This window comes from Bacillus rossius, chromosome 5 (assembly GCF_032445375.1).
Source record: "Bacillus rossius redtenbacheri isolate Brsri chromosome 5, Brsri_v3, whole genome shotgun sequence".
Taxonomy (NCBI): domain Eukaryota; kingdom Metazoa; phylum Arthropoda; class Insecta; order Phasmatodea; family Bacillidae; genus Bacillus; species Bacillus rossius.
This window is the reverse complement of record NC_086333.1, coordinates 59552789-59611325: the sequence shown is the minus strand read 5'-3', so window position 1 is coordinate 59611325 and position 58537 is coordinate 59552789. Positions and strand designations below refer to the sequence as shown.

At 42.2% G+C, this 58537-nt stretch overlaps 2 protein-coding genes across 4 annotated transcripts in view; both read left to right on the top strand.

Annotated features, from left to right (window-relative positions):
• LOC134531853 (large ribosomal subunit protein uL10) overlaps nucleotides 1-7605 on the top strand; it is a 17731-nt gene extending 10126 nt beyond the window's left edge. For both annotated transcript variants that reach the window (XM_063367844.1, XM_063367843.1), the window contains exon 7: nucleotides 7393-7605. In XM_063367844.1, the coding sequence (XP_063223914.1) occupies nucleotides 7393-7539 (147 nt within the window). In that variant the 3' untranslated portion in view covers nucleotides 7540-7605. The remainder of the gene's footprint in view (nucleotides 1-7392) is intronic.
• A 23641-nt stretch (nucleotides 7606-31246) lies between these two features.
• LOC134531851 (monocarboxylate transporter 9-like) lies at nucleotides 31247-58222 on the top strand. Of its 2 annotated transcripts, XM_063367838.1 has the most exons (10): nucleotides 31264-31525; nucleotides 33929-34061; nucleotides 34677-34803; nucleotides 39497-39640; nucleotides 42357-42591; nucleotides 47499-47646; nucleotides 52492-52649; nucleotides 53900-54204; nucleotides 57165-57356; nucleotides 58052-58222. In XM_063367838.1, the coding sequence occupies exons 1-10, from the start codon at nucleotides 31287-31289 to the stop codon at nucleotides 58204-58206; spliced, it is 1836 nt and encodes a 611-aa protein (XP_063223908.1). In that variant the 5' UTR covers nucleotides 31264-31286; the 3' UTR covers nucleotides 58207-58222. The 2 variants fall into 2 exon arrangements, with proteins under 2 accessions (XP_063223909.1, XP_063223908.1); XM_063367839.1 differs by lacking the exon at nucleotides 58052-58222 and having other exon boundaries at nucleotides 31247-31525; nucleotides 42290-42591; nucleotides 57165-57355.
• Nucleotides 58223-58537: the final 315 nt, after the last annotated feature.

Here is a 58537-nt window from a genome sequence, read left to right as displayed (position 1 = left end):
CATTATGTGCATTGCGATTTGAAAAACTCGTTGAATTGTAGTAACTTCAAATTTTTATGAAGATTTGCTGATCCATTATGTACGGGAACATGAGTTTCTGTACGATTTTAAACGTGAACAGGATCGCCAAAAATATTTAGCTTATATGAGCATTTCCTCGGACATTAGACCATTAAAGTTCCCATTTGTTGGCTGCACTGATTTTGGAAAATGTTTTAACGGACGGACGAGATGCCTTGTTGTAAATTGCTTGCCTAGGTTCGTGGTGTTGACGGATGAAAATGTGACGGGCGGACAGAGGCGACGGGCTATTGTAACTCCGGCTTAATATACAGCAAACCACATTACCAGTATTACCACCAGCCATTATTCATTGATCTTTCCACTTGTAGTTTTTTTGCAAGCAGTGTGCACACTTTATATCGTGCTCAGTAGACAGTAATTGATAACCTGCAATAAAGGGGTTTTAGGTTAAGTGATTTTAGGCAAACTTTTTAGTTGTGATTTTGTGGTTATTAATCATAATGAACGTTTAGTGTTGTGAAAAATAGTGGAGGACCTATTAAACGAAAGGCGTTAACTGTTGAAGAAAAGCTGAAAATAATATCGGAAGTTGATGCGATTCCTTCGACACTAAGATTATGGCAAAAAAAACTCAGGATGCCGCCGTCTACATTGAACGGAATTATGGTGAAACTGAATCAACTTTTGGCTGCTAGTGTTTCATCAAAATGCAAGAAAGTGAAGGTTAGTAAATACGTAGAAGTTGAATGTTTACTCTTGACTTGGTTTAAGGAACAGAGGGCACTTGGAATCCCGACAAATGGCCCAATTTTGAGAGTAAAAGCTGTACAAATCGCACATAACCTTGGTGTTGATTTTCAACCTTCAAATGAAACAGATTCAAGAACAGAGTGGGAATAGTTTACAGAACTGTCAGTGGGGAGTCTGCAAGTGTGTGTGACGATACTATCGAGACTTGGATTCATACAAAGTTGCCTGCAATTTTAAAGGACTTTGAAACAAAAAAAGTTTTTAATGTTGATGAATGTGGGCTATTTTTCAACATGCTCGTAGCAAAACCTTTGTTTTAAAAGGTGAAACATGCCATGGAGGTAAACAAAGTAAGGAAAGGGTTACTGTGTTGTTGGGTGCAAACATGGATGGAACTGAAAAGTTGCCGCTGCTGGTTGTAGGAAAATCAAAGAAAGCACACTGTTTTAACAACATTAAAACATAACTAGAGCTGGGCGAACCTCAGTTCTCTGGTTTCGAACCGAACCTCATACAGAAATAATTGTTTTGAATTAAAATGAACCGATGACCAGTATTTTGGTCTTTAACTGAATAATGAGAAAGAAAGGTTCTCGAGCCATATGTAAAATTAAAACATTATATAGCTTAGCTTTATTAAAACATTGCCATACATTTTATAAGTAAAGTTTATGCAATAAATAATGAAGGAAAGAAAACAATTTAGAGAAAATCATTTTGCATTTAATTTCTTTATATATGTACATATCTGCCAACTTGTACGATTTTCCCGTAATTTGTACGGAAAATAATTCATATTACGGTTGTACAGAAATTCGGAACATCTTACGATTTTTGTCTGTTCAAAAATGCAGTATAATATTTTAGTGCCTATATAAATGTACCGTTTGAGCAGCATTTGTTATTGTTTAACAACATGGTGTCCACGATAATATGAGAATAATGGAGTCAGAGAAAAATCGTTCCGAAAAGAGAGTAATTTTTGTAAGTTTCATTGGTACACAGCAGGCTGGATGGCAACTGATCTTGCTAATCTTTTGTGCGGAAGAGTCATGAAAGTAATTTTTGTGAGCTTTGTTGGTACACAGCAGGTTGGCTGGAGACGAGTGATAACGACTTACCGTTTATGTATGAGTGCGGTAAATATTTTATAAGTTAGTGCTTGTACGAAACGTAAGATAATATGACTTCATAATGGCTACTAGTAGGAAAAAACAAAATGGACAGGTTTTTCGGTCATCTTACTCAGAATTATTTCCTTTCATTACTAAGAGTGAAAAAGGCTCTAATTTTGGGTTTTGTAGTGTTTGTCGTTGCGGCATTAATGTTTCCCATGGCGGCAAGCACAATATTTCCTATCACGTCAAGAGCCTGAAATATGCCAACAACGCGAAGCTTGCAGAAGAAAACAAAAAAAAAAAAAAAAAGTAGTTTCTTTTCTGTGAACCGTAACAGTGACAGTGATGTGATTAGGGTGGAATGTTATTTTACAAGCTTTTTAGTGGAACATAACCTTCCATTCAGCGTCGCCAACCATGCCGGGCATTTGTTTCGAAAAATGTTCCCAGGGTCTTATATCACAAAAATGTACAGCGGTGGGTGCACTAAAACTGCAGGAATAGTGAAAGAAATGGCTTCCAATACTACCTACTACTTCAGTAGTAAAGTGCTTGCAAAGTGGCCCATATACACTAGCTACTGATGGATAGAGCCAAGATTATATGGTTTTATGCGAAATCGCGAATTTTCACGCGAAATTCATCCCAAACCGCGAAAAATGCGAAATGTTTTCTAACCACAAATAAACACCTCAATATAGATTTAAATCGTTAACTACCGACTATTGGTTGATTGACAAAAATTCCGTAACTGTTTGTAGAAGAAATGGTCGTCATCCAACTGCAGTGTGGTGGTTATTTAATGCGTTAATTATTCATCTTAAAAAATTACAAGATATCACAAAAATTGACGATTTCACGAACAAAAAAAGATCGTTATCTAAGTTAGGTTAGGGTTTTTAAACGCATCTAGCCACTAGAGATCACGCAATATTAACAACTGACAATCGTAAACTTAAAATTATCAAGTTAACAAACACAACAACGTGAAAAATCTCAGCGCCTTGTTTGCTGTATCCTTTGAAAAATACACGTGAAAAAAAACTGCATTCATTAAATAAATACGTATGAAAATAAAATAAAAGCGAACATTGATATTTAATGATCACTTAATATTTAATGAAATTTCACTGTAACACAATTTTGTGTGCTTGTTGAATAAGCAGTTTACCGTGAGTGAAGCCTTCATTTTCATTTCACACTTCACAGGCGAGTGTGCCAAAATCATAACATAATCGAAGTTTTCCGATCGCTAATGAAAAAGCACCATATTGCAAGGATTTATTTATTTTACGGTCATTAAATATTTTAAATAACGCTTACCTACCCAACCCTCCCGGAAAATAAATAAAAACATTTATTTCACTGACCTGACATAACCTAACCTTTTACTTCGGGTTGAGCATATGGCTCTCTCGCCTGTAAAAAGTAGGCTTCCCGCGGTTTATTTTTTCGCTAAAACTTCAGTAAATACTAGTTTTTGGTACCTCCGGGCTTTGTTTACAAATGACGTGCATAAATGAAAGCTAAATTTCTTAATCATGCCGAAAAATAAAGCTACTGAGGCATCACGTGCTGACGAGTTTAAGAATGAGGGATTATATGTCAGTGACGGAAAAATACTTTTCTGTAAATATTGTAATTTCCGTTTGGAGCATGAACGTAAGGACACGGTAAACGAGCACATAATTAGCGACAAACATGTAAAAGCTAAACGATCCCCATGCACTTTGAAACGACAGCTTTCTATCCCAGAAGCAGGAGTGGCGCAAATATGCGCAAAAAAACAAAAGGAAGATTTTGTTCTCGAAACTGTTGAAGCCTTTGTAGCTGCAGGTATTCCTCTTGAGAAACTTGACAACAGCAAGCTGACTGCATGGATGCAGAAGCATGTAAGTGGTGCTGGTGATCTTCCAACAGCGGATTGGATGAGGAAAAATTACATTCCCCTACTTAGAGAGAAAAAAGAAGTGGAAATCAAGCAGCAGCTCTTGGGGCAAGATGTGGTCATACTCGCAGATGAAACCACTGACAAGAGTAATAATTGTGTTTTCAACATCTTGTTTAAAATTCTGAAACCAGGTGCTGAACAAGATGTTATCTTAGGGGCTTCTTGTGTCCTTGATGCAGCAAATGCTGTTTGTTGTTCTCAGGCAGTGATTGATGTATGCTCCAAATATGAAGTCAAGGAAGAAAACATAATTGCGTATGTTACAGATAGTGCCAGGTACATGACAAAATCTGCTGGTACCCTTGAAGGTGTATTTGGTGACCACATGTACCACATACAATGTTGGGCCCATAAAGTAAACAAAATGAAAGCGGATTATCCTGAATTTGCAGCTGCTGCTTTAAAGTTAATATGGATACCTGCAACGAATGTGGACTCAGAAAAATCTTTTTCTAAGTATTCTGTAGTTTTAAGTGACAGAAGAAGATCTCTAAAACCAGAGAATGCTGAACTGCTGACAATGGTGGCTTTTTCCTGAGCTTAATTATATTGCATTTATAGAACAAAAGTTTAACTGTAGTTTCTATTTTAATTAATTTAGACTCTCTCCTGAACTCAGGAACAGTACTTACCTGCATAAGAATACTAAATATTTTAGTTGTTAATTTTTTATGTACTCTCAACATAGTATTGTTTAATGTGCATATTTTAAGTCTCTAACCACGAATTATTGAAGCATTTGATCAAGGCAGCTCTGCTAGGTGTGTACATGTTATTACATGTGTTTTAATTTTTTATGACGATAAAGACGAAATCCACAATTCTTAATGACGAAAAGTCCTTTTTCATAACACCATAAAATCTTGGCTCTACTGATGGAAGCAATGACACAAATAATAAGTTATATCCTCTCGTGGTAATTTTTATTACAACCCTGACTGCAGGTTAGTAACTACATAGTTGTGTTTTGGCCATACCTTCATTGGAAGGTGCTTCTACTGCTAAAAATTTTGGGCAGTTATTGCTATCAGAACTTGAAAGTATGAATGTGCCAATTCATAATTGTATAGGTATTGGCTGTGATAATGCAGCAGTTATGGTTGGAGTTAAAAATGGTGTTATTTCTGTATTAAAAGAAAAGCAGCCAAATTTAGTAGTATTAGTTTGTCTGTGCCACTTAATTAATTTGGCTGCAGAAAAGGCTTCTGCAAGTTTGCCAGTGAGGGTGGAAGAATTACTTGTAGACATTTATTACTTTTTAGAAAATAGCTCCAAAAGAAAGGAAAGGCTGCGTGACTTTCAAGGTCTCCATGATAATGAAGTTCATAAGATCCTGAAGCATGTGTGTACGAGATGGCTGTCTGTCTTTGGGAAGAAGCCTAGCTTGGATTATTGAACAGTGGGAACCTCTTGTAAGTTTTTTCAAAGATGAGGTTACAGGGAGTCCTCAGAAACAGCCAGGCACATTATCATCATACAAGATCCCAAAAAAACAGCAAGGGCCATCCAGCAGAACTACTGAAAGTAGTGCTAGTACCGGTAAAAGAAAGAAAGAGGACAACCCTTCTGATGTGAAAAAACAAAAAAAAGAATATTGTTGTTCTGTTTTAAAGAGTGACAGTGCAGTGTTGAAGAGTGGCTGTCCTGCCCTGTGTCGTGATGAGAAACTTTTCATGTTTTTATCTTCCTCACTAAACAAGGCATTCTGTTTATTTTTCCTGGATGTTGTACCGGTCTTTGATAAACTACGTAAATCTAACACTTCAGTCTTCAAGTCCACACATCCATGTATTGTTAGATCTCCTGCAAGATTTTCTGAGAAATCTCTTATTGTATTTTGTTTGTGGTAGTGCTGTGAAAGGTGTGGCGTTGGAAGTTGATTACCATTGTGCAGCCAATCAAAAGTGTGACAGTCAGTTAATGATTGGATGTCAGGCTGAGAGAATTGTTAGTTTGTTGTCAGATGAGGAGAAAAAATTTTTTTTTTTCAGCTGTCAAAAAAAAATATTTTACCTTAGCATGTGATTATGTTGTACATAAGTTTCCCATGAAGAGTGAAGTGCTTGTCAATGCTCAAGTAGCAAAAATAAGTGATGCGAAATTGGCAAATCTGAAATATTTCATTGATTTGTTTCCTTTCATACTGCCAGTCAGAGATGGTGAAGGCATGGATGGTGCAATGGATGAACTGCATTGGCAGTTTGCAGCATTGCAAGTTGAAGATCTCACTGTTGTAATAAATAAGAAAGAGATAATTGATACTATATGGACTGAAGTAGGAAATATGCTCACTGTTGATGGAAAATTAAAATATGACAGAATTTCAGAAACTGTTTTGTCAATACTTTTGATTCCCCATAGCAATGCGTAGTGTGACAGAATGTTCAGTATTACAAAAAAAAACCGAACAGAATTTAGGTCATCGATGAGCAACAGAACAGTGCAGGATATAACCATTTTGAAGAGTGGAAGCTCACCAGTTTGCTACAAACAAGTTTTTAGTTATTTTTTTAAAAAAGAGCTAAACATGCTACTGTACAGTATCTGCAGAATTACAGAGCACAGTCAAGTGGTCGTAGGAAATAAGTTCCTGTTTTTTTTCGTACACTGTGTGTTTGTGTGGCAGTTTTGTGTACATATTAACATTAACTCATAATTAGCAAATTGAACTACATTGGCATGAAGTGGTATTTTTTTTCTGAACTGATAGTAATGACATGCTCTAAAGTAAACTTTATTTTATGATTTGTGCTCCAAAGGGAAGAAACTAAAGGACTTATGATAAAGGCCTATCTCAGTAAGAAAAATATATATATATATATATATATATATATATATATATATATATATATATATATATATAGACACACATTAACTTGTGTACATGTGTATTAAATCATTTATTTTGCATTCAAGCTGTTAAGTTTTAATAAATTACAGTAACTTTTTATTTAACTTTCGTATTTTGGGTAGAGATGTGGTGTTATCAATGCAAAATAAACACGTGTTTTCCGGATCACTTATTTTAAACATCGCGACTGATGTACGCTATAGATTTGTGAATTTGGACTCCTAACAATTTGGCAGGTATGCTTATGTTGTCACTACAAATGCTTTATATGCCCCTATCAATAACAAATTGAACACTACTTTTTTTTGTCCACTTATTGTCCTTTAGAGACAAGGGATGTTATTTGATCATTTGGCCCACTTGATCATTTGGTTAAGATGGTCACTACGATTGTTTATATTTTGATCATTGTACAAAATTGGGCATGTGATATAAAATTGTTGTAAGAAAATTTTGTTAAGAGGTCTTGAAAATTGTTTGGGAAGTACAGTAAAACCCTCTTAAACCCACTTAAAATGGCCTGCATGATAAGTTTGAAAAAAATCTAGCTTCAGCCCTATTAGTAAATAAATACTATTTTACCCTTTCAATAAATCCCTTGTTAACAAGTCGGATATCTAATAACGTTGAGAGACTTGCTAGCAGGGTTCTGCTGACAGTGTGTGGAGCAGTGGCTGGAGCGGTGCGACTGCTTGCAGGATCCCTCGAAGTTCGTGGCGGCGGCCGCAGCAGCAGCCCCCGTGGCGGCCGCGGCGGCCCCCGCCCCGGCCGAGGCCAAGAAGGAGGAGAAGAAGGAGGAGAGCGAGAGCGAGGATGACGACATGGGCTTCGGCCTCTTCGACTAGTTGCTGTGCTGTGTGCTGTACTGTACTGTCGAGCCAGACCGATAATAAAAGGAGTTGAACCTCCCAGCTCTCGTGACCGTGTCATTCACTGCCCTCACCTTCCCTTCCTTGATGGTTATTACTGAATTACAGTCCCCACCGCATTGAGAGCAATTACACCTGTGCTAATGTTTTTAATTCAACGTATCAAAAGGAATAATAATTATTACTATTGTGTTGTTTGATTTTACTTCAATAGCTTAAATTTGAAAATAATAATTATTTTTTTGTAAAAATATCCAGAGTTTATTTCATCATGTGCACTGAACAGCAGTACTACTAAATTTCAGTTTGGAAATCAATGTGTAATTAGGGAATATTTTGATAAGTTGAGACAAGACAATTGAATAATACGCAGTTCGGAACCTTTAAAAAAATAAATCTCTAAATGCGTAAAAGTTTTCAAGTTAAAATATTTTATGCTCATGGCCGTTTGGTCAAAACATTAATTTTTGCTCCAAGAAGTTTTTCCTGCTTGATAAATTCAAAATATCCCTACGTAAACTTTTTATAGATTGAAATTGAAGATTTTGAAAACTACATAGTTTTACTTGAACATGAGTTGTTAATCCAATTATATCACCAACTTGGGAAACAATGATGCTAAATGTTTTTACTTGGTTTACCAGAATTAGCTTACAAATGTAGTTGATAAATTAATAAAAACATATTTGTCAGATACAGTATAACTTCTGAATATCCATTTATTTAAAGCTCACTTAGCAAGCATGATCCTATTTAAACCTGTACAGCTGATAAAACTAGTCATGCTTATTTCTCGGCAGCATGGTGGCAGCCTGCTGAATTTAACACCGGATGATAACTTTACCAAGCATCTGTCTCGTTACTGAAAAGTGGGCATGGATGTTCAAACCTGCCAGTATTGTTTAATTAGTACTCCATGGATTGCTTACCTAAAGATTCCTTCAACTTGAAAGTAGGAAAACACTTGTATTCGTTAGTTTGTATATTATACTACTATTATAGTTCTTGCTGAATGTTCTCATCCTGTGACATCAGCACGTGAATTGCATATGCTTGAGACATAGCCTGATAGCGTGCAGAGAATGCACCAAATCAGCTTTAAAGGAATGACTTAAACTAGGAACTTGCATTTGTGCACAGAACACATGAATGTTGTAAATGAACTCTGCTCGTTACATGTTCCTCATTACTTATCTCTTCTTTAATCCCAACTTCTCCCACACCCCACAGCTTGCCAGACAATCCTACCTTCTGATGCTGTCGTACGCTTTCTCCACATCCAGGAATATCACTGCTAGATCTTTGCCAAATTCTTATCTTTCCCTATCATTTGTATGGCATAAATCAGATCTATGTGATAAAAGACTTCCCATGACTAAACCCATGCTGCTCTTTGTGCTATTTTCCTGCCATGCTCTTATCTTTTCCAAGATCTCATACACCTTCGCACAGTGGCACATCAAAGCACATTTAATTGTGTGATATTAGACAGGTTTCTACAGTGCCTTTGCACACCACATGCAACCATTTTGATTAGGATGTTTTCTCCCATGAAACAACTTTTTTTTTACCTCTATACAGTCTCGACATATTTTAACGTGCCACTCTGGCGGTCTGTTGTACATACATACATACATACATACATACATACATACATACATACATACATGTATTGCTGTGATCCTTACAATCCATTTGGATGACTAGTTTTTGAATTTGAAACATGTCTCCTGTCATGACTACATTTGAGAGTAGTTATCCAACTTTGTTTATTGTTTTATGAGTACATGGTGGAATTCACATGTACAAGTAATGCCTAAAGAGTCTACAGAAAATATACTTATACCAAGACCTGCTGTTAAAATAATTTAAATCTATACTTTGTTAAAGTGGCTAAAGGTGTAAGATATGTATGTAGCCTCATTACATTTCAAAAAAAGCACTACTGTTCCCATGGTCTGCAAAGAGCAAATTTCTGCCTCATCTTATTCTGAACAATGGCAATGGATGAGTGTCCCAGTTTTCATAAAGCTCTTCTTAATTGGTCGTTGCATGCTCGCAGTTGACCCGCCAGCCAGACAAGGAAGTCATACTCGCTCTATAGTGCTGCAGTGTGAATTTTTTTCATTGTTACTGTATATTACCATTGACTCAAAATTTCTCAGCAGAAAAGGGAGTACTGGGGATAAAACTAATGGAGATGGTGCAGTTGCAGCCCAGAAGGATCCTGTGGTATGTGGTGAGATGATGGAAGAAGAGCGAGTTGGCAGGAAATTACACCTGATTATTATTGCATCTGAGACTGCATACAAAATGAAAACTAAAAGAAAAAAGTATAAAAACAGTTAAAAAAAAATTTATGTGTAACATCATAGCTCTCTGTAAACTGCATTTGGTAGGAGTAATTTTGTGCATGGAACGGAGGTGTAATCAAGGTGCTGCTATCTGTGGCGGATGGCACGAACCAAAGGGGAATCCATTTCACAGACGAGAGAGCCAAACGCCAGACTGTGCATCTTCAGGTTTTTTTTTTTGTTCTGTTCATTGTAACTCATGATAACTAATGGTCAATTAGGTTAGGCTAGCTACATTATAAATGCTTTAAAACATTGTGGATGGTTGATTTGGTTAGGATAGCTACATAAGATATTGTGAATTCATGTAATCAGTTTCCTAGCGGGAACTTCGGGTTTGGCTCTCTCGTCTGTGAAATGAAGGCTTCCCTGAACTAAAGTTCACAAAGACAAAAGGAAACTATAGTATTCACTGTTTAATGAATTTTAACAATATGGGAAGTATTTTAATAAAATTCTTTGTTTAGGTTAGATCCAAACCCAGGTTTTAGTATTTTTTCAAGTCTTTTTTGCTTTTATCAAATCCATTTCATTATATAGTTTAAAATTTCAGTTTGCTAATAACATGATTCAATAGTTATAGCTGCTCTGGAAGAAAATTAAAGTGGCAGTTGCAGAAACTATGTATGATTTGAGCCAAGAAATATAGTCATAAACCAATTTGTGTATGCTTATTTCACTCCGCATTATTGTAAAGAATTCTACGTTAAATTTTATATCAGAGTTTTGTATTATAAGTGTATTTGCAACATGAGAACACATGGATTTGCTTCTTACCCAGGTTAGACATTACACATCTCTGGCATATACGGAAGGACTTATATTTTTTTTTTTTGGTTGATATGACTTAGGATATGACAATTAAATATGCATAAATAAATTAGATACCCACATTAGTTAAAAATAAAGCTACAATGTTAATAATGAAAATAAAATAAATGTTCACTCATTACTGGAATTGGTCCATTTGTTTCATAGACCGTTTCCAGGCGAGACATTTATTCTTTTTAATAAAATTACAAACAACTATTTGTTAAGAACTAATTAAACTGCATTATGGTTTTAACTTTGACTTGACATCAAATAGACAAACTCCACAAAGATTTGAGAAAATTAAGTTTTAATGTAATCAATGTCAATTTTAGTTTGATTAAATACAGTGTCAAGATTTATGTACTAAATAATGTAGTTATTAGAAGAAATATTAATGCATAATTACGTTAGGCCAGTTACATGAATTATATATATCCATGCGAATAAATATCAAGATAAACCTTGTAGGAAAGATCGTATGGTTAGGCCGATGGGAGCTACGATGGATAATTGTGACTTAAGTGTTGGGCACATTGACCTCTGATAAGTAGCACATTGTCTATAGCATGGTTGTGTTGCTGTGTGCAGTAGCGTCACCAGGATTTGTGTATGGGGGGGAGGGGGGATGTTAAGAAACATGGTCCCCCCCCCCCTATTAAAGCGAGGGGTCCGGGGGTCTTCCCCCGGAAAAAAATTGATTTTATGGTGTAAAATAGTGCTATTTGAGCAGTTTTTGATACTTAATTTTTAATATTGTAATGGTAAAAATATTATTAATTTTTTAATAAAAAAATTGTCAGTGATGAAGTAATAAATTAATTAAAGATATTTTAATCAATCCAAGTGCCTTGTCCACGTCCACTCAAAATCATAAATCATGCTCGAAGCTCGACAATACAAAAAAAAAAGGAATAAAAATGGTTGGGTTTCGGCAGAACTGGCCTATTCCTGGAAACAATTAGCTTTAGCTTGAAGAATTACCCAGTCACCACCTGCTTATAATTACCGTGCTGGTTAAATACAATAGGTGTAAGATATTTGAAAGCTTGGGACCCGTCACGGCGTCAGCAACCTTATAGCTTCTGCTCGCGACAGGGGTAGGGGAAGGGAAGGAGAATCGGTAGGGCTCGCTTACAGAGGCCGGTGATAGCAGTAAGACACCCAGGCTTTTAGCTAACCTGCTTTCAGATAACAAAAAAATTTGGGGCTAAGGGGGGGGGGGGGGGGTTAAAACCCCTAAACCCCCCCCCCCTGGCTATGCCCCTGGCTGTATGATACGCGTGCTGATATGAAATCATGCTATAAAGGGGTGATGGGTCTAATCCCAATTTTCTCAAATTTGAAACACAAGAGTATTTAACGCCGATCTACCCATCGAACTTGAATTGCAGGTCTCAGTGGTCAAAAATGAAAATAACATACTGAAATGAAAATTATTAACTGTGGTATTAAAACATTTAAATGTTTATTTTACAAACTAAGTTTTCCAGATAAATTGATATCCTCATTTTATTTAACATAGTAAATGACGTATTGAAAATTAAATTATCTTTGGAAACAGTAATAGATAGGTGCAAAGAAAAATACAAATAGACCTAATAAACTTTAGAGTAGTCAGTGTTGTATATTTTAATTTATGTACCACACTTAATCCTAATTTTTTTTTAGAATCTTTAATTTTTTCTCAAATCTCAGATCATTTAAATACAAGAGATTAAATGGTATTTAAAGATTCGACCAGGCCATCTCTAAAATTAAATCATTCATAAAATAAGAAGCCTAATTTTCCTCATCACAATTTTTCTGAAGTACGTATTGCCGCCGCCCGTCTCTCTGTGGGAGCTGAGGGGGAATATCTAGCGGGTTGCAGTGACGTGTATGTGGATTGAATGTCCGGTGGGCGCCAGGCTAGCCTGAACTAGACCATGAGATGAATCGTGGGTTCTTTCTGCCCCAGCGTGGTCCGCTAGATAAGTCGGCTTACGATGACGACGAACTTACTGTGTTGGTGCTGGATACGCCCTAAGCAATATAGGGGGTTGCATGCCTGGCTGATGGGATTACAAGAACACTGAAATTACACACGGGGACGTTTCTGAGTAACTTTATTAGTCGTTACTCACGAATGACAAGTTACGTTGGTACACGGTACAAGTTCCGGGTTACCCAATGAAAACACTAATTAATTATTACGCTACGATCTAACTCCGCGGCAGTCTTGCGGGTTAAAAGTTCACTGGAGGCGGCCAGTGCCGTATGTTACCATGGGGGGTCGCGTGATGGCGTTACGAAGCTTGGCGTTACAAATTATTCGCTCGTGATACCGGCAGGCATTTGCACGACATGTTAATTAAAAAGTTCACTGGAGACGGCCAGTACCGCAAGTGGAGCCAGTGGCGCAGTTGCACTCGATGCTCTTTAAGCCGGTCGGGATAGTCCCGGATCCGCGGAAAAAGGGCTCGGGGACACGTGGGCAGCTAATAAAAGGAAGTTTTGGGGTAATTACTCACATGGCAGAATGAGTGATCGTTGAATTCAAAGATGATGGCCGCTCACGGAACGTTAGTTGCGCCCCGGGCCTGAGCTTGGAGAAGACTGCCGGAAGATGGCCGCCGCGCGGGGTAGCTTCCGGGCTACCCCCACCACCCCGCGCCGCGCGCCAAGACACTTATATCACCTTACAACTATAAGTTTAAGTAAAAAAATCGTTCCAGGTACTTAATTACAAATTAGTATCTGGAAACTAATTGCTGAGGGCTTGATATATGACAAACTAGCAAGTAACTGTTTGAAAATATAAGTCAGTGGACGACTGTTGTTTACACGTAATTACACTGATGCGCATTGATTAACTAAGTAATTAAAGTGTTGGTGGTGATTGAAATTAACGGGACTGATCATTGTACTTATATTATGTTTATAAGTTATGCATCGAATTAGGTCCCGTGGCGGAGCTCTCACTTGACTCGTCCGGGGTTTGGAGAGGATGCGCTCCGAAAGGGCAACCTGCCACTGATCGGGTGAAACCGGCTTAAGGGTAGCGTCGGTACGACGTCAAACGCCCCCCCCTAGAGAAGCCCGGTTTTGCCGATTAGTCTCCGACGTCACTTGGTATCTTCAGCCAAATACAGCACTTGAACGTGTGCTGCATAGATATGGCGGCGCATGGGGACGCCGCCCCAATCCCTGCGATGTCAGCTGGGCCGGGAGGCGGCGTCGCGATGAACGAAGCGTTGGCGCACGGGGACGCTGCCTCAGTCCCTGCGAAGGCAGCGGGGCCGGGAGGCAACATCGCGGCGCATGGGGACGCCGCCCCAATCCCTGCGATGTCAGCTGGGCCGGGAGGCGGCGTCGCGATGAACGAAGCGGTGGCGCACGGGGACGCTGCCTCAGTCCCTGCGAAGGCAGCGGGGCCGGGAGGCAGCATCGCGGCGCATGGGGACGCCGCCCCAATCCCTGCGATGTCAGCTGGGCCGGGAGGCGGCGTCGCGATGAACGAAGCGTTGGCGCACGGGGACGCTGCCTCAGTCCCTGCGAAGGCAGCGGGGCCGGGAGGCAGCATCGCGGCGCATGGGGACGCCGCCCCAATCCCTGCGATGTCAGCTGGGCCGGGAGGCGGCGTCGCGATGAACGAAGCGGTGGCGCACGGGGACGCTGCCTCAGTCCCTGCGAAGGCAGCGGGGCCGGGAGGCAGCATCGCGGCGCATGGGGACGCCGCCCCAATCCCTGCGATGTCAGCTGGGCCGGGAGGCGGCGTCGCGATGAACGAAGCGTTGGCGCACGGGGACGCTGCCTCAGTCCCTGCGAAGGCAGCGGGGCCGGGAGGCAGCATCGCGGCGCATGGGGACGCCGCCCCAATCCCTGCGATGTCAGCTGGGCCGGGAGGCGGCGTCGCGATGAACGAAGCGGTGGCGCACGGGGACGCTGCCTCAGTCCCTGCGAAGGCAGCGGGGCCGGGAGGCAGCATCGCGGCGCATGGGGACGCCGCCCCAATCCCTGCGATGTCAGCTGGGCCGGGAGGCGGCGTCGCGATGAACGAAGCGGTGGCGCACGGGGACGCTGCCTCAGTCCCTGCGAAGGCAGCGGGGCCGGGAGGCAGCATCGCGGCGCATGGGGACGCCGCCCCAATCCCTGCGATGTCAGCTGGGCCGGGAGGCGGCGTCGCGACGCACGGCTCGCTGTCGTCTAGCACATAGTCCTGGAGCCACGTCGGCGGGTGGCGCTCCCGTCGTGGCCTTCCCGTAGCAATGCTTAGTGGCTCGTCTGGTTCCGTGATGACGGGGTTCGCGTCGGACATGTTCCCGTCAAGGTCCCTGAGCTCCGACGGCGTCGCCTCCGTAATTCGACACTGGCCTGACCAATCCCGGTCCGTTCCCCCTTGTAGGGCCACGTCGTGGGCGATGGAGCTCTCCCGGTTTGGGGAGTGTTCACGTCCGGCGGGTTCGCTGCGGGGCGACGCGACAGTGGCTGCCGGGTCGGGCGGCGGCGTTGCGGCGCCTGGCTCGCCGTCGTCGAGCACATAGTCCTGGAGCCACGTCGGAGGGTGGCGCTCCCGTCGTGGCCTATTCGTGCTCCGGCTGGAATCCCCGTCGGGGCCCATGAAGACCGTGGCCGGGTCGGATGGGGGGGTCCCGGGCGTTGGCGTCCCGGGGCCGGACGTGCCGAGCCGATTGTCCGTGCTGGTTCCCGGGCCGTCGCTTGGGCGTGTCACGCGGACTTCGCCTGTGGGACTCGTCATATTCCCGTCGGGGGCGCGGTCGGGGACACAGCCCCGACGCCGAGCAGGGCGGCGTCGTCTTCGGCGGGGGCGGTCTACTCTCTCGCCAGGCGACCCCTCGCCCCTCTGAGACGCGGGCCCAGCTCCGTGGCCTTCTTCGCCTGCCGTCGTGGGGGCGAAGCAGAGCCTCTTGGGGCGCGTGGTGCCCCGTTGAGCCCCTTGAGGGGTAACGGCCTGGTCCGGGGTTCCATTTGGGTTGGGGTGGGGCTCGTCCGCGGGGCCCATCCCATGCGGCGTCGGGCTCATGGTGGCCGGAGTTGTTTCATCGTCGTCTCGGGGTTCCACTGGGCCGTCGTCATCCGCTCCATCGGGCGGCGGGGCACCCGGTACGGCCGCTAGCCGGAGGTCGTCTCGATGAATTTTCCGGACATGGCGACCACCCAGGTTGATCCGGTACGAGGTCGCTCCCACGCGGCGTTGGACAACGTAGGGCCCCCGCCAACGGGGTGCGAGTCCGGCGCAGTAATTCCGCGGGGCGGTGGACAGCGGGTGGACCCGCACGAACACCAGGTCTCCCGTCCGTAGAGGGGGTGGTGCCCTGGTGGTCTGGGGGGTGATATGTTGGGTATACTGTTCCTGCTGTTGCCGGGCGGCATCATGTTCAGCTGTGCGCCGTTGGTCGCGTTCTCCCCCTCGCTCCTCGGGGTGGGGGACGCCGTGGGTGGCCCACTCGCCGGGCAGAGGGAGGTTGTGGCCCTGTACCATCTCCGCAGGTGTCATGCCGGTGGCGGCGTTCACGCGCCTCCGGACGCAGAAGAGCGCGTCGGCGACGTGGCTGTCCCACTGAGCATGATCGTCCCCGAGGCGGAGTCGTAGCTGGATCTTGAGCTCTTGGTTCCGGCGCTCAGTGGGGTTCGCCCTTGGATGGTAGGAGGGCGTCGTGTGGTGGTCGATGTGGGCCTCACGACACCAGTCCCTCCAACGTGCACCCAGGAACTGGCTGCCGTTGTCCGTCAGTGCGGATTGGGGGTAGCCCCAACGAGGAAGGAACTCGCGGGTCAGTAGGCCGATGATGGTTGCCGCCCGGGAGTTGCCGCAGGGGTAGGCCTCGGTCCACCTGGTGAACATGTCCGTGATGACGATCAGGAACCGTTTGCCACGTGGTGAGCGCGGGTAGGGCCCCATCACGTCGAGGGCGATGGTCTGGAATGGCGTCGACGGTAGGCGGGGTTGTTGTTGTTGCACCCCGTCCCCACGCCGAGCCTTGCGCGGCTGGCAGACCTCGCACCCCTTGATGTATTCACGGACGTCCCGAGCTACCCCGGGCCAGTGGTAGTACTGCCCGATGGCCCGGTGGGTCTGATCTGCCCCCGGATGTCCCGCGAGGTCGTGGTCATGGTGAAACAGCAACACGGCCTCGCGGGCCTCCGGTGGCACGTAGGTCCTCCATGTTCCCGTCGGGTCGGGAGACCTATTCATTATCCTGTCCCCTTGGAGGAGCCAGGTCGTCTGCCCCACTCTCTCGGCCGATTGCCGACGGCGGTGGGCATCAGGAGATCGCTGTTGGGCCTCTAAGACGCGGCGGTCTACGTCGGCGGCCGTGTTCGGAGGCGCGTCGTCCGTGGCCTCGCCTACGATGTTCTGAGCGTAGGCGGGTTGTTGGGCGCCTCGTGCCGTGGCGTAGTCTGGGGGCAGGACGTCTTCCCAGTCGTGGTCATCCACCACCCCTTCGCTGGTGTCGGGTTCACGGGAGAGCAGGTCGGGGAGCTGGTTCTCGACGCCGGGCACGTGCTCAACGACGAAGTCGAAGGACTGTAGGAGCAGTGCCCAGCGGATCAGTTTCCCCTTCCGCCCCTGCATGGTATGCAGCCAGGTGAGGCAGCGGTTGTCCGTGCGGAGCGTAAACGGACGGCCCTCCAGGTGTGGGCGGTACTTCTTAATCGCCCACACGACGGCGAGACATTCCTGTTCGTTGCTGTGGTAGCGTGTTTCGGCTGCCCCAAACTTAGCGCTAGCATAGTCCACTATTTGCCGCTCCCCTTGGTCGTCGACCTGGAACAGTACAGCGCCGGTTCCGAGGGCGCTGGCGTCGGTCTGTAGGACCAAGGGCCGGTCAGGGTCTATGCGCGCTAGTGTGTGGCATCGGGTGAACTCCTGTTTTATCTCGTCGAAGGCCAGTTGGGCGGGCGGGGTCCATCGATAACGAGTCTGGGGCGACAACAAGTCTGTAAGCGGCGCGATCCGTTGCGAAAAATTAGGTATATAGTTTCGCAGCCAGTTGATAAGACCGACGAATTGCTGTAGCCGTTTGCGCGTGCGTGGCACTTCCGCTTCAGCTATCTGCCGGAGATGACCCGGTTGTGGCCTGTTGCCGTCCTCGCTAACTATGTGTCCCAGAAAATCGACTTCGGTCGCCCCAATGTGGCACTTTGCGGGATTAGCGGTCAAGTGATTGGTGGCCAGTCTCTCCATCACCAGCGCCAGATGTCGACAGTGGTCCTCCCACGACTCCGAGAACACGATGACGTCATCTAAGTATGCCAGGGCGAACTCCCCGATGTAGCCCTCCAGGACCCTGGTCATCATGGTCTGGAAGGTGGCTGGGGCGCACTTCAGTCCGAAGGGCATGGCTCGGAACTGGAATCGGCGTCCGTCGGGTACCGTGAACGCCGTTTTTTCCCGGTCCTCGCGCCGTATCGGCACCTGCCAGTAACCGGACTTTAAGTCTAGCGTGCTGAATACACACGCTTTCCCCAGTCCGGCCACGGCGGCCTCGACGCTGATTTGAGGGGGCGGGGCACTAACAGTGACGGCGTTCAGGGGGCGGAAGTCGACGCAGAACCGGTTCGTACCGTCCTTCTTGGAGGCCAGAACGACACAGGAGTTGTAGGCACTGTGTGATGGCTCGATAACGCCGCTCAGTAGCATCTCAGTGACTTGTTCTCGGATGGCTCGCTGTTCGTGGAAACCATAACCTCGTGGTGGGTCGTACACTGGTTGATCAGAGGTGGTCGGGATACGGTGTTCTGCCACCGTGGTGCGTCTCAACGGGCCTGTTGTCATGAAGACGCCCGGTCGTCCCGACAGCACTCGGTTTATGTCGGCCTGGTGTTGTGGAGGGACATTATGACGGATGTCGGCTAACGTCGTGATGGTGCCTTCCGGCACGGGCGTCTGTCCCATAGCGTAAGCCACGTAGCGTTCCGTCCGGCCCAGGTTGAGTCGGGCATGACGTAGCTCAAGCACGGCGTCCTGGTCAATTAACCACGGCATGCCCAGCACGACCTCCTCGTTCAGATCCTGCACTACAATGGCCTTTACCCTGGTGTCGAGCTCCCGTAGGCTTACCTTGATATCCGCGCGGCCGATCATCCGTCCGGTGTGGGCGGTGGTGGCCAGGCGTAGTTCGCCCTGCTCCGGGTGCATTGTGCCAGGCGGCACCAGGTTGGGGCGCACGAAGACCGCACTTGCTCCGGTGTCGATCAGTGCGGTGGCTGGGTGTCCGTTGACCTCCACGAGCACACGCATAAGACCGGCGGGCAGGCTGTGCAGTTGCCCCAGGGTCGGTAGGGGTTGATGGGCGCTCGGCGGGACAGCTGGTGCCACGGCCGGGGGACTCAGTAATGGTCCCCCCGGGGCCCGTTTCCCGACATGGTGGGGGCGAACGGGGGTGTCTGTCGCTGCGGGGGCGGGTCCGGTCGTGCTGTGGGTGGCGGTGGGCCGGGTGAGTCGTTCCTCCGGGGGCAGTCGTTGTGCCAATGGAACGTGCCGCGCGGGCAACCTAACCTGCACTGGGGGGCCCGGGCTTCGGTTACCCTAACGTCTGGCGCTCGTCCGGCTGTCCCGCGTGACTGCTCCTCGTGCCCGCGAACATCTTGCGTCGCCTGAGGCGGTGGGGGTAGTATCGAAGGTCGTCGCGGGGTCGTGGACGCCTGATGACGCTGGTTCCCGGCGCCGAGGTTGTTTTCCGTGGCCTGTGCTTGTCGAGCATAGTCCACGACGGACGTGGTTTGGTATAGCCGCATGAATGGCTGTAGGTCGTCCCTAAGCAGTTTGGTCACGACTGGCAGTGCTTGGGCGGGATCCTGGTTAGGCGAAATTCGCCGAAACAGCCTGATCTTATTGGCTACGAATGCCTCCGCATCTTCACCCTCTCGCTGTCTAACCCCATAAAACTGCGCCGAGCAGTCTATGAGTGGGCATCCGGTATCGAACCGGTGCGTAAAGCTGTCGGCGAATTCGGACCACGGCATTCCGAAGCGCCCCCACCTGGTCCACCAAGTCCGCGCCGCGCCGCGTAGCTGCCCGCTGGCCCTCTCCGCCCATTCGGCAGGGTGTGTGCCATTATGCGTTAGCCGCGATGTGCATTGTTCGAGAAACATGCTTGGGTCCTCGTGTGGGGCCCCTCCGAATTCGGGTAGCGACATCGCCTGGCCAGTGCTCGGTCGTGCGAGTGTGGTCACCGTGGCCCAGTCAGGTATGTACCGCGTGGTGTCTTGTAACTGGGGCACGTGTTCGGCGTGATTTGCCGCTGGGCAAACAGCCGTCGCTCCGGGCGCGGTGAGTCCGTTGTTAACTTGTGTCGTGGGTTCCGTTTTCCCCTTTCCACTTAGGAATTGTACCCAGGCGGGTTCCGGTCCGGTTAATAAATCCATATTAGCCGGTAATCCGCCGCCCTGGTATGACATGATGTCTAGTGTTAACACGTAACTTTCGTCTCGTATGCGTGGCCGTGTGATGACACGCACTGTACGTGCCTGTTTTGTTGCGTGTCCGCGTGCGCGCTACGCCGGGTCGCGAGCTAGGTGCCCGGACTGTCGCATATAACAGAGGCCGATAATGGTGGCAGCTGGAGCTGCGCGCGCCGATCCAAATCGTCGGTGGAAGGGGCTGCCGCGCCGGCTGTGTGAAGCGAAGAGCGAGAACGAACGGTGGGCAGGAGGAATGCCCGGAACACCGCACAAAGCAGAGAGCGAAACGGTCGCCGCGGAGTGGGGGTAGTGTGACGTCGCCCGCCCGCGTCGCACGTCCTGCTGGAATGTTGAATCTTGAGGGGGTGGGGGGTGGAAAAACCTTTGTCTGCCTTCCACGTCACGCCCGCGACTATTCGCCCTTCGCTTTCTAAAAATGGTCGTTCTCCGTCGTAATTTCCTACTTTTCCTGCGAATTTTTCGAATTTTTCTGATTTCGTTTTTCTTGTCACGCACCACGCAGGGGCGCCATTTGCCGCCGCCCGTCTCTCTGTGGGAGCTGAGGGGGAATATCTAGCGGGTTGCAGTGACGTGTATGTGGATTGAATGTCCGGTGGGCGCCAGGCTAGCCTGAACTAGACCATGAGATGAATCGTGGGTTCTTTCTGCCCCAGCGTGGTCCGCTAGATAAGTCGGCTTACGATGACGACGAACTTACTGTGTTGGTGCTGGATACGCCCTAAGCAATATAGGGGGTTGCATGCCTGGCTGATGGGATTACAAGAACACTGAAATTACACACGGGGACGTTTCTGAGTAACTTTATTAGTCGTTACTCACGAATGACAAGTTACGTTGGTACACGGTACAAGTTCCGGGTTACCCAATGAAAACACTAATTAATTATTACGCTACGATCTAACTCCGCGGCAGTCTTGCGGGTTAAAAGTTCACTGGAGGCGGCCAGTGCCGTATGTTACCATGGGGGGTCGCGTGATGGCGTTACGAAGCTTGGCGTTACAAATTATTCGCTCGTGATACCGGCAGGCATTTGCACGACATGTTAATTAAAAAGTTCACTGGAGACGGCCAGTACCGCAAGTGGAGCCAGTGGCGCAGTTGCACTCGATGCTCTTTAAGCCGGTCGGGATAGTCCCGGATCCGCGGAAAAAGGGCTCGGGGACACGTGGGCAGCTAATAAAAGGAAGTTTTGGGGTAATTACTCACATGGCAGAATGAGTGATCGTTGAATTCAAAGATGATGGCCGCTCACGGAACGTTAGTTGCGCCCCGGGCCTGAGCTTGGAGAAGACTGCCGGAAGATGGCCGCCGCGCGGGGTAGCTTCCGGGCTACCCCCACCACCCCGCGCCGCGCGCCAAGACACTTATATCACCTTACAACTATAAGTTTAAGTAAAAAAATCGTTCCAGGTACTTAATTACAAATTAGTATCTGGAAACTAATTGCTGAGGGCTTGATATATGACAAACTAGCAAGTAACTGTTTGAAAATATAAGTCAGTGGACGACTGTTGTTTACACGTAATTACACTGATGCGCATTGATTAACTAAGTAATTAAAGTGTTGGTGGTGATTGAAATTAACGGGACTGATCATTGTACTTATATTATGTTTATAAGTTATGCATCGAATTAGGTCCCGTGGCGGAGCTCTCACTTGACTCGTCCGGGGTTTGGAGAGGATGCGCTCCGAAAGGGCAACCTGCCACTGATCGGGTGAAACCGGCTTAAGGGTAGCGTCGGTACGACGTCAGTATTATAGATACTGTACATATTTTAGTCAATGTTTGCTTTACATAGTGTCTCTTCTGCATCATGAAGTTCTCAAAAATGTCAGTAATCTGTGAAAAATTCACTAAACAAAATCAATCTCAAATATTTTGTTTTATTTAAATCCACTAAAATTTGCCACTATTGAATGAAACATCTTGAACTGATTGTTACCAATTTTAAGTGATTTTTCAATATATCACATGGAAATTCAGCAAAAAATATCTTCTATCTGTAACAGTTAACATGTTTGACAATGTATTTACTGAAAATAACTAAATTAAAAAAAAACTTATTTTTGCAAAGTTTTTTTTCCCAACCTGCTGAAAACTTTTCAATTTTAACATAAAATTTGACATCTTCAGTGACATAAAACTTTTCATTCATCAAAGTTAATTTATTTTAATTGAAAATATATTAGAATACCTATGCTAAATATACAAATTTTTCTCTAGTGTTTGGTTTCAAGGTTTTTTTACATACCATATTTTATTACAATGTTCAAAGATTTTAAACAAAACATTAAATTAATCAAATAGTAGTGAGGAATTTAAATATTATTTATTGGTTAACATTTATTATTATTATAATTTAGTTCTCAATAACTTATTTTAGAAGTTGTCAAAATTCCGTTTTTGTTGTACACATAGAAAAAAAAACATGGCGTGCGAAGAACTACGGGCTCCGACCAACAGCGCTTCTCTGCTGTGAAGTATTAGGAGATCAGAACTTGAGAGGAGGTAGTAATAAAAACTTGCTGGTGCCGTTGCGCGTCGTGGAAGTAGCGCGCCAAAACACATGTTGCTTGGCCGTATGTATCCGGCGTTCATAACACGTGTAGAAGTAGGCTTATATTCGTTACCTCCTGGCTGTTTATTACCGCCTAATACTTTTCAGAGCGAGACGTCCTGGCGAGCTGGTCCGTCCGTCCGTCCTCCTCCGTTCGTTCGTTACGTACGCCTTTTTTCGTTTATTCAGAAAGAGAGAGAGAGAGAGAGAAAAAAAAAGATACAACAAATGAAACATACACCGAAAAAATAAATAAGGCAAGCTTAATAAATAGGAAGAATTGTCTCTAAAACTGAAATTTAGGATCAGGTGAAAAAGAGCTTTTGTCACAGCAAAAATAAATAAATACGCTTCAGAGAAAACAGAAACAAATTAATATTTATATACAGTTGGAAATAAATTGCTTTCTTAGTAAGCCCACATTTATGTTATATAAAATACAGTTACCGAAATTCGGTTTAGAAAGATAACCCAACTGAGATAAACGAACTTATTTTAAGTCAATTAATTAAATAACAGGACAAAAGAAAAAACCACTGACAAAAGTATTGATTTTGTATACATATAAAATACTGAACTACAAAAGTTATTAAAAACTGTGTTAGTGAGTGAAGTTAATTCCCCCCCCCCCCCCCCCCCCCCCCCCCGATATGACGGGTGACTATGAACTTTGAATATATATACTGTATAGAAGTCGCGAGTGGATAGGATTTACTCTACGTTTTTCAGAAGCGTATGATGAGCAGCTTGGGAACTTCACCGCTGCAGTGCGCTGCCGTAACGCCCTGTATCGTCTTAGTTGTTAGAGGGCAGCTCTGTCGCCCGCTGTCATTCCCCGCACCCCGCAAATATCATTCACTGCAGCTCAAGGTCGTTCAACGGGAGGGGGAAGGGGTGTTTGAAGAGTTCGACACTTGTCCGCTAGGGACCACCACAAGTCGATGCCCTAGAGATGGTGGCGATTGCGGCGGTGAATTAACCAACTACCTCAAAACCGTATTAGAAATTTTAACCTGGGCTGGCGACTTCTATACAGTATATATATTCAAAGCTATGAATGGCGGAGTCAGCTCCAAGTTCTGGGAAGGGCGGAACAACGTGGAGTTTTGGGTGATGTGGAAATCAGGCGCGGATCCGGGGGGGGGGGGGGGGGGGGGTACAGGGGCGATCGCCCCCCCCCCCCTCCCCTGCACCCAGGGAAGCAAAATCGATGATGTAGCCAAATACATAAAGACCCGCGCAATGTCTTACATGAAACCGAAATATTGATAGCTGTGTGCCACATTGACACAAAGTAACTTCACTCTGGGCATGTTTCCTTCATCCTTCCCCCCTCAACAACTATACGCCGCACCAACAGACGGCTGCCTTGCCTTTTCGTAACCTACTGTGTAGTCAGTGATAGGACAGTGTTCAGTGAAAGTGGTCAGTGGTGTAAGTGTCGCCGTCGGTTACGGTTATTCATTAGACGTGTATCTGTCAATTTCATGAGAAGTTATTTGCCAACAATACAATATGGTAAGTCTTCCCTCCCACGTTTATTTGATCAAATGTTTTCTTATGTGCCAAAGAATTCGGAACTGTCGTTAATTTATTACAAGAACTGGGCTCATGTTGCATCGCAGCACAAAAACTGTGCGCGCACCTGGCAAGCTTGCTCCATGCATGCAATATCCCTCACATCATGTGTGTGAACGAAGCACAGAAACAGTGTGTGCATGCTCTGTTTGATAAATATAATCCTTCGTAGCTTTTAAGTACCTAAACTCCCCAATATTCGTGTTTCGCTTAAGGCCCTGATCTGTTTATACTTTTTTGCGGTTATTATTTTTTAAAGTCTAAATTTCAAAAATATGTTTTGCAGTTTATCTTTCAAATGTTTTCTTGTATTTAATGTATTTTTTTCAAGATCAAAATCTGTATGTTTTCTCCTTGATTGTGTAGGGCTAATTGATTAAAATTTAGTTAATAACAAATAGCTAAAACCGTAATATTTCATGTCTTGAGAAAAAAAAATAGGCAACATGTTGAAAACTGTTTCAACAATACAGCCAAACGGCTTTTTAATATCTGCTGTTGTATATTATTTAATACATGATTATTGCAAAACATTTTTAATGTGTTATTTCTTATTTTGACGTAAGTTAATATTATGTTCTGCAATTGCAATGCAAGGATTATTATTAATTCAGGTTGTGTTACGTTTACCGGGTTGTCTCGTTTAAAGTCCCATCTTAACTTCAATGCATTCCACGAATCATCAGATATGCTCACCTCTCCGCACGTGACACGACTGCCGCCCGGCGTGTGCTGGCAGTGTGTGTGTGAGCTCTACGATAGACAAGTTCCCACAGCTTGCGCACCGCCGTGTTGCCATACGTACGCGCCGTTGGACAAATATTTTAAAAAACGTAGCGCGTGGCACAAATTTGTTTACAGTAGACTATGCTTTACGTGTTATTATTTTCTCAATTTTGGCTCTACAAATAATCTCGTTGAATCTTAATAGTAATGTGTAATATCATGAGTTTGGGTGCCAAAATCACTGTTCCATTGACAGTAAAACTTTATAAATTCGCTTATCCATGTTTTCACATACAAGTTCGCTTATTCGTGTTTTCCCTGCTCCCAATTAACATAGCTAATCGGGAGTGATGTATTGTCTGTTGCATTGTACGGCAAAAGTAATACATTACTTAGATTACTTACTGTTGTATACACATGGCACGCTAATTTTTATGTTTGGTTGTCTAGACTCTAGCCTGTACTGTTTATCGCTAGCAATTTGTTTAATATACCAAACAATTTGGTGTTCAGGATTGTTTGCTTTGTTATTTTCTATTATAAATAGCACAAAGACGGTTAAATATGTTTTCAGGCTAGTTCGTCTTCTGGATCTAAGAAAAGAATAGGAGCCACAAAAACTATCGACAGTTTTTTTTTTGGGCCCCCTAAGCCTAAGAAACCACTTGGTCCATCGGTTTTACCATCAGAGTCAGCTACAATATATAAATGCTTCGTTGACGATGCTGAAGCTACCAACCCTCTAAAGCTATCAGATGTATCTACAGAGCCTTTTATTTCATCTAGTAGTCTCGAAGTCGAAGGCACCGATAGTTCTGACTGCTGCCCAACTTCATATCCTGTTCCCAGTTGAAGTTTTCCTAAATCTATTTATTGTACATCTGTACCTACAGGAAGCAAAGTAGATGATGGCATGGTAAACTATGACATTGGTAATTACGTTGGTGTTAAAATTGATGACTTTACGAAAAGACAACTTCTACTTAATCATTGGACACCTCCCAAAAATTACATTTTTCCTTTCTCGGAGCACAACAAAATGGGCAAACTTGAGAGAAGATTTTCAGGGCAGAAACACCTCGAAAACAATCCCTGGCTTGTATTTTCTGATGTCCTAAAAGGATATTACTGCAAATTTTGTCCTTTTTTTATCACGAGCAATATAGGTGGCTTCGACAAAACTGTTCAACTAAAAACCATGGTGACTCAGCCTCTCAAGAACTTTGCCAAAATCTTAGGAATAGTGTTCTGGAGTCCCACAAAAGAAATGAATACCACATTTTGGCTGTTGAGTCTGGAAAGCAATTCCTCCAGTGTATGGAAAATCCTGAAAAAAATGTGGCAAATCAAATCGTCACCATCTCAAAAAAATTGAAGAAAACCGTCGTAGATTAGTACCTATAAATGACACTATTATCTTTTCGTGATGACGGTTTACTAACAGAGTATTACTGCCAATGAAGGTAACTTCCGCGCCCTTCTTCGATACCGTATCCAGTGTGGTGACAATGAACTAAAAAACCATCTACAAACAGCATCATCTAAAGAAACTTTTATCAGCAAAACCACGCAGAATGAGTTGATTGGTAGTTGTGGGGAAGAGATTATTTCACAAATTATCAAACGTGTGCAGGATTCCAAATTTTATAGCATCATGTTCGACGAAACTCCAGATGCTTCACATGAGTCCCAGTTAACACTGGTTTTGAAGTATGTACACAAAGATTCAGTGCACGAAGATTTTTTACAATTTTTAAATGTTCGACAATTTGTGAACAGTGAGGACAAGGACCGAGATGAAGTAGCGTCATAAATACAATGTTTCCTCGTGTCTGCCAGATATGCAGTCCGCGTTGAGTTCAAGAGGAGCAAGCTGCATACGTCTCAGGCGAACCTAAACATATTCTGCATGAGGTAATTGAAGGCTGACTCTTGTAGTGTTTTCCAGTCAGTGCATACATACAGTTGCAGCTGCCGTTGCAGTTTCTTGCAGCCAGGCTTGAGACTATCAATTTTAACGTAAGACTATGTAAGGCAATGTGTGTAATGCAAAAAAAAAAAAAAAATCAACACCCCAAGAGAAAGGAAATGGAAAAGACGCTAACAGGGTGACTCGTAAACTGTATACATTCTCGGCTTGAAGGAATGTTTAGTAATATTATTTTTGTTTGAATAGTTACATTTTAACGTCACTTATTTTACATATATTATAGTGTAAATTGAAATATAGGTTTCAAAATGTGTAAATATATATGATTTTTGAACTAAATCTCCGCTTTCCGTAAGATGGATATAATAAAGAACATCATGACAATTTAAATATTGGTGTGATAATTATGCCAGTACTAAATGGGTCACGGTATCTGGAAATTTATGATTGTCATAATAACTGCCCACAATTATGACTGTTCCAGTTTGGAAAATGACAGAAATCAAAGAACTGAAAAAAAAAAAGGCCAATACAATGTATGTATTGGAATTTTCCGGTTCTTGAGAACAACGTACATATTTAAATCAACACAAGAAGTAACTCCGACAACACAACACATAATTCATTGTCGGTGACAACACATAGAAATTTAACGTGAAAGGGAAAATATTTGGTTAATTACAACCAAAGAATATCCACCTACGGATTAAAACTGTAGGAAAGCTCTAGATTATTTAAGCGCACAAGACATAAAATCAAACTGTATTATATAATACTCAGGTTATCATTCAATTTTGACCTTACTTCTTGACCTGCACTTTTATTTTAATATAGACTGTTTTGTCTTCAAAAATAACCACACTTAATTCATAGGCATTGTTCTTTACAGAAAAAAATTGCAATAAGTCTTTCAGCACTCGCCAGAGATGTGTAACATCTAACCTCGGTAACGAGTAAATTCATGTGTTCTCATGTTGCAAATACACTTATAATACTTAACTCGGACACGAAATGTCACGTAGTATTATTTAAAATAATGCCGCGTGTTATATATATATTCACGCAACATTTTTTGACTACATTTGTGGACGCGAATCACACGTATTTTACGCACCCGCCGCTAGAATTCGCTGCCGGAGCAGCTACGTCGACTATCGAATCATTCGATTTGCAGAGAGAGATTTTAAACTATGTAATGCAACGGTTCCGATAAAAGTGAAAAAGGCTTGAAAATAAAGCGTGTGAAATACTAAACCCCAGATTTGGACCTGATTTTCGACCAATTATTTAATTAAAATACTGTCCGTCTTGTTAGAATTCATTAACCAATTAATACTACAATTTTTACCTTTGTATTTGTGAACTTCTTTTCGTGCCATACATCACAGATAGCAGCACCGTGGCTGTTGTACATTTCCGTTCCTTGAATCCCGTCACATTCACGAAATTATTCCCAACAAATACCGTATACCAAGAGCTAAAAAATTACACATCAAAAATTGTATTCCTTGAATACGCGTTAAATGTGTTAGTGTGCAAGACAACTGAGGTGAAGTTTAATGGTATTTCATCAAATACTTTTTCGATACACATGCCAGGAGCCCGATTTTACTACCTTGAACGTTTTCCTAGATAAAACCTCAATTCTGTGATTTATAAGTGACGAATGCAAATTCCCAGAGTTGTTACGAATGGATGTGTAACACGTTCCAGTCATTATTTTCAAACCACTCACATCTAAAGTTGAACGTTGTATTTTACACGGCCGACGAGGTCGACTGAGTTTGCACGTTTCATTGGCAACAATCATTGTTCAAATAAAAACTGATACTTGTGTACATGTCAAAAGTTCACTTAGTTATAATTCATTTGAATATATGCAGGTTAGAAAACTAACACACTAACGTTACGCCAGCATTAATGGAGGTATTGTGAAACATAATACAATTTGTTAAACACCTAAAATCAAATGTTTAATCACGCTCTTGTCTTTCGCCGGGACTTAACTTTAACGCCCTAAAACCCGAGAGCAAATAACGACGTTCTGCCGGTGAACAATGATGAGATTGTCTCACTTTGGAGACGTGGCGACATACTGTGCAATGCTGCCGAGTTTAATACTTATGACTACAGGAGGAACTATCTTCTAGGCCTTACCTCCACGGGCGCTGAGACACACAGGTATTGTGCATTCGGGCTGATCGATAACATTCCGAGTCAGATTTTTTTTTTATGTGAGCGTGTCTTTCACTAATCACCAGTGATGTGTAAACATCTAGCCTCGGTAACGAGCAAATGCATGTGTTACAATGTTGTTCATGTTGCAAATACTGAACTAGGACAAGAACTTTACCGTAGAATTCTTTAAAATAATCATAGCGTCATAAATCTTTAAAAAGTATAAAACAAAATTGCTATCCGCTCTTGTTCACTTACTTATTCTGAACTACACAGTGGATTTTGATGCGTATTTCATCATAATTTAGAGAATTTCTTCAGGAAATATTATGTGTATAATACATACTCATTAAATTTAAAGATAGTAGAGAAATTTCAATGTTTTGTAATGAAGTCATAAAAAACCGCTTTCGCTGACTTATACATGACTAATACATCAAATTAATGTACTACAGAATTGTACGTCTAATGGATAGCTAGAAGTAAGCCCTTTCGCGTGTGATTTCTAAACAAAATTTGTCTGTGTTGTCCCATGCGAAAAAAAAAAAAAGATTGTATACAAGGGAATTCTTTAGTTATACGTGTTAGTACGCGTATAATTTTTTTGAAAGCACCGGATTCTTACGAGAACTGGATAAGTAGTTACTTCTTAAATATAAATGACGCCAATTTAGAATAGTGCATCCGTGCGAAGTCGAGGTGGGTCGCTAAAATACTGATAAATATAATATTATCTTTTCAAGTAACAAAACTTCTGGACGCGAAACTTCCTGCACCAGCCGCTATAATTCACTGCCTGAACCATAAACTTTTCTTGCCATCATTACGCACAGATAGCAGCACGAAAAAACTGGAAATTAAAAAAAAAGCATAAACGGTTCCGATAGAAATGAAAAAGACAACCTAAACCCCGCTTTGGACCTGATTTTCGAAAATTAATTTTATTCACCAAACAGTTAATACTGTAAAATTTTCGTACACTTTAGAAGTTATACTTTTATGGCTTTACTAAAATATTAACCTGAAACATTTTAAAACACATATTATAACACCAAGTATATGCTTGTATAGCCTATTTGTTTTTGCCAAAATAAATAATTACTAAAAACAAAGCTTAAAATCATTGAGCTAATTCTACACTATTATTGCACTATTATGTTATTATATTATAGTGTTTTTAAAAAGTAAAAAAAAGTTTTGTGAGATGAGTTTTGAACCACGTCACATGAATTCACAAAGCGTGCGTCTACCGCTGTGATACTAAGTCTATTGGGACTTAATAAGGAGAATATGTATTATAATAAGTGTAATGCTAGTTTTCTTACGTATTTTAACACGTGAAATTACCCTTTACTGTGACTAATTTAGTTCACCAAATATATTCCAGGGTACTTTTACTATCATGAAGTTACATTTGGCATACCAATACGTTTCGTATGTCCTCCAATATTTACGAAAGTGACTATGTATACACGAGGTTATGTTGCTATATGTGGGTCCGCCAACTTGTTTACACATCTCCGTTCATCGACTTTCAATTCAGTTTCATGAAATTTCTACTACCAAATGCCTTTCACCGAGAGCTAAGATGTTTACACATCAAAAATATTGCATAGTTGCCTGCAGTTGCGTTTGATTAAATTAAAAATGTATAAGTACAGAACCAGTAACGTAACCAGACGGGTGACCGGGGGGGGGGGGGGGGGGGCTCTTCCCGGAGTTAAAAGAAAAGAAACACAAGCAAAGACAGAATGAAAAAATTAAAGCAACTTAGCTACATACGTTTACAGAGAGATTATTTTAGAAGAATCATTAAAATCCTAAGTGGGCTTCAATAATGTGTTTAGCCTCCATTATAGCCCTAATATTCCACGAACACAGAAGCGGTGGGAATTGTGTTTCTACGTAATATATTGTTACGAACGTAAGCAGGGCCGCGGCGCGTGCAGGTTCGGAGCTGGCTGGCGGCCCCGCACGGCCACTGACGTCACGTGGCCGCCGCAACGTGAGACGTGTCGCGCGCGCCTGGTGGATTACAAGGGTCGCCGCTTCCCCTCCCTCCTGCCACGCCAATCCCCACGCGGCGGGAGTTCCGCGGGTCGCCACGCGAACCGCCGACGTGTGTCTCGAGATTTCTGGCGTTGGGTCAGCGCGGAATGACGCGACTGGCCACAGCCACGCTCGAGACTTCTAGAAGTGGCGCCTGGGCCTATATAAGCCCAGGACGCCTCCCTCGGAGGAAGTTGGGAGTTGATCCGGGCGATAGTGCCGCGGGTGCGGCGAGAGTCCTGAGCGAAGCGTCGAGTGGATCCTCGGCGAAGGGAAGTGTGACGGCGGCGGCGGAGTGCGGCGACAGAGGTCCACAAGGGGTGCTGCGGCGAGAGTTGCGCCAGAGGTGCGAGCGAGGTGTGCGGTGTGTAAAAACCGAGCGACTGGGGAATAAACATTTTCTAAGTGTAATTGATTATTAGGCATTTATAGAAGATTATTTGTTAGTAATGTAAGTATTGGCAATCAATAAAACTGTATATTAAAATATTTAATTGGACTATCCATTTACGAACCCAGTAGTTTTCGACGGTTATAGTTTTTAATAATCGTAACAATATATTCAATGCTGCTTTGCATATATATATACTTTTGATTTGTTTTAGCGAAATCACCAAATAATTGACATAAGAACTAAGTATGAAAGACACTTAAACAAAAACCAAAATATATAAAAGTTCAGTTTTCTTTTATAAAAAAAAATCATTACTTAAATTTATATGCATTAAGTTTGGAGTTCTAAAAGTCTACTTTTCCCTGAGATTTTAGGGTGAAGATCAATATTTTATTTTAAAATTCAAATATAAATAAAACTTGCCCGCCTTCACAAACTCCTGCTTACGAGTTTGGCAGAACTTTCAAATTTATATTTCTTGTCCCTGTTTGGTCAGGTAAACAGTAAAAATGTACTATGCTGTATGCAGTTTTTTTTAATTAAATTGCGACATTTTTTAAAATAATAACAAAATATGTATTATGTCATTTAAATTTTTGGATAGAAAACATTCAAAACATGCATATGAAATATGAAGCAAGACGGTAAGCACTATTAGTCTGAAAATATGTAGCTAAACCCCCATCAATTGGAGGAACAATATTGTCTTAGAGAGAGATCTGTCTGCACTCGTCAGTCACAAAGCAATGTCGCGCTCAAAGTGTGTAGGCTGTCTTCGTAGTCGAACCGCCCTTGAGAGGGTTGATGGCATACAACTATCCATATATTATAAGATATAATAACTGAATGATGAATCGCTCACATAAATATGCTAGTAGAATATTGTAAATAGAGGCCCAATGAAAAAGCGTATTCATATGTGGCAGAGTAGACTCAATGATATGTAGGCTAAGTCTGCCTTACTTTAATGTTTAAAATTAATTCTTACGTCAGGGCAGCAATGAGGGGGGATAGGATAGTTTACCGAATGTATTCCAGGATAGTTTCACTACAATAAAGTTTACCAATACGCTTAGTACATCCCTCGATTTTCGTGAAAGTTAATATAAACGGGTGCATGTTGCCACACTTGGGTTCGCCATTTAGACAACTTCGGCTCGTGGCTATAGCAGTTTCTGCAAGCATGCGCGTTGGAATTTGAACCTGTTAAATTACCGTTGTGTAACGCGCGCTTATTTCATTGCATATCTGATTCACACTAGAATTTCACCCTTAAAGTGTCTAAAGAAGTAGGTTTATCCTCAAAAACGCAGGCGATGATAAATTCTGTCTAGGGGAAAATGTTACAGGTTCAACGTTGAGGCATTCACATGCGACGCTTCGCTACTCCTGTTGTTTGGCTCGCCCTGAGAAATCAATAGTACCATTTTGTTAGACAGAAATATAGTTAGGGTTTAAAAAGGGGAAAATGTTTTACTGTTATTCCCTAAAATGAATACCTTTCGTATATTTATAACACTTGTCATTTTTTAAAAGATTTATACGTTAAATTTGTTCCCGATTTTCGTATCATATGTTTTTTTTGGCAGCGTGAGAAAACATGAATCGGTTTACACATTACTGGCGAATACTGAAAAACTCGCTCACATTTTTTTCTTCTTTTCTTCTGATCCTGTTACCACTATCTTGTCGTCAGCTCACAGTTTTTTTACAAGTCATTATATATTTTTTTCTGATGAAATTTCCGGGCTGTGTATTCATTTAAAATTTGAATTGGCTAATTTTAAATTGCTTTTTCTGTGAGTTTGTGTATTCATCTTTCTTGTCCATTATCGTGGTTTCTCTATGACTAGGGCCACGATTATTTCGCGAATTCATTTCACACCAGGCTGAGACACAACTCGCTTATACGTGACAAAGCCTTTTTATTGAATGCTCATAGCGGGTTACTAGTGATTGGTAAACATTATTCTTCTCCTTGTTTGTGACTGGCTCTCGGTCGTCGAGGGCATGCCAAGGAGCGCTGCAGTCCAATCACCAACGTGAAGCACATGTATACGTGCTTCGAGTCTGCTTTGATACCCAAGGAATACACGAAATAATCGTGGACATATATCTATGAGAATGTTAAAAAAGTCAAGCTCCCCTGTTGCAAGAACCGTTGAAAGAACTCAGCTAAGCCTTGTCCACCGACGCGTGTGTCGGCAACTGCAACAGACAGGAGGAATGGCACACTTGCTCGACGTGTGTCCGCTCACGTGGGCGGCACCTGGCGGCAAGGCCGGCGGATGAGAGCAGTTCGTGCCGCGCGGAGCGGCAATGGAGTAATTGCCGCTTGATTTGTTTTCGGCCCAGCGAGGTGGGCGGCCGGCGAAGAGCGCGCGCCACCATGGAGGAAGGCGGTCCGGCGGAGCGCGCGGCCAGCGAGGACCAGGCGCCGGAGGGCGGCTGGGGGTGGTGCGTCGCCCTCGGCATGTCCGTCATGTTCGTGAGTACCCCTGGCCGCGGGGTCTTACAACTCATAACTCACACTCAAACCAACACGCTCTAGTTAGGTGCCCGTCCACAGCAGTCCGAAACTGTGGGCGGTCCGTGCCCTTATCCTTATGTGACACTGTCGCTCGGTAAACTGCCCAGTCTACAATTGTGTTCTCCGATGTTGTCCGATTGTCCTGAATTCTAACGTAGTCACTAGAGCGCAGTACGAATGTTTTTTTTCTTTTTTTTTTCGATTTTACGAGCCAAAGATTGTTATGTATTGTGAAACAAATAGGTTAACCTGACGTTCTTTTAGAACACCAACGAACACCACCTTCTGTTACCAAATAAAATCTCATGAAAATCCTTAATTTTTATGTCATGGATATCAAGACACGAAAATACAAGTTCAAGCGATATTTTATTAAAATGTATTAAAGCGTATTAGATCTTGAACTCAAACAGAAATACGGTGAAAATCCTAGATCCTGATATCGTCCGGGATTAAAAAAAAAAATAGGTTTCTTCAGTTTCGCGCTGTGTGGTTGGTATAGTGTCGGAATCGTGTAGTGACCGATTCCATAGAGTAAGTAAGTGAAATGTGCGTGGACTTGTGTGCCCGCAGATCGTGATGATGGGCCCCGTGGGCTGCTTCGGGCTGGTGTTCGGCGAGTTCCTGGAGGCCGTCGGTGGCGGCACGCAGGCCTTCACCGTCGTCGTCAGCGTGTTCGTGACGTCTGTGTCGCTCACAGGTGACCTGGCCGAGAGCACTCGCGCAGAAACATTCTGCGGGGAAAGTGTCGTCAGTCGATGAACTGCCAGAACTTTGTTTTTAAATGTGTAATATGACATCATTTCTACGTCAAATGTAGGTAAAAAAAAAAAAAGATTTTGGTATGATATCAGAACGATTGTCAGCATGATATAATTTATCCTTACATCATTTTTTAGTCACAACAGATGTCAGTGATATGTAAAAATTACTTAAAAATTAATTATACCTAGCTATGACTTACCAGTGATGTCAGACCTAGGTCATGTATTCACGTGGTCAAATTAACTTCGCTTACTGCTGCCAAAGCATGTCGGTGATGCGAACTCACGAGATTTCACCCATCCAAAACAAGAGTCCAACACGCACATGATACAGTCGAGTATATACAATGTATTATTGTATGTATGCGTATACGTGTACACAGGCCGCTGCGCGGTCGCCAGTCTGGCGCAACACGTCACTAGCATGTCGGTGACGCGAACCCATAAGTTTTGCCCCTACCAAAAATAGCTCAAAGCTGCTTAAGAATTTTTCACTTAAAAAAAAATTGGCGCGGGTGGTTCCAGCTAGCTACCCGCGAGCCCGGAGCTGACGCCGGTTCTGCTGTTGAGGACGCGTCAACGCCCAGCCACCTCTCGACGAGTACACTCACGTGCTCTCGTGTCCTTCGTGTAGGATACTCGCACACCAACTGCGACGCAGAATTCTTTAAAATACTGCCAAGCGTGATAAACAAAGCTAAAAAAAATAATAATTAAATATTCGCTTTTCAAATACAAAAATTTCTGGATGCAAATCATAGGCATGCTTCCTGCGCCTGCCGCTAGAATTCGCTGCCTGAATCGTAAAAGTTGCTTACCTACCATCACGCGCAGATAGCAATCAGCAGCACGAAACAACCAGAAAATTTTAAAATATTAGAAACGCAATGCGATAAAAACCCCGGCTTTTTACCTGATTTTCGACAATAAATTTTATTAAAATACTGCCCATTGGGTTAAAATTCACTAAACAGTTAATACTGTAAAGTAACCGTACACGTTAGAAATTATAATTCTATAGAATTACTAAAATATTAACAAAACATTTTTAACACATATTATAACACTAAGTATATGTTTGTTTTGTCTAAACGATCAAAAAAGTTTGTAAATAATTACTAAAAAATAAAACTTAACTTTATTGAGCTGATTCGGCATTATTATGTAATATTATTATATTATAACGGTTATTAAAAAGTAAAATAAATTCAGTAACGAGATTTGAACAACGTTCCTCGATGTGACGAAGCACGCGCTATGTCTCCGTGCTACAGGGCCCGTTACTCTATTGTAAGGAGAATATGTGATATAATAATTGTAATTAGTACTTTTTACTATGACTATTTTAATTTACCAAATATATTCCGGGATTTATTCACGATCATAAGGTTTCATTTGGAACACTAATTAACACCAATACGTTTGGTATGCACCCCAATGTTTACTAAAGTGACTATATACGGGTTTATGTTGCTACACGTGATTATCCATCTTTGTGTTACATTTCCGTTCATCAACTTCCGTTCCACTTTCACGAAATCACTCCTATCAAATGCCGTATACCAAGAGCTACGATGTTTACACATAAAAAAAGTGCCAAGACAGAATAATAAAATTATAGCCACTTATCTATATGAGGTTAAAGTTACAGAGAGACTGTTTTGGGAGAAATATTGTAATTCTGTCCGCCCACTTTGGTCTATTGGCTGACGTGTATGGTTGGTGGGACAGGAGTTTCCAGACCTTCTACCTGGGTTCAATTCAATTCAATTAAAAAAGCTTTTTATTATGTCTTTTTCATACATTAGCACTTTTACATGATACACTTGACATGCCAGCACTCTGTGCTCTTTTGCCAAAAATTAAATACAATTTAAAAGGTGAACATTGGTTTTACATATTATATACAGATGAACAGGGTTCAGGACTGAGTGTTTATGATTCATCTTCATCACGCGAAAGGTAAAGGCAAACCAACGTAGAATCAACCTACCTTGGCAAGCATTTGGACGTCACGGGTGTCATCACCGGGGTGGTGCCTGTGATACGACATCCAGCCATGGGTTAGAACGACTCATCATCATCATCATCATCATCATCATCATCACTGTAATCATTAGTGGACTACAGCCCAACATGCCTCACACACAGAAGCGGCAGGAATTGTGTTTCAAAATAGTCCATACTTAATGCCGGTTTGCACACGTGTTATTCTTAACGTCTTTCATTAAAACGTGACATGTGTTTCAAATTTTTAACATTATTATATATGTCTTTTTTTAACGATTGACTTAAGAACAAAATATTAAAACATCTAAATGAAACTCAGAAATATAAAATGTTTCTATTTTCTTTTTTTCAAGGCAAATCATTACTTAAATTTCCATGTGTAAAAGTTGGAGTTCTAAAAGTTTACTATTCCCAGAGATTTTTAGTGTGGTAATAATATTTTTTTTTTTAAATTAAAACATAAAGAACATAATAAAAAAAATATAATGGTTGCACTGGACCCCTCAGAACCCTGGCTACGGCCCTGCCTTGCGCCGTCGAAACCCACTGCAGTGTAAAGCTTTGCACGAGGCCGTGAAGGGGGAGGGGGGGGGGGGGGGGTTAGATGAAAATGTGTAACACCTCCCAGCTGGTGACTGGCGAGTACAAACTTTTGAAAAATAATAGCCCTCTTTCAAGCCTGGAGTGGCCACGTCTGTATGATCACATGGTAACCGGAAGCAGTATATTTCTTATTCCGGATGACGGACTTCACCAGTTTTTGGACGCCCGAAACATTGTTATGAAGTGTAGTGTTTGCACTCTGGAAAAAGTTTCAAACGACTGTATTTCACTTAAGTGACTAAGTCCATTGAAAAGTTACATTTGGGGTTGCGTTTGTCAGATGACGCAATTTTATTTTTTAGTTATGAAGTTATGTATAGTTATGAATACTGAAGAATAATATTCGTTTCGCAGCGCTGTAAAACCTTAACTATTAAATAAATTTAAAAAATGTTTATAATAAAAATTGTTCCTTAAAACACCATCTTTAAAAATGGTCTGATATCATTTATTTTGTAAAATGATTAGAAAAAAAGTTATATCGACAAATATATTTTTTTTCTCAAATTTTTATGGATTTTCGCTTATAACTTTTTTATTTATGGTTCTACGACTAAACGTTACTGGACAAAAGTTGTAGATAATTTTATTTGCAACAAAAAATGTTAAATATTTTTTTTGAGACCTATAGTTTGGCAGATAAAAGCGTAAAAACTATTTGAATCTCTTTTTCCAAGATGGCGGCCGTAGGAAAAGGGTTACAACCCCACAAACTTGGATTTAACTTTACACTAACCCCCCCCCCCCTTTTTCATATCAAAAAAATAAATTTGCGTCCTCTGACAAACGCACGCTAAGCCCAATAAAATGTAACATTTCAATGGACTAACTGTGTGTAACGACGGAGATTCTAACTCACACTTCTGACCCTCATCAGACGTGGTCAAGCACCATTTCCGCAATGTTTCAGGCGGATAAATATAGCGATGGCGAGGTAAAAAAAAAGCGCTCCAATTACGTCACAGAATTCCATCTCCTGACAACTCCAAACTCTACGGAATGGAATATATCCTAGTAGTTTAATGGCGAATCCAAACTTTTGAAAAATATTGTCCCGTTTCCACGCCTTTTTAACGCATTTTAGACGACTTGAAAAGTTATAATAAAAATAGTTTTGTCTGGACTTTTATGAGTAGTACTTAAATTTTGAAATAACATACTCTCGGCACAATAGCACTAAAAATGTAAAATTATACAATATTTACAATAAAAAATTTAACCGACTTCAAAGTGCAGGTGCGTACTTGAATATATTGTTACGACCAATGTGGGTAGAAACTGGGTTCGTAAGGGATATCCCAGTAAAGTTTTAATACAGTTTTATTAATGGATTGGCAATACAATTATGGTTCGTTTTAAAATATTTTATGGACATACACTTTTTGCTGGTTTTCACTGTATGTCATAGAGAAACCACAAGAATGGACAGAAAAATGAATTGACAAACACAAGTCATAATCACCCGACGTCAAATGTGTGCAAATTCGTATTCGGCAGAGATAATTCTATGGAACTAATTAGCAGGAAGAAAATTATCACGGCACAGACGAACACAGTAGACTGGCCCGAGACGAAACAGTTGCGACGTTTCGGGAGCTGACATCTGCTCCCGTCATCAGGCACGAACAGACTGATCATTCGTGTATTGTGGGGGGATTCGTCACGCTATTGCGATTCCAGCCAGGGGCGCAAAAACTAAATTTCCAAAGGGGGTGGGGGGCAATATACCTTATAAATAATCATCGTTCCCCCCTATTGAACCGGGAAAATTTGTATTTCAAGGTGGAAAATGGTGCTATTTAAGCAGTTTTATTATCTAAAAATTGAATACACAGCACTTTATTTGCCCCCGTTTGCCCCCACTTCAAGGTTTCAGAAGGGGGGGGGGAGGAGGGAAAAATACCTTTGCACCCCCTGTTGTTGCGCCCCTGATTCCAGCAGTATGCCTTCCCTCACTAAAGCGATATTTAACTCTGACGAATATTTCAGCAGTTGCTGTCCGCATGGTTTGTTAAGGTCTGGTGACCAACTACGCCATGAAGGAGTACAGCGCGCGCCAGGTGGGCATCGCCGGGTGCCTGTTGGCGTTCTCCGGCAACTTCCTGTCCATATTCGCCACTAGCGTCAACTACTTGGTCATCACGTACGGCATTGTGCAAGGTGAGACATAATTTCAACTAGCTGCAGTGTCCGCGAGTTAAAGCTAAATGGATAGTGCTATTTGACAGTGTGGTGGACACAATTATTGCTGTTTGTACTATGTCGATGCCCTATGATTTTCTGTTTACCCATGGCGATCGGCTGAACGGTTTAGAAGTTGATGCGCTGCAGCGCCATCTAGCTGAGAGTTACAAAAAATGTATAGCATAAAAACCTTATCCATGCTTCGATGTGCCAACTTTCATGGCGATCGGTCAAACGGTGTCGGAGTTTATCAACTTCATATATACATACCAACATCCTATTTTATATACCTATATAGATAATTTTTTTACATAATTTAGGTCTTATGTTTGGTCAAAAACAGAATTTATTAAATACGGACATATCCCATACAATTCAGGGGAATTATGTTAGGAATCAGCCATTGCCAAGAGCTTAAGCAGAATTTCATTTTTTTGGAGAAAATAAAAAAGGGAGGGGGGTGATTCCATAGAACCACTTTGCCCGCTGTTGTCTTTCAAATTATTTACTTTTATTGGTGGGAATGACAGATATTTCAGGATTTCTTGAGGGGAGGGGGTTCCCCCACCTCCCACCGTGCCCTTGCGTGCGCCACTGTCCAATAGCTTGCGCGTTTAGTGTGACTTCAGGAGACCGTGGAAATCAGGATGAATGGGACGGGGTTAGAACCCAGCTCTCCTCCCAAATAGAGTCCAACATTTTACCGTTCAACCACACCGCTCAGCTATTCCTAATAAAAAGCTAGCGGCCATTGACTTAAGTTGGTTGGCTCGTGGATTCTAGCCGCGCCACCTCGGTCGGACTGGCCATGATGTGTTGTGGTCAGAGCTCCTAGCGGCACGCGGTCAAGTCAGCGCCGTGTGTCGGTGTGAGTGGCTGTCAGTCTTGGGGGATAACCCTCTAGCTGGCAGCGAGCAGCTTAGAGGCTCGGCGTTGAAAGTTGTGTTATCACTGACTCGTCTAAGCCCCTGGCCGTCACGTTGTTGCGAACACATTAAAGCCACACACTCCGTGAATTTTAAGTTGGAAATTAGTCTGAAGTTAGGTCCCGTGCCAAGTCGATAAACCTAGAAAATGTCATTATTAATGTGAGTACGACAGGCATCATTATACCTTTCGGCTCGGTCTCATACTTCAAGTTTGTTGTTTTATTTTCAAACTTTCTCACCATATATTTACAAAATACTATTGTCAGTCAGAGGTGTATTTGTTAGTGGAGCGGGATGATAAGTGCGACGCTAGCTGGTGCTTCTAGCGCGGTATCGCCTCTAAGCGCAAGGCTGCGGACTGACGTGCGCTGTACCTATTATTATAGTTCATAGGACAACTATGAGATTTGGGTGGTAACTTTAACACAATAAATCCGAGAAATGAAGATAAAGGTGCAATGCAAGCCTCTTGGTTGCTTTCAAGAATCTCTACCGTCTGTTTCATGTCTAAACGTTGTAAGAACACGTGTTTTAGCGATTTTAACTCTCGTAGAAATACAGTTTGAAAACAAAATACGGAAACAAACTACTCAACCACCCTCTGAGTATTCTTAATTGCTTTTTCTTTTTTAAACAGACTATATGAGGATACCTTGAACAGTTTTCAAATCGGTAGTTTCTAGTGAAGCTCTGCATACCGTATGTGAGTCCGGATGAAACGGTAAAACAGTAAAAAGGTATAAAATCACGCTAGTATCTATAATCATCATCACTTGCGTAAGTTTTTATATCTTGAAAATTATAATATAATATATATCTGGTAAGATAATTCGTGATTCAAAACCAATAAATTGCAAGAGAGTTATCGGAATAAATTGACAGGAAAATCGCTTAGTAGCAATGGCCAAAAAAAGTGACCAAGTCTTTCAGTACTCGCCAGTGATGTGTAAACTTCTAACCTCGTTAATGAGCAAATTCATGTGATTTCAGGTTGTCTATGTTGCAAATAAACTTATAATACGAAATTCAGAAACAAATTTTTAACGTTTTTTTTTTTTTTTTTTTTTTTTTTTAATAATGCCTAGCGTGTGTTTTCAACTAAATTTCTTGACGCGAATCACACGTATTCTCCACACCCGCCGCTAGAATTCATTGCCGGAGCAGCTACGTCGCCTTTAGGATCATTCGATTTCCAGAGCGAAAGTTTAAACTATACGATGAAACGGCTCCAATAAAAGCGAAAAAGACGGAAAAAGAAAAACTAAACCCCGGATTTTCGACACGTAATTTTACTAAAATACTGCCCATCTTGTTAATATTATAGTTTCCTTTTGCCTCTATTAACGTTGGTTCGCGCCATCTGTCACAGATGGCAGCACCGTGGTTGCACATTAAGGGAAGCTTAAGATGTCCATCAAGTTCTGTCCCTGCCCGATTACACCCGAACAATTCACTTTCGGCCAACCTCGGGTTTATTTATATATATTTATATTTCTCTGTTTATTTTAATGTAGCTATACTAACCTAACTAACCGTCCATAGTGTTTTAAAGTGTTTTAATGTAGCTAATCTAACCGACCACTTTTAATATTTGAATTCATTTTTCCTGCGCAAAAATAAAACAAATCCCGAAGTTGGCCGAAGGTGAATTGTTCGGGTGTAATCGGGGAACGGCAGAACTTTATGTGCATCTTAGGTCTGACGCACATGAATGGCGCGCGAGGCCGCAAGGAGAGACCGACAAGAGACGTTGGCCCGCGCAGGCACCGGCTTCGGGCTGATGATCACGCCGTCGTTCACCGCCATGAACACGTACTTCATCCGGCGGCGCAACTTCGCGATGGGGCTGGCGCAGATCCTGATCGGGCTGGGCTGCATGCTGTACCCGCTGCTCATCAGCCTGCTGTACTCGCGCTACGGCTTCCGCGGCACCCAGGCCGTGCTGACGGCGCTGGTGCTGCACTCTCTGCCCGCCATGGCCACCTTCCAGCCCGTCAGGTGAGCCGCGCTCGGGAACCCTTCTTTCAACAGACGCCCGATCGTGCATCTTCGGTTTCTTTTTTGGTTCATTGTAAACATTGGCGTAGCTGTGTTCATAAAGTTAGGGGGGGGGGGGGACAAATAATGAATTCAATGTCATGTCTTACTAAGACGGGGGTCCGGGGGTCCTCCACCGGAAAATTTTGATTTTAAAAGTGCAAAATAGCGCTTTTTAAGCAGTTTTTGTATCTAACCATTGGATACATCACACACACACATACACACACCTACACACCTACACACACACACACACACATATAATCACATTTTTTATGGCCTTGATATCTGCCATAGTTTTTCACAAATCGCTTCCAAACTGATACATAAAATAAAGTAGTATTTTCGGTCGAGTTCGTTAATAACAAGATCCGACCAAAGAGGTAAAAATGGGGAAGGTTATTGAAAAACAGAAAAATCGCTATAGTTCCCATTATATATCAAATAACACACATATTTGAACGTATTATAACTCGCAGGAGTAATACCAAAAACATTTGTATAAATAAAGTTTTGATACGATCAAACATAAGTGAAGGTAGTGGAAAAAATCAGGGGTGGATGATAAAAAAAAATTGGTTGTCTGTAAAGTCGGTTTACGGACGATAGTTTAACGTGACAACGAAATAACAAAACATTGATGAAATGATCGCATACTTTTATGAATAAAAATGAATAATTTTTATTGAATTATCACTATTTTGTATGGATACAAAAAAGGAGTGAAATGAAATCTACAATTTAATTGATAAATTTACTTTTATTTGCACTTATTAATTTAAATATGTTTATTACTTTAACGAAGAGATTATTTTAACTATAACTTTTATTCATGCTTGCTATTTAACTTCTTCCAATCTGTGTTATTCTGTTAAGGATAGGACGATGATAGGAAAAGTAGGAAACGAATGGGAGTGTTTCAAGGATGATGTGAAGGAAAATGGCTTACCCAACACCAAAGTGCAGTCAAAAATAATATATTTGGGCCACGGACTCTGCAGCAATGCTAGGAGGAACGGGTTAGCAAAGAGCAATGAAAATGTTACATTGAAATGCATGAAAACATAATTACGCCACGGACTCGGTCGCAATGCTAGGAGGTTCAGGTTAGCAAAGAGCAATATAAAATGAGCGTAACGGGGGACAGCGAAACGGGACAATGTGCGTAACGGGACACTTTTTCGTGCGTGCAGCCGGCTTTCATCGATTTATTAGACGTTGTTACGTCAAAAAAAATCGTATTTCCCTTGTAGGCACACCATCTAATTCAATCAAATTGTTTGTAAATTGTACAATTTTTTACCAAAAACCTTTATCTGATACAATTTTTGATAAGATGAACAATTGCGCAAAGGTTTGAAAATAGTGGATTATGATTTTTTTTTAAAAAAATAAGTAGGCACACTATTGAATCCGATTTAATTATATTTTAAATCTTATAAATAGTATCTAAAACTTATCTGAAACGACTTTTGGTACAACCAACCATTTTTGCAAGGAGTGAATAATAAGTGACTAAAATACAAAAAATAAATTCATTACTATCTTAGTGATAGTACAATCGAATTCGTTAAAATTATTTGTAAATCTTAGAATTTTTATCTAAAACTTTTGTTTGAAACAATTATTGATAAGACAAGTCATTGTTTCAGGGGTTGGATAAAAGGAGTAGAATTATAAAAAAATTAATAATTTTCTTACCATTTAAAATATTAAATTAGTTCTGATTATACTAAAATGTAAAATTATTATCTACATCTTTCTGGTGAAGTAATTTTTTATAAGACCAACCATTACTGCAAGTGTGGAATAAACAGGGGTCGAATGACAAAAAAAATCACAATTCCGTTAACATGCACACTATTAAATCCATTAAAATTGTTTGTAAACTTTATAAATATTATCTAATAAGTTTGTTTGAAACAATTTTTGATAAAACCTACCATTGCAGCAAGGGGTGGATAAAGATGTGTTAAATTACAAAAATATATTAACAACTCCCTTATCAAATCCGTTCACAGTGTTTGTTAATCTTATAATTGCTATCCAAAACTTTTGTATGAAACTATTTTTGATAATCCAAACAATTACTACAAGCGGTTGAGAAAACCTGGGGTTGAAAAAAGAAAATAAATTAAACTTCCTTACCATGTACACTATTAAATCCGTTCTTATTTTTTGTTTAGTTATTAAATTACTGTCTTAAGTAATTTTTACTTAATAAACAATTACTTAAAGTGGTGGGAATAACAATGGTTGAAAGACAAAAAAGTAATACATTTTTAATAGGTATAATATCAAATACGTTATATTTTATTGTAAAACATCCACTTAACTTTATCTAAAACCTTTGGCTGAAACAATTTTTGATGAAACTAACTACTATCATAAAAACAGGGGTTGGAATTTAAAAAAAAATCAAAACTTCCTTAGAACCATATTCGTTCGAATTTATTTTAAAGTATCTTCACCTTGTCTTAAACCTTAGTCCAAAGAAGATTTTTATACGACCACATATTAGTGCAAGGGTTGAAAAATAGTGTTTGAAGGTCAAAAATTTTGCTTAGCTGCCTTAGTAGGCATAATATGAAATTCGTTTTAAGCTATTCAATGCTGGATGCATCGAATTAAACATAAACATTCAAAATATTTTCGCTGCATGGAATGTGATAACATGTTTAATCGATCGTTTTGGAATATTGGAGAACATATAGGATGTTATGTACTGTTCCTAACTATTAATTACTAACAGGGCCGCCGAGAGGGGCAGGGGGGGGGCAAAAGGGGCAAATGCCCAGGGGCCCGGTAGCCTTAGGGGCCCGGGCGCCCGGCTGGGAAGTGGAAAATAAATGGCTGGAAAAACATTTTCCCCCTGCTATTAAAACTCTTGTACTATATATATATATATATATATATATATATATATATATATATATATATATATATATATATATATATATATTTGTTTTGTGTGTTCCTAAAACTACAGTCGATAACCAATAACCTAACCGAGCAGTAGGTACTTGTAACATTCAGTTCACACCAAAATACTTGCGTAGTAGCAGAAATGGGATCGTTACAGGGACGTCGGAACAGGGGGGCAGCAGGGGCGAGTCGCCCCCGTGCTGTTATGCATGGGAGGGTGAGAGCAGCATTTCGCCCCCCCCCCCCCCCTCCTTTTCCCGGAATAAATGTTTGGTCGTAGTAGTATTTTTCTCAACCTGTAGTTACAAATGTTGCATTGGTGATCACATTGATTAGAAAATCAAATTTATGATTGTCAATATACTTTAAAATGATTGCAAATTCCTAGATGATATTTTATTTAAATTGTACTACATCTACTGTCAGAGTAGTATTTAATACATACTACGTCATCAAATTCTTGGAATGGTATATTTAATAATTTGGTTCGGAAACTCATTAAATAGCACAATTTTGCGTCTAAAATTCCAAATTTTTCCAGGGGAGGGCCCCCGGACCCCCCGCTCTATGACTGAGGTAAGTGTGATACATCTGTTCGCCCCCCCCCCCCCCCACTAATGAAAACGTTGCGACGTCCCTGGGACGTTATAAATAATTAATATGTATTACAAATTTTTCAATTAATGAACGTGGTTTAGTGTGTTTGATGTTTTCGAAGTAATAAAATTGATTATTACTTTAAATTATTTTAATAATATTTACTTTCAGAATAAATTATTATTCTTATGTATTTTAAACAGTCATATAATAATGCGATTTCTGATTATCATTTAAGATTTTTTTTTAGCAAAATATACATCAAAATTAATTATTATTTGTATTTTTATGGGATTAACAATGCAAAAGAGCACTGAGATAATACATGCAAATGCTCTTTTTTTGCGTAACTAGGATATCGTTATGTATGTTCAAATGAAGTATGCAATTTTACGATACCATATATATTTATGGTATAGGCCTACGTAGTAGTGGTATGCAAAAAAAAGGAAGGGGGCCTACTACCCCAGCTGCCCAGGGGCCCACAAATTCTCTCAGCGGCTCTGATTACTAATATTTACATTACTATTAAACTATTGTACTTAAAAATGTCTGATAACTAATCACTTGCACTTAATGTTTATCCGCAAGTCACTCAATGTCTGTCAAGTTTCGCAGTTCGCACTCCTCACTGGAGCTAGGCTCAACAGTGGTTCGCCCCTTACCTCGCGCCTGTCCACACACACAGTCTCGCGCCACTCGGTCGCCGCACTCTCACGATACAGTCGAACTCCGCGTCGCGCCACTCTCAGGGGAGGGGAGGATCTCTCACCCTCTTCGTCGATGTCGCACTTCCCTTCACTCGCGGAACTCTCCGAAATTTCGGAACTCGCTCGGAACTCCCGCGACGATCTGCGTCGCTGCTTATATACTTGTGGCACCTATCTAGAACCGACTAGAGCAGCCGTGACGAGTCGCGTCATCCCGGGCCGATCCGAACCAGAAACATCAAGAATGGCGAGGCTTGTTCGCGCCACTCCACGCGGTCGGCCTCTGCAAGCCCGGAATTCCTAGGCCGCTGAAGGTGGTAGGTCTAACAGCCCGAGGCGGGATGATGCGCGGGATGCGGAGGCGGGAGGGGGTAGCGAGGGCCCTTGTAATCCTGGCCAGGCACGCGTGGCATGCCGTACGCCAATGGACGGCGCGTGACGTCAGTGGCCGTGCGTGGTCGCCAGCCCGCTCCGCGTCGCGGTCTCGTCTCTCGCGTTCGTAACAGTACACTAAGTTCTTAAATTGTTTAACGAGTCTTCAGAAGTTTCCGAAACCTCTCCAGAAGAAACAGTGACTTGTAGATGTACCCACGCCTGTGGAGCTGTGCTGAGCTTGTGTGGGCTGTGGGTCTCGAGGTGGCACATGCCCGCCGGCCGGCGCGGCAGCACGAGGCCCGCCGAGGGACCGGTGGAGCAGGCCGCGGGGGAGCCCCCTCCCGCCGGCCCGGGGGAGACGGAGCGTCTCCTGGACCAGCAGTCGCCCGCCCTCGTCGAGAACGGCGAGGTGAGTCCCTGCCGCTCTTCACTCAGCGACAGGGCCGGTGCAAGGTCAATTGGCGCCCTAGGCGAAAAAACTTAATGCCTGCCCCCCCCCCCCCCCCCCCCCCACGACCGGACACCTCAAAAAAAAATTTTCCTTGCCTCAAAATACATCACGTAAGCCTAAGATTTTGTCAACAATCAAATGTAAGAGGGCTTGTGTTTTTTTTTTTTTTTTTTTTTTACTTTTTGACTTATTACAAATCATAAACAGGTCACCGTGGACTTTAAATAATTACTAATATCAATTTAAACATTCCAAACTGTTACAAAAATAAATTTTCATCTAGTTTGAATAATCGTTAAACATATTATATCAGCTGTTATGTGTCGTGCTGCGCCGCCCCCAGCTACTTGGCGCCCTAGGCGGTATCGTACAGTAGGTCCATAAAAGTATGTCCCAGATATAAATATTTATAGTATCAACTGTAAGCGTTGTAGAGTGTTGGCTCAAGGTCACAATTAATGAGTACACCCAAACAGTTTTAGATAAGCGTATGCGCGAGTACTGTTATGTTGTTTTCTCGCTTGCAGCGCCACCCACGCAAAATGGCGACTCCTGAGCATAATGCGTTTTGTGTTCGGCAATTAGCTAAGAGTGAATCCTTAATATCATCCATTCCCGTTGGAATCTCTTCGTACGAGAGTGGTTGAACGTCAGAATCCCTGAATGTAGGATTGGTCGTAATGGTCGAGACGACAGAGGTATTTTTCGCTCGCCTGACATGACGCCATGAGATTTTCTCCTTTGGGAGTTTATGTAAGATCGTGTTTCCGTTCCAGCGCTACCTAATGATTTGCCAGAGTTGAGACACAGAATTGAAGAGGTTATTGCTTCCATTACTCCGGACTTGTTAATCAAAGTGTGGGAAACTTGGAAAGTTTTTTTTCAATATGAAATCATGAATTGAAATAGGCACATTAAGTTACAAGATAATAAAAATTTTGAATTTGTTTTTCCACTAATGTCCATATTTTTGACAGAAAAATAGACAAACAAAATCAAAACTGGAAACCATTTCCGTGGGGCCCTGGACGATTGCTCGACTAGCCCTGCCCGGAGCAGGCCCTGCTCCTGAACATGATGGACTTCATGATTATACAGTTTTTTTTTGCGCATGCAATGTTTCTGAAATGAGCATCAGGTCTCTTTTTACAATGCTGTTAAAAATGGGGGATTGATGATACAATTATATTATTTGTATTTTTGAGGCATTATTTTACAAACTATTTTTTGAAAACTTTTAAATATGTTCACGAACAATAATATTGTTTTGAATAAATATTAAAATTGGATCACACAAGTTTTTTAAACACGGAAATTACAGCAAACATTTTTGACATCGGTGGTTGCTGTGCGAATGTAATAGCAAGAAATATTTTATATCTAGTTGTTAGTTTCGATTTAATTTCACATATTATCTCGGACTCACGCCACTGCTGGTGTACGCTGGTTGATACTAGGTCCGTAGGTGGATAATCTTTGATAGTAGGCATGTTCTCCGTTTGATTAGTTAGGCTATTCATCTTTGTTGCCCATTCCTGCGATTTGTTTTCTATGATAACCAGCGTAAACTAGCAATTGCAGGAATATTTCAATAAACATAATGTTTCGGTTTGTCGCGTGGTGAAAATAATTATTGTGTTCACGATAATGATGGAATCACTATAGCGTGAAAGACGCGACGCGAAAGACGTGATGCAACAGAAAACATCGCGTTATTGTGAATATGAAACTAATAACGTGTCAAATGAAAAAAAAAAAAAATGTTTCCTCCCATATAGGCTATACGACAACCATTAATGTTTACAAGTTAAACGGAACTGTTTGAAAAAAATTTGTTCAATCCGAATTTAATATTTATTCTAAAAAGTCATTGTACGTGAACGCATTAAAAATATTTCCCAAAATATTTGATTGAATAAAATAGAAAAAAAAAAACACAAATAATGATTTTTTTACCACTGCACCAGTTTAACCCACGTCCGAAAACCAGATTTTCGCTCTCGTTTCAGTAGGCATAACATCGCACCCCCTACGTGAATAGGAAGTCCTTCTAATCGGGTAGTCTGCCGCGTCCGCCATTTTTGCGGCACTGGTTTGAGGGATGTGTCGAACGTGGTGGGAAAATGTTCGCGTCTATCGCATCGCGCCCGTTGCTCTATTTTGACTTCAGCAGGTGTTAGTGCGCAGTGGTGAACACACGAGGCAGCCAACACAAAGAAACCGGAAGTTATGATACATGCGGTAGGCCAATGTTACCTATTTTTGATTATGCAAGGTGAGCTGTTACAAGATCTGGGACAATAAATGACCCAAGTGATGTATTTTGAGAATGGTAATAGGGTTTTTTTTTTTTTTTTTACTCGCCGTCTTTTTTATTCCCTAGAAGTTGTAAGAGTTGGAAGTAAATGAACTTAGGTTAAAAAGAGGCGAAGAGAACAACTTGAGGTATATTTTATTTTTTACCAGGCACAAAAGCAGAGCTATTGAAAAATAAATACAATCTGGAGTCAAGATTCGTCTGAAGGTGGAACTGCTTAGGCAACACCTAATACGATGCCACAAATGATGAGAGCTTAATCAAGTTATGTCATCGGTATGTGTTTAAATTTAAGATCAATACGAATATAGGTACTCCACACAACCTGTAGTCATTAAATGAATAAATGTTAGTTAAAATACTTTATTCAAAATATTAGATATAAATACTATACGATCATTGTCATTTGTAACGTTGACGTCGTCTGGCCGACGACCACCCCAGAGCCCGACCTGCACCCGCCAGTATACGCTCCCGCTAACGGAACACACCCCTGGCCATGGCCCACCCGAGTCAGGCGAGCCGAACAGCAATTAAAGGCAAAACCGCGGAAACCTGAGTAGACAAGAGAAGAACCGTACCCATTCCTCCTGGAACATTAAATTAGGATTTTAGCGACAATAAAATCTCTTCCAGACACACCCGTTTGGAGTCTAGCGTAATGAGGTCAAACCTGGCGCAAGAGAGGCCGAGCCTCCCTCGGACGCCATGCCAGTTCGGCAGTTCAGCGCAGCTCACGGACCGGGGCGGACCTACGTCCCACGGAGAGGCAACATCTTTTGTCTGCATCGAAAGTAACGTCCGGTAAATATAGTCACTAATTAACAGAACCCCTTTTATTACTTAACCTCTCCGTGAGTACCCGGTCCCTTTTTTTCGGTCCAGGACCTAATCCGACCGCATCAATTTAAAGACACCCCGCACCACACTTGGTCAGCGGGGCTGCTCTTCAGTATACGGCACGGGCCGCCTCCCGCAACTTACAGAACTTTATTTAAGGTCACGCGCACGGCGCTGACCACAAACCCGCAAGGGAACTTGGACAAACTTAATTGCGGTGCGTGTTTCACCACAGTGGGCACAACACCCGCGCCGAGACATTTGCATACGGGATTGGCCGTCTCCAATCGTCCGCCCCCTTAATTCAGTGTATTTTTGTGTCCCGTATTTTGTATTGCTAACTTACGTTACCCGAGTAACGAGTGCCACATAACTTGTGCGCACCCCCTTAATTCAGTGTATTTTTGTGTCCCGTACTTTGTATTGCTAACTTACGTTACCCGAGTAACGAGTGCCACGTAACCTGTGCGCGCCCCCTTAATTCAGTGTATTTTGTGTCCCGCCTTTGTGTTACGAAATTACGTTACCTGCGTACCCAGTGAGACGTCTGAGACGTAACAGCGTCCGAGGCCACGTAACGCGGAACACAAACAATACGGCGTCACGGAATAACGAGTAAACCCCCCCTGGGGACCTCTGTAGAGTGTTGTATTGTGTACGACTCGTTCCTATGAATAAAAGGTACGACACCACCACCTCAACTCCACGTCTCTTATTTAAAATCATCTCACGCAACACCGCCGCCGGCCCTAGTGGGCCACGCAGGGGCACATACATCCACGACCCCAAACTCACGACTAGAACCGAGCTAGTCTGGCGCCCACCCGGACAATACGTAGCAAGAACCGCCTTTTCCCACTAGGAGCCACACCGGGACTCGAGCCCGAGACCCCGGACGACGGCAACGTGATACTTAAGTTATTCATTGTCCTAAAAATCACAATATAACTGAACATTACGAACAATACATGAGTTTATGATAGCGCCGAAACAACCAGAAGAAGTCTTACCTTTGCAACTGTTCCTCGAGGGAGCAGCATCGAGGGCATTACCTGACGACCTGAGAGATTCTTGCTCCGTCGAAAAAAAAAAAAAAAAAGGCCATCCGCCAAACTTGTTTCCGGCAAGTAGATCGCATAGTGGCGCCCCCGGGGGTATAAGATCAAAAAGAACTGCGAGCAACACAAACCCATTGTGACAATCCAAACACTTTGTGGTTGATATATATATTTTTAACAAAGATATTCTACTTATTTTTCTGTTTTTAAAATGACCTAACCGCTGAAAACATGGTGTTGTACCCAGGGGCGCAACAACTAAAATTCCAAAAAAAGGGGGGGGGGGCAATAGGCCTATACCTTTTTATAAAGAATCATCGATCCCCCCCTATTGAAGCAGGGGGTCCGGGGGTTCTCCCCCGGGAAAATTTGTATTTCAAGGTGGAAAATGGTGCTATTTAAGCAGTTTTATTATCTAAAAATTGATTACACAGCACTTTCTTTGCCCCCGTTTGCCCCCACTTCAAGGTTTCACAGGGGGGGGGGGGGCAAAATACCCCCCCCCCCTGTTGTTGCGCCCCTGGTTGTACCTGCCAATGTTCAGGGCACAAGAGGGGAGATGAAGTCCTGCGACGCTCTGTCCGGCAGGCGAGCCCGGCGAAGCGGCGCAGGTCGGTGGCGGACGAGCGCGGGCGCAACCACAGCCTCGCCTCTGTGGACAGCATGCCCGTCAGCCTGGCCGCCGTGCTGGGCCACAGGGGCAGCGGCGCCCCGCTCCGCCCTGCCGGCGCCAAGACACCCGCCAGGTACACTTGCTTGCGCTGTGCTTGCGGGACACACCCCGACACTATAGGCTGAGCACTGCCAGATAGGTGGAACACTGCCAGATAGGTTGAGCACTGGCAGATAGGTTGAACACTGGCAGATAGGTTGAACACTGGCAGATAGGATGAACACTGGTAGATAGGTTGAACACTGGCATATAGGTGGAACACTGGTATATAGGGTGAACACTGGCATATAGGTTGAACACTGCTATATAGGTTGAACACTGGCATATAGGTTGAAAACTGGCAGATAGGTGGAACATTGTGAGATATTTTGAACACTGGAAGATATTTTGAACCCTGGGAGTTAGGTTAAACACTAGGAGATAGGTTGAACACTGGCAGATAGGTGGAACACTGGGAGGAGGGATCGTGAGTGGATGATCCAGGAGTGGAGACGAATGGAAAGAGGGATGCGATTATTCCTGGTGAGGATGGGGCGGAAGAGAAATGGGCTTGGGGAGAAGCTACTAGCAGTGAGAGGAGGGAAGGACTTAAAGGAGGAGGTTTCAGGAATTGGGACAATAATGATGAGGGGAGGGGTAAAGACTCCTTGCCACCGGGCAGAAACCTAATCACAATAATACAAGTGTACCGTGTCGGCTTAAGTGTAGTGTTTGGATTGTGGAAACAGTCTTAAAGGACTGTACCTTATTGAAGTGACCTTAACAACACGTATTCCAATTCATAGTCAGAGTTGTAGGTACTTGTGTCAGCGAGGCGGAATGATAAGTGCCACATTCGCCAGTGCTTCCAGCGCGGTATCGCTTAAGGCTCTGAACTGGCGTGCATAGTGCAACTATGAGAATGAGTGGTAATCATAACATTATATGATAGAGAAATTAATATAAAGGTGTAAAGTTCTTTCAAGAATCTCTACCTGTTGTTACATGCTTAAAAATTACTCTGGGAAAAAAAAGTGTTTTAGCCTTTTTCACTACCTATTATAAAGGTACATCTTAAACAAATAAATCTGGGAACAGGGTTTCGCGAATACCCTCAGCGTATTCTTAAATGTTTTTTTTTTAAACAAACACCACTCAGATAAATTGAGTGGTTTTTAAATGTTGTGGTTTTTCTTGAAGCTCTTGATACACCATATGTGTGCGCAGATAGGTGGTAGCCTCAACCACGACCAGGCATTGTCAAGCACCATTTCCGCAGTGTTTCTGGTGTTGCAATGCTGTGACGGCGAGGTACAAAGTGACAGTGTGCCGTCTCCTGCGTAGGGCGACGGCGCTAGAGAAGATGGTGGACTTCTTCGACCTGAAGCTGCTGCTGGACCCGGTGTACGTCAGCATCTCGGTGGGGCTCTCAGTGGCGATGGTCGCGGACATGTCCTTCTTCAGCTTGCTGCCCGTGTACTTGGCGCACCTGGGCGTGCCGCAGGAGGGCGTGGCCACGTGCCTGTCGGTGGGCGCCGCCTGCGACCTGGTCAGCAGGGTGGGCCTCGCGCTCCTGGGGCTCGTGGCGACCGTCGACAGCCGCACGCTGGTGCTCGTCGGCCTCGTCTTCACCACCGTCTTCAGGACCGGTGAGCGCCGCCTCTCGCGCCCTCTCCGCGTTTCCTTTAGTGGCCTTCGTCGAGCTCTTGTTGTTGAGATGGACAGATGACGCCCCTGCTTTATGACTGTCTTGTAATGAGCACCGTGCCTTTTCGACTATTTTCCGATTTACTTCCCAGCTCTGTCTGCCAGATGACTCCATGAGGCAGTATGACAACAAATACATTTGTGAGCTGGATACGTCATTTCAGTAGATTTAAAACACCGGGGCCATGCATAATTTTATTGGATGGTACTAAATGCCATTTGGAATATGAAATTGTTGATGTAGCTGAGCAGTACCAAATAACTCTTTTCTCCTTTCCAGCAAACACGCCACATTAACTCCAGTCTCTTGATGGATCAGTGTTCAGAGCTTTTGAGCAATATTGGGATGAAGCAGTGTTTGTTACATTGGATTAATCATGGTGATAACACAATCACAAAACATGCTTTAGATCGCTGTTCACTGGAGTGTGAGGCAAATGCATGACTACATCCAACATAAAATCCAGCTTTAGAGCTATGGGTACCATTTAATCCTGACATTCTGCATGACGAAGCATATGCACCCAGCTATATCACCGAAAGAACTAGTCTCCTTAACAATGAGCCAACACATGTAAGGTTACAGCAAGAAAATTCTAATCAGCAACCTGAGTGTTCAGGACTACCTATTGTATAATGTGATGAAGAAAATTAAGTGGTACAGGAAATACTGAGGAACAACACTGACCACAGCTCTGCTACCAACATAAACGATTCATTCAAGTCTCTCTTGCCCACACCTCAAAAATAAGTTTCAAAAGCTACAAAGAGGAAATCATCTCTGAACTGCAAAGCCATTGATATGAAAAAATCTCCATCTTCAAGATCGAGTACAGATCAGTCAAAAGAAGCCCCTGGTACAAAAAGGAAAACTTCTCTCACAAAGGCAAATATCTCGAAGCCAGTTGGGTGAAAGCTTGATGCCAGAACACGTACAGTCATATTTCCCAAAGCTTCTAAATGTTTCCGACCGAAAACCAGATACACAGTACTATGGTTTGTGCAAAGAATTATGGATATGAGAAAATATAAGCTTTGTGAGAAATATTTTAAGACTTACTGCTGAAGCCATTGATGAGTTTATTTGTCCATTATGTGAAAAATTTTTTTAGACTAAATATGAACTTTCACAATAATGTTATTAGTCATATTTCAATGGTTTTTCAATTAGGTACTTTGATTTTATAGCAGTTGTCGGCAAATGTTGTGAAATAATTTGTGATATGCATTGACATCACTTATTTCTGCCTGTTATTCTTTAATCTGCGTAATTGCAATCATGTAAAACTTTTCTAAAAATGTAATTGATAAATAATATGAAATATAATCCAAACTTTTGATGGGGCTGATGAAATTTGTTCGGTTATTATGAATGAAATTCTCTTTAAAAATAATTATTGATATATTTACCATAGTTTGAAGCAATATTTTAGTACAGAAAGTTAAAGTACCTATTTCAATATTATAAGTGTTAATTTAAGTGAAAAATTTATGATACGGCTAAATTAAATTTCAATAATATATTATCTGCTTAAAGCACACTTCTGTATCAATAGGGCCAATTAGGAACACTAGGCCATGTTATATCTACAAAACTGATTCGCACAAAATGTAATTTCGAAATTTTTGCCATATTGCAAGATACATAATATTTTGCGAGTATGCCAGGCCTTAATTGGTGCACTTACCTTACTTGAAACAATCTTTCAATTAAAAAAAAAAAAGCTACCACAGTGGTTAAATACTTGGCTTCAATTGATCGGACAGAGTAACGTAAACGAAAGATATGAAAATTGCTGAGCTAATCCGTTACAGCATGCGTGCAATTATAGAACGAGCTTTATTATAACGAGGGCACTGAAGTTGCACGTCAACGTGTAGGGTTTTTATCTTTATTATGAATCATTTAATTGATTGGTTTTTTAATTGTTTATTTGTGAAACAAACTATCAAAAAGTGTGCCTTCTACAATTATGCGATAAATGATCACAGAATCGCTATCCTTCAGCCGCTTGCACAAGTGTCAAGAAAGGACATTGACTATCATGGTCAAAAAACATTTATTCATTTAAATATAATTTGAGATCCTAGAGCACAATACAGTCGGGATTTACGTATCTAATCTATACTAATATTATAAAGCTGAAGAGTTTGTTTGTTTGTATGCGCTAATCTCAGGAACCACTGGTCCGATTTGAAAAATTCTTTCAGTGTTGGATAGTACATTTATCGAGGAAGGCTATAGGCTATATTATATTATCAATTACACTAGGGATCCTTACTAAAAGTCCAATTTAGAATCAAATGCGTTGGCGGGGGTTAGATACAACATGCAGTACACGTACAAAGTGTGTGTTGACAATGCCGCAGGTGCTAGAAGTTTATTTCCTATTGCCTATTAACATTGTTGCCACGCACTAGATGCCTTATCATTCTTAATTTTCCCATACAAGTAAAAAACACCCGTGTGATATTAACAACGAAGCAATCAGTACCCTCATATAGAATACATAGAGAGAGTGTGAGGTATATATGTAGATATAAAGAGATAAATACATATAGAGATACATAGATATATAGGACTATAGATGTAGATAGAGATAAATATATATTTAGACATGGATAGATTATTTGTATATGTGTAACTATTTCAAAACGAAACTGAATGAGGCATTGCAATGTATGCCGAGCATTAGCTAGATAATGGAATCTTTTCAATATTAGTAATCCCTTATTTTTCAGTTTTTTTTTTCTATATTGCTTTATAGAGTCTAGATTACATACAGACCAGGTAAATAACTATAAACTGGCAGAACAACGTCTGTTGGGATCTGAAAGTGTTTATATTTCCGAATACATATTACAAATAGCATAAAGTATGTATATTTTACATTTGTTGTAGTGTTTATCTTCTACACGGACTACGTCTACCTCACAGTGTTCACCGGCATCATCAGTATCTTCAGACCCCTGCTGCTCATCGAGCTACCTCTAGTATTCGCAGAGTACTGTAGCCTTCAGAGGTTCCCCTCGGCATACGGCCTCTTCATGATCATCAGCGGAATGCTCTCTCTTGTCTTTGGACCAATTGTAGGTAAGCTAAACAACTACCTACTTCAACTTAAATGTGGAGAGTGAAGGTCATTAATCAGGCATTCTACGGTTCAGCACACACTGTGACCCGGCACCAATCAAACCGGATGCATTCAGGTTGTTGTTGGTAGATATTGGCAATTAACCATGCCCGAGGCAAGCCAGGTTCCAGAAGTTCTTTTGTAAGGGGAGGGGGAGAAGAGAGAGCCCCCACTGAGTCCAATTATTTTTGTAGGTTATATTAAACCTTTCTTTCATCACAAGTTGTACGAAACTATAATAGTTAAGTATTTTAGACCATAAATTCGTAAATATCTCATGACTTATTTAATGTAATGTTATGTAATTGCATCCTTTCTTTGCACAACAGCCCCTTTCAAAAAGTCTTTCCAGAGCTGCCCCTGCCATCAGGTGGCATTATTGCGCGGCTAGCATTTTTTTGCTCGCTGGGAGTTTAATCTTTACTGTTGGTTTTCATTTCAGTACAGTGTTAGATTTTCCCATTTTAAATCATGTAACATTTATAATTTTCACATTCGGTGATCCCATTAAATTTTACTGCAAAATCACCAATCTAGCATGGGTGTGGTCCCAAACAGTATTAATAAGTTGTCAAAAGATTTATACCTGAAAATTGTTAAAGTTAGTAAGGTTTTACAAGAGTTACTAATTTCTACATTGTGGCTTTCTTCTCAGGTGTCATCAGAGACGTGACAGGAAGCTATACAATATGTCTGCACTCGCTGGCAATACTGACGATGATGTGCATTGTCTCATGGTTAATAGAGCTGTTTGTCATGAGGTTTAAGTGGAGGCGGTCACTTTCACAGCGCATTTTGAATCTCAAATAAAGAAACTTAACAAAAATTTATTTTCTTCTTTGATCAAAAAAATTTTTTCAAAATAGTGCAAAGAAAATTCAGAAGAGAACAAAGTGCACCTTCAATTTGTTGATTCACACTTTTTTTTTTTTTCCTATTTGGAATTATTTTCTAAGAACATACACAAATTTTAGATCATTAAAATTCATCATTAGCACACATTAAAAAAAAAAAAAAGTACATACCATTCCAATTATAACACCCAAACAAAATTTTTTTTTCCCTTCATTAATTCATTAAACAATACAACATCTAAGTCATCTCTTATCTCTGTATTAGCAACTTCACAAAAAACACGTGA

Coding starts and splice junctions, on each gene's coding strand:
- LOC134531851 (XM_063367838.1), top strand. CDS start 31,287: ATGACGCGACTGGCCACAGCCACGCTCGAGACTTCTAGAAGTGGCGCC. Junction 39,641..42,356: donor CACGTACGGCATTGTGCAAG/GTGAGACATAAT, acceptor TGGCCCGCGCAG/GCACCGGCTTCGGGCTGATG. Junction 52,650..53,899: donor GGCGCCAAGACACCCGCCAG/GTACACTTGCTT, acceptor TCTCCTGCGTAG/GGCGACGGCGCTAGAGAAGA.